Below are 71,906 nucleotides of genomic sequence, written 5' to 3'. Positions count from 1 at the left end.
GCAAGGCTGAACTCCATTCAAAGGATTGCAAGCAATGATATAAAAATGATAGAAAAGTTTCCAAGAGAACTCTGGCCCATCCCCCACAGCAACCTTCACACGCCGGACTGGGCCAGTCTGGAAAGAACACCAAATAATACAGATAATACAGAGAACACAGACAGAAGACATCACAGTAGGTGTCAAGCAGTAACAGTCCAACATTCCAATCCCCTCTTTACAAGGGTTTTCCTGAATTTAAGAGGGTATTGGCCAGCCAATTTCCCATTGGATTTAATAATAGAAACACTGAGAACACCTGAAATGTGAAAAAGTGAGGGGATTTCAAAGGTGGAGCATGTAGTTTAAAGTTGGACCCATCAGAGTGGAGTTCTTGGCAGGGAGGGGGCCCAGCACCAAGGTGCCCCCTTCAAAGGTGCCCAGGGCATGCACCCTGGCTGCCCCGCCCTAGATATACTTATGGTGACCCATTGCTTTGATACCTCCTAGATGTTCTACTAGTTCCTATCTAGATCGCTACTTACTACATCCAAAATCTCATAGCTGTAGAGTATTCCCTGGTGACATATTATATGCTTTGTTCTATATTAGACAACTAATCAAAAGGAAGACACACACACAAATTTTAATACCACAAAAAAACCAAAATGTCTTTTCCTAAACTAAAAGAATCAATTCCACATGTAGATTTAGTAACCTCACCATAGTTTGTTAATTACATGTGATCAATAGTGTAGGAAATCACTACCCAGATATTTTGGTTATAATCAAACCTTCCCCTTTTGGGTGTCGTGAGTTTCCCAGGTTGTATGGCCATATTCCAGTAGCATTTTCTCTTGACGTTTCACCTGCATCTGTGGCTGGCATCTTCAGAGATTATCTTCAGAGACAATGCTACTGGAACACGGCCAAACAACCCAGAAAACCCACAACACCCTAGTGATCCCAGCCGTGAAAGCCTTTGACAATACTTCCCCTTTTGTTGTTGCTCCAAGTACTTGAATCAAGAAGCCCTTCAAATTGTAACAGGTAGGGTACTCTTGATCAACATAAATTCTCCCAGCATTTAGAAAAGCAAAGATTGTATGGAATTAAGTAGGAAAATTCAGCAGCTCAGCAGAGAGGAGGAGGAGAGCTGTGGAAACTCGGTAGCTGAAGCTTCCCCTGCTTGATTTGCATGGAAAAAATAACCTTGCAGTATATTCAGAGTCTCTATCTACCCACCCACTGAATCTATAGAGTCTTCACCGGCTTCCGGTGCCTCTTCATTGTTTACTATCCCAGTCACCCTGCCTTCTGTTCCATCTATCATGACTCCTACATTTTTCACCTAGTAGTTACATTTTGATGCACAAGATTAAGCCTTCCTTTCTAAGCCCACGTGTGATGGAACTGTAGATAGACAAACTTGCAAGAAAAGGTGGAGCTATTTCTGTATCTCAACCCCCCTCCCCAATCTTTCTTAATAGAATTTCGCTATCTGTATTGATTTTAGCGAGCAATTTTCTGATCTGTCATTTTATCTCTGTTGATCGACCAATTCAACCCCAACCATCCCTTGTTTCTTGCAGTTACTGTATCTGATAGTAGAGTGGGTGATTTGAGTCAGTCATTAAAGAAGAAAATATATACCATCCACGAACCAGATAGGGGGTTATATATACCCAAGGGGGTGTCCCAGGTACACAGAAAAAAATAGGACTTTGTCAATTAACTGGAAGAAAAGGGGGAAGTCTTTAAATGCCTGATGAGGATTGAGGATGCTCCAAGAGTCACTGACTCCTGGATAGGAAAGCTGAGTTGGGGCACTTTTGAGATAATGTCTATACATTAGCAAGCCTCATGATCAAGTAAATATATTGATGGTCAACCCTCCTAAGATACTATTGTGGAATGAGATGGTCAAGCTGTGGTGGAGGTGAAATGCCTCGTTCCTACAAATGGACCTTGAGCTCATTTGGAGGCTCCAGCAGGGAACAGCAGCTGTTGTATACCCTTAACCAAAGGACCATGTGCTGCTTCTATCTGGGATGGTTTTCCATTAAGAATGCAGTTTCCCAAGGGATGGAGAAGAAGGGGCTCACCTAGCCAGCCAGATCAGCCAACTGAATCCTGGTGATCAGTGGGTGACAGATTCACAGCCAGATCACCCTCACATATTCTGCTGGTCTGCAACCATAATACAACATTGGTTGGTTGGTTGGTTGGTTGGTTGGTTGGTTGGTTGGTTGGTTGGTTGGTTGGTTGGTTGGTTGGTTGGTTGGCAGGAAGGTCTAATTTGTTTGTGTCTGTGTGGGCCTCAACACCACCAAACACAATTTATAATGGGTCCACTTTATTATACTGTAATAGTGCACCAGTGGGTGTAGCGGTTAAGAACAGGGGGACTCTAATCTAGAGAACTGGGTTCAATTCCTCACTCCTCCTCATGAACAGCAGACTCTCATCTGGTGAACTGGATTTGTTTCCTGCTCCTCCACATGAAGCCTGCTAAGTCACCTTGGACCAGTCACAGTTCTCTCTGAACTCTCTCAGCCCCACTTTCCTCACAGGGTATCTGTTGTGGGGATAAGAAGGGAAGGAGTTTGTAAGCCACCTTGAGTCTCCTTACAAGGCAGAAAGGCGGTGGGGGAGGGGTGTATAAATCCAAACTCTTCTTCTTCTTCGTTAGCTAAATACCTAGAACATGAAGGTTAACTGCAAACAAGCCCAGTTAAGTTGAACTGAAAGCAATTTGCTTATGTCAATTATGCCTGTGTCTTTTAATCTGATTAATTTAATTTGATTTTCTCCATGCCCTTCTATCGCTGGCGAAAACTGAGGCTGACTGCAAAGAGCTCGGGGAGGATCTCTCCAGATTGGATCAGCGAGCAGCCACGTGGCAAGTGAAGTTCAGTGTAGGTAAGTGTGCGATGAGGCACATGGGGACACAACACCCCAACTTTAAGGACATGCTAACGGTGTCTGATCTTGCTGTGACTGAAAGGGGAAAAGCCCTTCCGACTGTAGTCGGCAGCTCTATGAAAATGACAAGCCAGTGTTCCGTAGCAACAGAAAAGGCAAACTCTGTGTTGGGGATTATTAGGAAAGAGTCTGAAAATAAAGCACATATTATAATGCTCCTGTGGTTCAGCCTCATTTGAAATTCTGTGTACAGTTCTGGTCACCTTACCTCAAAAATAAGAATGCAGAGCTGGAAAATGTACAGAAAAGGGCAACCAAGATGTTCAGGGGATTTGAGCACCTTGCCTAGGAAGAGAGGCTGAAGACTCTGAGACTTTTCAGTTTATAAAAACAGATAGAATCATAGAGTTGGAAGAGACCCCAAGGGCCATCAAGTCCAACCCCCTGCAAGACAGGAACACACAATCAAAGCACTCCCGACATATGTTCATCCCCTTAGATGACTTAGGGTAGCGGAAGGCGGGATACCGTGTTTCCCCGAATATAAGACAGTGTCTTATATTAATTTTTGCTCCCAAAGATGCACTATGTCTTATTTTCCGGGGATGTCTTATTTTTCTGTGTTCTGTTCGTCGGGCATGCTTCCAAACAAAAACTTTGCTACGTCTTACTTTTGGGGGATGCCTTATATTTTGCACTTCAGCAAAACCTCTACTATGTCTTATTTTCCGGGGATGTCTTATATTTCTGTGTTCTGCTTCTAATGGGGCATGCTTCCAAACAAAAACTTTGCTACGTCTTACTTTTGGGGGATGCCTTATATTTCGCACTTCAGCAAAACCTCTACTATGTCTTATTTTCCGGGGATGTCTTATATTTCTGTGTTCTGCTTGTCAGGCATGCTTCCAAACAAAAACTTTGCTACGTCTTACTTTTGGGGGATGCCTTATATTTTGCACTTCAGCAAAACCTCTACTATGTCTTATTTTCCGGGGATGTCTTATATTTCTGTAGTGTTCTGTTTGTCAGGCATGCTTCCAAACAAAAACTTTGCTACTTTGTCTTACTTTCGGGGGATGCCTTATATTTTGCACTTCAGCAAAACCCTCTGCTTCATGTCTTATTTTCCGGGGATGTCTTTTATATTTCTCAGTTATTAATTTCTTGCTTCTGGATGGCGGGCATGCTTCCAAACAAAACTTTGCTACGTCTTATTTTGGGGATGCCTTATATTTTGCACTTCAGCAAAACCTTACCTCTACTATGTCTTATTTTCTCCGGGATGTCTTATATTTCTGTGTTCTGTCTTGGAATTCAGGCATGCTTCCAAACAAAAAAACTTTGCTTTCACGATCTTACTTTTTTTTGGGGGATGCCTTTATATTTTGGTAACTTCAGCCAAAACCTCTACTATGTCTTATTTTCTCGGGATGTCTTATATTTCTGTGTTCTGGCTTTGTCAGGCATGCTTCCAAACAAAAAACTTTGCTAATACGATCTTACTTTGGGGGGGGGATGCCTTTATATTTTGCACTTCAGCAAAACCTCTACTATGTCTTATTTTCCGTGGATGTCTTTCTGGTATTTCTGTAGTTCTGTTCGTGACGGGCATGCTTCCAAACAAAAAACTTTGCTCACGTCTTTCTACTTTAGGGGGATGCCTTATATTTCGCACTTCAGCAAAACCTCTACTATGTCTTATTTTCCTGGGGTATGTCTGTATTTCTGTGTTCTGCTTGTTGTCAGGCATGCTTCCAAACAAAAACTTTGCTACGTCTTACTTTTGGGGGATGCCTTATATTTTGCACTTCAGCAAAACCTCTACTATGTCTTATTTTCCGGGGATGTCTTATATTTCTGTGTTCTGCTTGTCAGGCATGCTTCCAAACAAAAACTTTGCTACGTCTTACTTTTGGGGGATGCCTTATATTTTGCACTTCAGCAAAACCTCTACTATGTCTTATTTTCCGGGGATGTCTTATATTTCTGTGTTCTGTTCGACGGGCATGCTTCCAAACAAAAACTTTGCTACGTCTTCCTTTCGGGGGATGCCTTATATTTCGCACTTCAGCAAAACCTCTACTATGTCTTATTTTCCGGGGATGTCTTATATTTCTGTGTTCTGCTTGTCAGTGGCATGCTTCCAAACAAAAACTTTGCTACGTCTTACTTTTGGGTATGCGCTTTATATTTCGCTTTCCAGCAAAACCTCTACTATGTCTTATTTTCCGGGGATGTCTTATATTCGGGGAAACAGGGTAATGACAGGATATGTGTTTGTAAAATTATGACTGGAGTAGAAAGAGTGGGCAGGTGTGCATTACAGGGGATTGTATTCAGGCAGACTTGGTCCCTCTCGCAAGTTCCTGAGAGTTTATGGAAACCTTAAAGAGAGAGATCAAGGGTGGGAGGAATCCACATTTTTTTTTACTTCCCTATGATTCCTGGAAGATCCCTAGCTTGTATTTTCTATATTAGCAGTTTCCCAGTTCAGTTAAAAGGTTAGATCTTTTCATATGTCCACATATTTCTCATACGCACACAGCAGTATGTGTGTTAGGTCTTGGAACTTTAGTCAATAAACAGACTCTGGATTCTTGATCACCAGGCTTCGTTCCTGATAATGAGTTTTGTATTCATGGCAGTTCTTGCACTTGTCACGGGTATACAGAACCCTTTGTTGCTATGGTGCTGAAATTTAAAACACAATTGAATATTTCTGAGAAGGAGATGCAGGAGAAAATGTTGATTTGGGCAAGACACCTCATAGCTTTGAAACACAATTCTGTATTATTCAGCATCTAAATCCCATAAATATGTCACACCTCTCCGATTTATAATGTATGTAACTTAATAGGCCAGTGGTGGTGAACCTATGGCACGGGTGCCAGAGGTGGCACTCAGAGCCCTCTCTGTGGGCACGTGCAAACAGAGTCGCCCCCCTCCCCGCCCACACATCTAGGCTGGTCTGGGCCGCTTGGCTCGATTATTAGCATTAAACCTAAGACCTAGTTTTGGGAAAGCAGTGTAGGTAACCCTGATAAGCGCTGTTAAACCCCACTAATTTTCATGTGAAGAACTAAAGTGTGATCCTTTACCTGGGAGTAAGCTCGGTTGCTGGCAATGGCGCTTCTGAGTAAACCCTCCTAGGGTCATTATTCACCCATTGGAAGAGTTGCACGGTTGCTTTAAAGCAGAGCCACTGACTACCATGAAGCTTACTCCCAAGTAATGCACACCTTGGAGCCAACTGTTTTTTCCTAAACGAAAACCTCAGTATTCAGGTTAAATTGCCATGTTGGCACTTTGTGATAAACAAGTGGTTTTGGGGTTGCAATTTGGGCACTCATTCTCAAAAAGGTTCGCCATCACTGTAATAGCCTGTCTTCCATAGCAGCTAACTGGATGTCTTCAGAAGGTCTACAGGTCAGGGCCTCCCTGTTTCCTTTCACACCACAGCTGGTGTTCAGCTGTTATGTTTCTGCCTCTGAACCAGGAGGTTCTATTTAGCCATCAAGGTTTCAAAGCAGCTGGTGGATCTTTGCCTGGCAGGACCTAAAAGTCTTGTGAAGCCATGATAGAAGATAAGAACTTGAAACAAGGAAAGATCTTTCTGCATTGCTCTTGAGCTGTTCAGTGCTCTTCAGCTGAGGAATGCCAAGATGCTTTGGAAGACCAAGATTGTTTAGAACATAACTTGAAGACTAGCTGCCAAAGGCATAGGGAGGGAAAGTGGCACCCAGGGCAACACCTGCTCCGGGCGTCCACACCCCCATGCTCTGTCCCCCTGCGTCCCACTCACCTTAGTCAGTGGCGGCAGTCCCAGGCAGCCTGGCAGGGCGGGGCCGAGCCGAGGGGCACCTTGGGGCAACCCCGCCAGACTGCTCCTTTAGCCAGTGGAGCCTCTGTGGGGTGCTCCTAAGCCCAGGCTGAGCCGGGCCGAGGGGGGAAGGAGGAAATGTGGGTGTGGGTGTGATTTTTTTGCCCCTCACATGACCAGTTGGTGGCTGCCCAGGGCATTTGTCCCCAGGTGGCCCCATTGAAGCTCCACCTCTGTTAGCTGTTCTAGAACAGTGATACCATGGGGATTTATGTGGTGATGTAAGGCCTCTGATGTAGGGTTGTCAACCTCCAGGTGAGGCCAGGAGATCTTCTGGAATTAGAACTGATCTCCAGCTGTCAGAGATTAGTTTCCCTGGAGAAAATGGCTGCTTTGGAGGGTGGGTCCTATGGCCTTATATGGTGCTGAAGTGCAGCCTGCCTGCACACTCAGAAATTCCCCATTGGCTACAGTGGAGCAAAGTCACTGCAAAACAAAGGATCTTTGGCAAATTTCTTGGGGTGCCTGGAAGGGGTGTATTTTTAAAGCTAGTGACACCAAATTTTCAGGGTATTCTGTTAACTATTCTTATGATGCCACCCAAGTTTGGTGAAGTTATGTTCAGGGGGACCACAGTTATGGTCCCTCAAATGGGTAGCCCCCATCTCAGGCTAGCTCCCATCGAAAACAATGGGGATGGGGCACCCCCTTTGGGGGTCCATAACTTTGCTCCCCCTGAACCAAACATCACCAAATTTGGGTGGTATCATCAGGACAGTCTCTGGATGATACCCTGAAATTGTGGTGCCGCTAGCCTTAAAAATGCGCCCCCTGCAGGCCAGAATGTGAAAAAACACTTAAAACATTTAAATAACACACAAACGACCCTGAAATGTTGGTGCCCCCCACGTGACCAAATGGGGGGTGCCCAGGGACATAGGGTACCCCCTGTCCCTAGGAAGGAACGCCACTGCTGAAGTCTCTCCTCTCCCAAAATCCTCCCTCATCTCCCTCCCCCCCCCAGATCTCCATTCATTTCCCAGTCTGGAGTTGACAGCCCTCCTATTCCTCTTGCAGCAGCACTTCTGATCAATAGTTGACCTGCAGTTCCCTGAACCAACAGTTTAGCATTAAGTTAGCTCCAGATGAAGAAACTGAATTAGCCAGTCTTTTTGTGAAAAGAGGGGGCTTTCTCCTGACTTTGCTTCCCAGGAGCTGTGAGAAAGCAGCTCATAAAGACAGTGGTAAAGAAATTCACGAGAGCGAGCCCAATCCTGCGCGAAGAGGGGCCTTCGGTGGATAGGCGCTTTGCAGCCAAGACAAGCAAATCAAACACTGGAGCCTCCCGTCGCTCCCGCCGACAAATTAAAACTAATTGAATGATCCCTCCCATTCACGAAAGGTCTGTGATTGTTCCGCCGAGTGCCAGTTTCCCACAAAGCCGCTTTTTGTGTGTGTCATTAATAGAAACCCGCACAGCACACACGCTTTCTTGTAAAGAGAAAGAGAGAAAGAGCGACGGAGCTGCCACCACTGATACAATTTGTTATCGGGTTTGGAAGATACAATTGCAGGGATGATTATTATATCATCAACTGGGTTTCAGCTGTCCTAGCTCATTCAGACAGTCGGGATGAATGCAAAGTGACCAAAAACAAGGGGGGGAAAAAAGAAAAGAAACTTCACTCTTGTTTGCACACAAACACTCCTAACTAGCAATTTCAGGGAAAGAGGCTAGGAGGGAAAAAATAAATGGAGAGAGGGGAGCCTATCTTAGACCCAGGAGGGGAAAAAAAAATCACTGTTCAGTCTGCAGCACTGTGGTTCTGCGTAGAAGCACCACAAAACTGTGTCAAGGCCCCCAAGGGGTTAACATCATGCCTTTGTTTGTTCCCTTTGCTGTTCATGGCCCCTGTCATGTCCCCCTGTTTCCTGATACAGCCCTAACATTGCATTAATTCATCTAACACAGGCCGTTTCCTTTCTCTCTCTCTCTCTTTTAATTATGGTGATCAAAATATTGCTCCAAATGGAAGGCAGCTGCATTTGTTTCCCCGTCGCATATCATAATTGCGATTGTAAATTGGGAAACGCAACGTTTCCTGGTGCTGCTGTGAGTAATGGGACCAAAGTCATTATGGATGGAGAGATATAAATAAACCGGGGCAGATCTATAAAACTAAGCAAAAGCAAGTTAAAGGGATAATTACTGGAGCAAACAGGAACAGTGGCATTGGAGAGCAGGGAGATATTTCATGCTATGGTCAAGCTGTTCTTGAAAAGTATTCACGCCAAAATACAACAAGGCAAGTAATGGGGGAAATTGATCCATTCAAAGCCCTGAGTGGAGAATTAGAGGGAAATTGTGGGCTGTTGGCCTTCTTGACTGGTTGCTTAGTTTATATAAACCCCCTCCCCAACTGAAAAAAAGGCTGCAGGGTTGATTTTGCAGGTTAAAAATTCCAGCTGCCTGATTAAATCATTATCCAGATGTCTAGCAAGTGGTTTGGGGACACAGCTAAATTCATGTTCTGCTTCCTCTCAACTCTAGTCCAAGGAAAACCAGATTTTGTGTAGGGGAGGGAGGGAGAGTTCATTAGAGATGCCAGAACGTTTCAGTTTGCTCCAGGTTCCCTGCCAGATGTGTAGAAGCAGATTGCAGTCTGTAGTAGGAAAGACATCCTGACCTGGATGGCCCAGGTTAGCTTGATCTCATCAGATTGTGGAAGCTAAGCAGGGTTAGTACTTGGATGGGAGACCACCAGGAAGTCCATGGTTGTTATGAAGAGGAAGGTGATGGAAAACTGTCTCAATTTCTTTCTTACCTACAGAGGTGCTTTCTAAGAACATAAGAAAGAGCCTTGATGGATCAGACCAGAGTCCATCTAGTCCAGCACTCTGCTACTTGCAGTGGCCCACCAGATGTCTTTGGGAGCTCACATGCAGGATGTGAAAGCAATGGCCTTCTTCTGCTGCTGCTGCTCCCGAGCACCTGGTCTGCTAAGGCATTTGCAATCTCAGATCAAGGAGGGTCAAAATTGGTAGCCATAGATCGACTTCTCCTCCATAAATCTGTCCAAGCCCTTTTTAAAGCTATCCAGGTTAGTGGCCATCACCACCTCCTGTGGCAGCATATTCCAAACACCAATCACACGTTGCGTGAAGAAGTGTTTCCTTTTATTAGTCCTAATTCTTCCCCCCAGCATTTTCAATGAATGCCCCCTGGTTCTAGTATTGTGAGAAAGAGAGAAAAATTTCTCTCTGTTAACATTTTCTATCCCATGCATAATTTTATAGACTTCAGTCATATCTCCCCTCAGACGTCTCCTCTCCAAACTAAAGAGTCCCAAACGCTGCAGCCTCTCCTCATAAGGAAGGTGCTCTAATCCCTCATTCATTTCTACCACCACTGCCAGTAGAACAGACACTCTGGACATGCTGAAGGACTTTCTTTCTACATTTCGGGATGGTATTCTGTCATTCTAAAGAGATATCCCCTAGCTCATTTTGGCAACACATTGTTATAAGGAAGTAGATGTGCCCATTTGAACTATGCATCTGTAAGGACTCCTCCCCCCCTCTTTGTCTTGCTCAGGCTCTGGACTATTCTCATGGTGATACTATCTCTGAACCAAGTGGAAGCATCAGGGAAGTGCAGGGAAGCATTTTCATTTATTGCTTCATGGTCACGGAAATGTGTTTTCCCCTGGAAGCCCAAATCTGGCTCGAGAAGCATCTAAATCCACAAGCAGCAGCTGAGCAGCCTCAATACGAAGCAAACCCTCACTGCAGTTTGCATAATTTATTCTGCCCCTGTTTGCAAGGAAGGAAAGAAAAAAAAAGCACAGCTGACTCCAGTGAGCCAGAAACACAAGTCCAAGCAAAACCTCCAACTGTCGAAGCAGTCAACAAGCACGACCCAAAAGCTTTTACGGCGGTCAGGGAGTATCATGTGATCAGACTGGACCTTTAACTGACTTCCTTGCTGATCTGATGAATCTCTCTGCAATTTCCCCTTTAAGCCAAAGCTGTTTGGGAGTGTACAAGTTCAGTCCTTGCCTGGTAAAGGGGAGTTCTTCATTTGAATCTTTATGTCTGAACAATGAAGCTCTGAAACCAGACAATTTTGCGTGGCTGCTAGCTTTATTTTTATCTTAGAAGTTCAAGCCTCATTTTGCAGCTGAAGGACCAGAAACTGATTTTTCTTTCTTTTTAAAACAAAGCAGAGATAGGTAGATTTGTGTTTCCTGCCAGCCATGAAGTACACCTGCCTTTGTTTAGTCACTGGCCGCCAGTTGCAAGATTTCCAGATTAAGTCTTTTAGCCTTGGAACTATTGAGCCAAGCTAAAGAACAGAGAATGGAAATGGACATGTGTGTGTGTGGTTTTTGTTTTACTTTTCAGTACCCAGAAACTGGAAAATAGCCAACACGGCAGTAGATCCATCAATGGGTTGGAAAGATAACAAGCAATTATGAAACGGTTGCTCTTGACATCAGTAAGTGTAAAAGATACATTGGAGCCTGGTACTAAATAAGCCACGTTTAATTGCGGGGAGAAAGAGAAGAACCAGGGATGTATCAGAGAGATGGGGATGGGGTGCTAGGAAAAATATTGGGGAAGAGGAGAAAGCTGGCTTGAAATGCTGAGAATGTTTTGGCTTCTTGAACCATGACCTGCAGTTTCATGAAGCTGAACTTCTGGCAAGGTGTGGGTTGCACCTCACAATAGTGAGAGAAACATTTTTGCTAGGAGGCTTACAAACCTGATAAGGGGGGCTTTAAACTGAGTTATATGTATAGGTGGGAGACAGTACTGGACATACTAGTCCGAATGTTATAGAGCAGTGGTGGCGAACCTATGGCACGGGTGCCAGAGGTGGCACTCAGAGCCCTTTCTGTGGGCACGTGGGCACAGAGTTCATCATGTGGGGGGGGGCAGAAAATCACCCCCCCACACACACACACATCTAGGTTGGCCTGGGCACAATCCTTTACCTGGGAGTAAGCTCAGTTGCTGGCAATGGGGCTTGCTTCTGAGTAAACCCTCCTAGGGTCACGATTCACCCATTCGAAGCATTGCACGGTTGCTTCACCAAGCTTCCTCCCGAGTAACGCATGCCTCAGAGCCAACCATTTTTGCCATGTTGACACTTTGTGATAAATAAGTGGGTTTTGGGTTGCAATTTGGGCACTCGGTCTCGAAAAGGTTCACCATCACTGTTATAGAGAAAACTGAGCAAATAGTTCAAGAACTCAACAGTGCGAGGGGGGAAAACCTTTGAAAAGCAGCAAGAGGGAAATGACCCATGGTCTTAGGTGATGCTACCCAAATGCATAGAGCATGGGAAATAATCAAGAAAAACTTGAATTCTTAACCCAGCAAAACAAACATGATATAAGAGGCATCACTGAAACCTGGTGGGATAAATCTCATGATTGAAATAGACCAAACAAGAAAGGAAGAGTAGCACTATATGTCAGGGATGATTATATCTAGGGGTAGGTCTATGACTTAAATCCTGGAAGCCAGGTTGAGAACATCTGGATAAAAATTAAGGGTGAGAGAAACAACACTGATGTCATTGTGGGGCGCATATTACAGATCCCCAAGTCAGACTGAAGACTTGGATGAGGCCTTTCTGGGACAGATAACCACTTTCAGCAAGGAAAGATGTAGTAGGAATGTAGTAGGGGAAAAAAGAATTCCCAAGCAATTAGCACCCAGTCAGCCTTACTTCAATACCAGGAAAGATTCCAGAACAGATGATTAAACAGGCAGTCTGTAAGCACTTTAAAGGGAATGCCATGATCACTAAAAGTCAACATCAGTTTTTCAACGGCAAGTCATGCCAGACGAATCTTGTCTCATTTTTTGATAGGGTGACAAGCTTGGTAGATGTAGTCAATGCTATGGATGCAGCACACCTTGTTTTCAGAAAGGCTTTTTACAAGGTCCCACATGATATCCTTGCAAAAAAGCTAGTAAAATGTGAGCTAGACAATGCTGCTGTTAGATGGATTTGTAATTGGTAGACTGACCAAACCCAAAGGGTGCTCATCAATTATCTATCTTCATCTTGGAGAGAAGTGACTGGGGGGGGGGGGCGGGCACAGGGCTCTGTCCTAAATCTAGTGCTATTGAATATAACACCAAACAGTCCATTTTCTTAAGCAGCCATTTTCTCCTGAGGAATTGATCTCTGTATTCTGGGGATCAGTTGTAACTCTGGGCAAACCCCAGGCCAAATCCATTAGCTATGGTCTTTCTGGTGTCTTTTGGAGCTAGGTGGCATATGATTTGCTTTGACACAGTTTTGGGGTTGGGTGTAGATGATAGAAGAGGAGCTCACAGAGAACTTTGGTCTCTAGGGGCCCATAGGGTTCTCAGTCATTATGGCCTTACGACTACAAAACCCACAATGCAGTGTAAACAAAAATCAAATGCACACTTAAATAGAGGGCTTGGTTATACTGAACTAATTGGTATGCAATAGGACCCCTTGGCTTTGCACTGGCAGTTGGATTATATGTCAAAATCTGCTATTCATGTTCATAAATGGGACTGCTGCATGGAATGTCTTTGGCCGGTTTGTACATTCCTCTGGCGATGTATTGTGCATATTGGAAATGCTGTAAAAGGGCTATTAAACCCCCTCACTAATTGTCCTCTACCCCAATAGTTTTAGGAAGAGCATCATTTAGAGCCCGGCTGCCAGCTCATGGAGACGAAAAAGGTCAAGAGGGCTACGCAGACAGATGGGTGCTAGCCTACGTTTCCAAGCCAGCAACAGCTGAGACGCGTCTGTGTGACAGAGTCTGGGTACAGAAGCCACACAAGGTGATGCCATGCCATGTAAAAGAGACCTCTCATCTTCTCAGGTCTCTACGATGCACAGCTGAAGACAGCTCGTCTCCGAGGGTCGGCATCTGTTTAATCTTGCATGGGACACTAATGGTTCCCAGCCTCCCATTTACCATCCTTCATTGTGTCTCCCTAATTACTGTAATTATGAGATGCTGTCAAACCCTGGGTAGTGCCAAGGCAGCATCATGAGCGATAAATGGATTCTTCATAGTAGCCAGACACATTAAGCGGTGGCCAACTCTGTCATGATTGTTGCCTAGTATGGCTTTCCATGGACCTCTGAGATGCCCAAGGGCTAGTATGCTGCAGAATCTGCCAGTTGTCTAAATCAGTCCTGAGTTGCTTTCTGGTTTTTAACAGGACCACAAGGAAACCAATGGAGATTTGACTGCTCCCTCCCACTTGCTTTCCAGCTTGTGACAAGGTAAAGATTGTCCTGAGATCTTAACCTGGTTAGGGCTCTTCTCAAAACCTCCAGCTGAGAAGTGCCTCTGGGTGCTCCCATCCGCTCACTCCAGTGGCTGAATTAAACCCTCTTCCTTCCACCACTCCAATGAAGGAGCGCAGAAGACAACTCTAGCTTTGAGTTAATGAGCCAAAAATGTCGGCTTAATGAGTTTTATATTGAAGAGAATAATTAATATAATTGCCTCTGATATAAAAATGGTGATCTTGGAGTCAGAATAGTGAAAGAAGAAGTGCGAGTGAGTGTGTACATTGGCATATACGCATACAAATGTATTCATGGGACACAATATTCCATCACTAAATGTTCCTGGTGTAGCATCTCTCTCTCTCTCTCTCTCTCTCTCTGTCGGCCTGTCTGTCTGTCGGCCTGTCTGTCTGTCTGTCTGTCTGTCTGTCTATCTGTGTGGTGTAGTGGTTAAGAGCAGTTGATTCTAATCTAGAGTTTGATTCCCTGTTCCTCCCCAAGAGTGGCCAAATCTAATCTGGAGAACCAGGTTTGTTTCCCTGCTCTTTCACATGAAGCCTGCTGGGTGACCTTGGACTAGTCACAGTTCTCTCAGAACTCTTTCAGCCCCACCTACCTCACAAGTTGTCTGATGTAAAAAGAGGAAGGGAAATGAGTTTGTAAACCGTTTTGAGTTTCTTTATAGTTGAGAAAAGTGGGATATAAATCTAAACTCTTCTATCTATATATGTATGTTATCTATCAAGTGGTGAATGTTCAAGGTTTCAAGGTCTTTTCTTGCCATGAAACAAGGCACTCTCCTACTTCAAGGGCTTGAATTGGACCCAGTCAGAGGGGCCATAAGTCTAAGAATGAACACATGAAACTGCTTTATTCTGAATCAGGCCATCAAAATCCAGAGTGACTACTCAGATTAACCAGAGAGCCTCCAGGATCCTAGATAAAAGTCTTTGACACCATCTGATCCCCTTAACTGGAGATGAAGGGGGCTGAAGCCGGGACCTCCAACAGACCAAGCAGATGCGCTGCCTGTGAGCCATGAGTGCTCTAGCTCCCGTGCTGCCGATGGCTGGGAGCCAGCCCAACCCCCTCTTTATTGTGCAGTCTCGAAGGTGGCTGCACCAGAGAACCTGTCCTGCTTTTATCCCATCAAGTAACTCAACTGCACACAGGAATGATCTTTAAAAAAATCTTTTCAAACACGACGCCAGCCACATAAAAGAACAGCATGGCAGCTGTCAGATCAAATCGCCTTCAATAACCTTCCTGAAGGCCTCGGCTTCACAAGGTCTCGTGAAGAGCAGAAGAGAATGTACCTTCCTTAATTTTTCAAGAAGGCCATCCCATAAGGTTGGAGCCACCATCGTTTGCCCTCTGGTAGTTTGAGGTCCACATCAACTGGACGTGGAAGTTCCGTTGAGTTACTGTGGCTAATGGTCCTTGACAGATCTATCCTGAGGAGCTGATTCCCTTATAAGGCCATCTAAGGGCCAAAGTAGAATTCCCTTATAATAGTTTCAATGTACCTTTAGTGCCCTAAAACTCTGAGATGCTCTTATTCATGCAACACTTTGGAAATACATGTTTGCTTTCACCCTGAGGACATTGTCACATTTGTGACAATGAATATCATGAGGTAATTATGACTGGGAGGTGATGGGATTGCCTTCTTTGGAGGGCTTTCAGTGCAAGCTAGATGGCCATCTGTCATCAAGTCTGATTCTGTGAACTTAGCCAGATCTTGAGAGAGAGGGCAGCAAGAGATGAGCTCAGTTTTCGCAGCTCTTTCTTGCATGCCCAGGGTAATGCTGATAGCCACTTTAGGGTCAGGAAGGAATTTTTCTCCAGGCCACGTTTATCAGAGATTCTGGAGGTTTTCTGCTTTTCTCTGGGTGTAAAGCAAGGGTCATTGGGGAAAGGGGGAAGGGAGGTAAAAGTGAATTTCCTGCACTGTGCAGAGGGTTGGATTAGATGACCCTTGAAGTCCCTTCCAGCTCTGTTTTCATGTTTCTATTATCTACTATTCATTTTTGATCTGTCTTGAATCTTCCAATCAGCTTTTTGGGATGATCCCAAGTGAGTGCAAGGTAATTATTTTCTCTGTCCAGTTTTTATTCCTTATTCTACAAGGAAGATCTTTGCTGCCAATGCTTTCGAGGAGGAGGAGGAGGAGGAGGAGGAGGAGGAGAAGGAGAAGGAGAAGGAGAAGGAGAAGGAGAAGGAGAAGGAGAAGGAGAAGGAGAAGGAGAAGGAGAAGGAGAAGGAGAAGGAGGAGGAGAAGGAGGAGAAGAAGAAGAAGAAGAAGAAGAAGAAGAAGAAGAAGAAGAAGAAGAAGAAGAAGAAGAAGAAGAAGAAGAAGAAGAAGAAGAAGAAGAAGAAGAAGAAGAAGAAGAAGAAGAAGAAGAAGAAGAAGAAGAAGAAGAAGAAGAAGAAAGGGTGGGATAAAGATATAATAAAATAAAGATATGAGTTGGATTTATACCCTGCTTTTCTCTACTGCAAGGAGTCTCAAAGCAGCTTCCAACTCCTTCCTTTCCCTCCCCACAACAGGAGACATTTAATGGCCTCCAGTGAATGGTTGCCAACTTGCAACCTGTTGACCAAAGCCAAGAGACAAGGATGCTGAAATTCCTATTTTCTATTCCTTTGATGTCAGTGGTCCAGAACAAGATTCCACAATCTGAAGAATGGACTACCAACATGCAGAGCTGGTACTCAGCCTCTGAGCTGTGCTCCACCAAGACTGTGAGGTCCAGGGAGAGGTCCAGTAAGTTTAGAAGAAGGGGGTGGATTGGAAAAGTTGAGCCCAACCCCACTTGAATGCAACAGTCCACCTTCTCTGCCTATTCTTCTAATCAGGTATTTTTTTGTGCCCTCTCAGGCAAGGCATCCACTCTTTTATTCCTGGATAAAAGATTCCTCTAAAGCCAGCTGGCAACTTCTGCAAAAAATATATCTCTGAAATAGAGTGCCCAGCGGGAGACGGCATGAGCTGTGACGGGGACTAATCATACTTGGCAAAGAGAGATTTGGAGATGCGAGCTTGGAAATGCACCGTGTGCGCCCCTGACCCCGCCTGCAGCTCCCACAGGGGAAGGCAAGGAAGAAACATATGATGCGTGGGAACAATGGAGTACCTTTGCTCGCACGGCTGTGTCCAAATTTGACACCCCCCTGCTGCTAGAAAGCACCGAGTCATGAAGTGCCTCTGATAGGAACCCTCTTTCCTGCTGCAGTTTCACAGCTTTGACAATCAAGGTCTGGCCAGAGAAAAGCCGGGGTCTCTGCAAATGGCTCTGTTGCGTCATACAGATTCCAGCGAGTTTTTTCAACACTTCCATATCTTTAAAAAAAAGAAAAGAAATGAAAACTGTGAGAGGTACCAAAGCGGCAAAAATGTTTCTGCATCTAGCAGAGAGAAACTGGGCTTCCTCCTTCTCTGCCTTCCAAGTGCCTGCCCGGATGCACATTGTTGTGGGACTCTAGACCAGAGGCATATCTAGGGAAAATCTAAGACCTTTTCATCACAGCTTTCAAGTAGGTCCTTTTATTTGCTACCATTTGACAATAAATGCGCAGAGTTCCTTGCTGTGGGTTTTCTGCAACCAAGTTAAGATTCTTCCTCCTCTTTTCTTACATTACTTATGGTGGCTCCATTAGTAAGAAGTTTCCTGTCTGTGTTGATTAATTTGGGTTTGTTTTGCCAGCTTTTTTAAAAATCCAATTTTTAAACACTGTACTCTTTTTTGCAATCCACTGAACTGTAGGATATGCAGATTTCAAGCAAGCACATCAATAATGTAGCAGCCCCTTTCACGGCTGACTCATAGCAATCTTAGCATTTTCAAGACAACAGAAGAAGAAGAAGGAGAAGGAGAAGGAGAAGAAGAAGAAGAAGAAGAAGAAGAAGAAGAAGAAGAAGAAGAAGAAGAAGAAGAAGAAGAAGAAGAAGAAGAAGAAGAAGAAGAAGAAGAAGAAGAAGAAGAAGAAGAAGAAGAAGAAGAAGAAGAAGAGGAGGAGGAGGAGGGGGAGGAGGGGGAGGAGGGGGAGGAGGAGTTTGGATTTATAGCCATCTTTCTCAAGGTGGCTTACAAACTCCTTTCCCTTCCTGTCCCCATAACAGGCACCTGGTGAGGCAGGTGGGGCTGAGAGAGTTAAAACCGTGACTCGCCCTAGGTCACCCAGCAGGAATGTAGGAGTGCGGAAACCCATCTGGTTCATCAGATAAGCTTCTACCACTCAGGTGGAGGAGGTGGGAATCAAACCCGGTTCTCCAGATTGGAATCCAGCTACTCTTAACCACTACACCACACCGACTCTCCAGAAGTAGTTTGCCATTGTATAGTTTGCCTTTGCATAGTTGCCCTGTACTTCCTTGGCGGTCTTCCATCCAAATATTAACCAGGGCTCACCCTGATTAGCTTTTGAGATCAGACGAGATCAGGCTAGCCCAGCTGCCCCATAATGACACAAGACAAATCTGTTTTCATTCTTCCCATCCCAACCTGGGAGTTGATGATAACTCCCATCTACCTCTTTCTGCATTCCTTGTTCTCTTGCAATAACGATGCCATATTGAGAGAGGAGGGGCGGAGGAGGAGAGCCATATCTTTACTGTCCATTACAAGATGAAATGGCTCAGAACAGTATTACATGCCTGCTGTGTTCCCATTTAATTTCATTCGTCTGATGCAATCTGATGATAGACGATCTCTCCCATGCTCAACTCAAAATGTCTCACATTTTCTGCAAGCATCCCTGTTGAACACTTGAATATGCTCGGTAGGCATCTATGTTTGCTAGAACACTCATAAAATTCATGTGTGCACGTAGAAACATAGGCCCGCCCACCCACCTTCCTGGCCATTTTCCTGCTGCCAGTTCCTCCCCCTGGCCAAATCACAAAATTTGCCTTTTGTGAGAGTCAAGCAGAAGAGCAACCTACCACATGCTGTTTATGTAGGGAGTAGGCTGACCTTTTCCTATAAACTGTCCGCTGCTGCTTTTGAAGAGAAGTCTAGCTTTGTATTGTCAAAGGCTTTCATGGCGATAATCACTGGAGTGTTGTAGGGTTTCCAGGCTGTATGGCAGTGTTCCAGTAGCATTTTTTCCTGACATTTCACTTGCATCTGTGGCTGACATCTTCAGAGGAAAGACCCCTGACATCCCCCCAGCTGTGCCTCCGACATATGACTGCAATGGTGGCACCCAGGGCGAGCTGCCCCAGATCTCCCCATTGCAGTTACACCTCTGTACCTGTGGAATGTCCAGGGTGGGAGAAAGAACCATTTGCATTTGTTAACAAGTGTAAAGGGTGCAATTGCCAAGTGTGATTTGCATGTGTTGAGTGGAATCCACCCATTTTAGCATAGGCAAGTAACCATGAAGACAGTATAATCAACTAGTGAGGGCATCTACATAGTAGTTGCCTAGTGTTTTAATCCATTTGATTGCTTCCTGCCTGGAGACATCCTATGTCTGGGTGGTGTTCACTAACCCCTGTCTTGATTCTAGTGTTTTTAAGTACTGGTAATCAAACTTTGTTCATTTTCATAGTTTTCTGTTGAAGTTGTCCATGTGCTCTTGGATTTTAATGGCTTCTCTGTGTAGTCTGATATAGTGGTTGTCAGAGCTGTTCAGAATGTCTGTGTTTTCAAATGGACATAGAATGTTATTTGACAACACAGAAATTCTGGACCACTCTGACAACCACTGCGTCAGACGAGACGACACAGAGAAGACTGATGAATAAGACTGAAAAGATTATAGTTCCCCCCAAATCCAGCTGTCTAGTAAGTTTTGAGCATGCACCAACAGCAGCTTTGTGTCAGGTAACTATGTGACACTGTGCACCACCAGCTAGGCAGATGCAAATGCGTTTGAAATTATGAAGAAATTGGCAAGTCTTGAGAGGACAGAAAAAGATCATGGTGTGCTGGATACATTCACTATTTGAACACATATTTTGCAAGGGCTGCATGATGAAAACTTGGCCATGAAAACTCATTCCACAAGAATAGGTATGTCCATACATGATTTGTCTTCAGTATCTGGTTTGCTTTTCAGAAGTATTTTTTGAAGACTGATGCTGCCTTATAGTAAATCAGATATTTTGGTCCAGCAAGGTCCATATTGGATACCTTGACTGCCAACGGCTCCCCAGAGTCTTTTGAAGAGGTCTTTCACATCACCTACTGCCTGGCCTTTTCCACAGATGCTGCGGATTGAATCTGGGACCTTCTGCATGCAGAACAGATGCCCCACCACTCAGCCCCACCAGTCAAACAAGAAACAAGCAAACATCTTAAGGTGCAGCCAAACTGCCCATTTGGGTGCTGTGTGGTTTCCGGGCTGTATGGCTGTGTTCTAGCAGCAATCTCTCCTGATGTTTCGCCTGCATCTCTCTTGATGTTTCACCTGCATCCTCTGAAGAGGCCAGCCACAGATGCAGGCGAAACGTCAGGAGAGAATGCTGCTAGAACACGGCCAGACAGCCCGGAAACCACACAGCACCCCAGTGATTCCGGCCATGAAAGCCTGTGACAAAACTGCCCATTGTTCGATGGGATCATTGTGTGACTATTTTATTTTATTTTATTTTATTTTATTTTATTTCACAGCAGCTCTTTCCCAGCAGCTTCTACATTTTAGCTGGGTTCTTGCTTTGATGTGAAGCTTTCTTGCAAAAAAAAAAAAATCCCTTCCTGCCATTTTAGGTGACCTGATGGTTTTATAACCCATGTTCCGTATTCCGGCGTAATCTTTTTCTGATTTCTGATGGCTTTTTGTAAGGACTTTTTCTCTCTCGAGACAATTATCCTCTTGTCATTACTGCTCCTGGGGATTTTTCATTCACGGAGTTAGTAGGATGCCCTGAAAATGTTCTAATTGCATATTGATTGAGGATGCTCTGGCGCTGAGTGAGTGTCCTCAGAACGAACACGTTTTGTATTCACCTGGGCTGAGGAAACATCAGCTGCCCTGAGATACAGGTTGCCCATTCTTTTGCCTGCCTTTGTTAGATCTGTTGGGGATCCTGGCTCTTCTTCGAGTCCTGCTTTGAGACTGGGCAATTATTAAGAAGACAAAGAGTTTGGATTTATGTCCTGCCTTCCTCTCCTGTGAAGAGAGTCAAAGGGGCTTACAACCTCCTTTCCCTTCCTCTCCCCACAGCAGACCCCTTGTCAGATTGGTGGGGTTGTTCTGAAGAACTGTGACTAGCCCAAGGTCACCCAGCAGGCTTCATGTGGAAGAGAGGGAAATCAAACCTGGTTCTCTAGATTAGAGTTCACTTCTCTTAACCAGTACAACACGCTGGCAGAGTGCGTTCTTCTACCACCCATCCTATAGCAGCAGAACAGAAATGTTTGTCTGACCTCATTCACTTGCCCCATCGAAATCTCTCTCTCTTTCCCAATACTATGAGGCCATGCATTTTGCTTCCAGTGTATCTGGCCATCAGATATCTGACCGTGAGCATCATCGGTGAGCCAGTTGAAGAGTCTGTTCAGTTCAGCACCAAATGACTCAAATGCCTGCTGAAAAGGTTTGCACTGGGTTTTTCCAGAACTGTGTGTGTCTGAAAACCCTGCCGTTCCAACTGGACTGGCAGCCATTGATGTGGCTAAAAATGGCTGAGATAACTACTGAACGGTAGGATTTATTGACTAGCTGTCGATAAGCCGCTACAGATAGAACTTTTCATATCGCTGTGCTTTTCAGTGGGCCCCGTTCATTCATGTACCTTTGAGTCAATCAGTGAAGCTGTGGCTCAGTGGTAGAGCATTTGATTGGCAGGCTAGAGGGTCCCAGATTCAATCCCTGGGAGCAGCAGTGGCGTAGTGGCTAAGAGCAGCTGCACTGTAATCTGGAGAACCAGGTTTGATTCCCTGCTCTGCCACTTGAGCTGTGGAGGCTTATCTAGTGAAGCAGATTAGCTTGTGCACTCCAACACATGCCAGCTGGGTGACCTTGGGCTAGTCACAGTTCTTCTGAGCTCTCTCAGCTCCACCTCAAAGGTTGTTTGTTGTTGGGGGGGAGGGAAGGGAGGGGGGAAAGGAAAGGATATTGAGTCTCCTTACAGGAGAGAAAGGGGGGATATAAATCCAAACTCTTCTCTTCTTCCTTATGCTCTTTACTGCACTGCCACTGGAAATGGAAACTTCCTCCCAAAGGGCAGCATGGGGGGGGGGGGGGGGTTCAGAAGTTTGGTGGAAAGGGCAAGACAGTGAACACTCCTCCCCCTTGTGTTAGTGAAAATATACTGCAGGGCCCACCCCAGGCATAAATGAACTGGGGCTCAATTGCAAGAACCTCCCCCCACCCATAAAACATTGTGGCTGAATATAAAGCAGAAGAGAATAAAAGTTATCTTCAGCATTGAATTTGCATTTGTGACCAGGTTTCGGATTGTTACTTAATAAAGAGACCAGGGAGGCCATCGCAGATCTTACAGCATGGTTTATTTAAACTTCCTGACTTTATCAGATCCATTAATGCCGCTATCCTGGATAGAGGATAGTGTTTTGTTTTGTTTTTTACTCAGCTGGACAAGGAAAATGGCTTATAGGCTCAAACACAAGAATCACACACCGGATTTGCCAAGTAAACATCTTCTTCAGTCCTCTTGACTTATTCCTTAGTCTGTTGTATGGAAAAGACCTTCTCCTTGCCTTTTTCATCCCTGCTCCCCTTATAAGGAGTTTGTGAGTCCAGTAGGAACATATGCAGAGCCCGGCTCTATCAGGCCTGTGGGTCATCTTATCCAGCATCTTGTGTCAGCCACATGTGACCCCTGGAGCAGCTGCAAGGAGTGGGAGGCTATGGCATCTGCATGATGTTGCCCTTTTCCCAGCCACTAGTATTTGGAGGTATTTTGCCTCTGAAGTTGAACATTCCATCATAGTGAATGGCCATTCAGGTATCTCTCCTTCCCTACGAGATAATCTCCTTTTGAAAGTAAGTGCCAATCACTACACCGCAAGCTAAGTATTCACTGGGTACAGATGTTCTTTTCTTTGCCAAGAGATTTTACCTGTTTCTAAAGAAGGGGGGGTCCCTCTCCAGGCTTTTCAATCTTCCCGAGAGAGGGGGGAAAGCCAAATATTAGCCACCTTCCCAGCTTCCTCTCCACTTTCAGAAGGATTATCCTAGAACAGCAGGAGCTTGATTCTACCTGGCTCACAGGGACAAATGTGTGATCTTAACTCACTAAGGGCCATTCTCTATGATGAGTTATCTTGTCAAACTTCTCACAGCTCCCCACAACTTGTCCAGCTACTGTTGAGGATCTGCTATGATGTGAATGTCACAGGAGCAGCTTTTGAAAGGGAGTCAACTGCTCGGCAAAAACCCTGCAAGACCTTTCTGGAACCAGAGGTCTTGACCCCACATATTGTGTTTCCTTGGCTGCTATTGGCTCAACTATTCCATCAAAACAGGGTGAAACCTTGGGCCAGACTGAGAGCCATGAGAACATCTTTGACCCTGAATGCAGACATCTATTGGCAATTCTGGGTTAAAATAAGCAGCATTAGCATATATTGACTCCACTGTTGTTGTTTTTAATAGCACCTTGTTGGTTCCCATTGATTGGGATTGCACTTTTTGCTTATAAAGCAGAGCAGCTTGAGGTCTGTATCTCAAAAGATGCACAATTGCATGCTCTGCAGCTAGAACACAGGATGAAGAACTAAGGATTTCCACTGTGGTGCCAATGAGCACCATGACACCCTCCAATACATTTTCTGGGGTCCACCACAAGTTCTTATGAAGTAGTTAGGGCTGGGTGGGTCTTTTGCCCAGCAAGCCTTCTGATTGGCCATTGGAGATTTGATTGACTGTGCAGATTTTTTTAAAAAAAACATTGCTGTGGCAGCAGCTGCCATCACAGCACAAGGATCTTCACTATGTGACTGAAGGTAAGCTGTAGCAGCCATTTTGTGGCTGACTTAACTTCAGGGGCAGCCATTTTGTGGTGACCATTTTGGGGCCACACCTAATACCCTATGACAGAATTCCAACGCTCCCTACAAGCTCAAAAAAGGTGAGGATTCCTGAACTAGACTCTGATGGCTACTATTGTGGCAAAACCAGGTTCTTCTCCACTTGAAGTCCTCCATTTGAAGCACATGGCGAGACCAAGTGAAAACTATTGAGCCACAGAATCTATGGCCGTTTCTGCACAGCCACGATGGGGATTGGGTCGGCGTACATGACGGCCCTGGGACCGTTTGCACGGTTGCGGTGGGGAAGACAGTGCTGTGGAGCACTGTCATCTGATCGACCTACCTGCTCTGCGACCGTCCAGCGCCTCGCCAAGGCCGGGGGAAATGCCCCCCTGCCTTGCACGACTGCTCTGGCATAGCAGGGCAGGGGGGCGTGTCCCCAGGCCTCGGCGATGCACTGGATGGTCGCAAAGCAGGTAGGTCGACCAGGTAGGTCGACAGGGGGGAGGGAAGGCGCCTTCCAGCCGCTGCCGTTTGCACGGCAGCGGCTGGAAGCTGCCGTTTTCTGTAAACCTCGCTCAGGAAGCGAGGTGGGAAAATGGCGGCTTCGCGCCGCTCGGGAGGAGCGAGGGCAGCGCGGCTGCGAAGTAGCTGCACCCCCCATGTGAACGGCTCCCTGGGGACGGCATTTTTGCCATCCCCAGGGCGCTGTATTAGGCCCGTGCGGAAAGGGCCTATGTGTGTATTATACACCAGAACTTGGCTTTTTGCTTTGACCTGATGCAAGCCATTCTCATGGTTCCAGGATATCAAACTAAATCCTTCAATGTATTTACCAAGATGGCAGCTCTCAGAAAATGACACCAGAACTAGGGACTGTTTCTGTCTTGCCCTGTGTCTGGATAATCTGAACATGGCCATTGAATCATAGAATTGGCAGGGGCCATATAGAAAGTCCAGTCTACCGCCCCTGTTAATTAGCATCTCAGACAAGCTGCTGCTTTAAGATTGCCAGTGATATTTCAAAAAAATATATGCAAGAGGATACTCTTGAATTTTGGAAGTACACAATGCCCTCTGAATTATGCTGAGGTTCGAGCGCACCTGGGATGTGAGGGCACATGTGTTGCCCACATTGACTATACATGGCACCCCACGGCGCATATAAAGGAAATAAGAACAAGGTTCCTTCTGCCTGGGATGTGTGCGAAGTGGCGCCCGTGTTCATTGCTAAAGGAAGAGAAAGATCTCAGAATCGGTGGGCGAAACCAAGGATGAAACCAACAGCCAAACAAGGATGTTTGGAATCACTTAATACAGCCAGGATTTAATTTTGGGACACATATTTAAAGTGCTAACACATTTTCCTCATTCCCCCTTCCCCTGAAAAAGCAACATTCCATGTCACGACCAATCTTGGTCCCACTGACAACAATTCATTTGACTGTCAACTTTGGGTGCAGGAGTGAGGTGGTTCCTTTTTCTTTGCTGTGGAGGGGCAACCAGCTCTTGGGGTGGGATGGAAAGAAGATGGAAAGCCACCCTCCCCCTTCCTCTTGGTCTTCCTTAGTACTCCTGTAGTGGGTCTGCCCATTTCCTGCTTCAGACAGGAAATCATGTTCCAACATCAGATGGCTGTGCTCTTATTCTGAGATAGGCAGTGAGGACACGTCATGAGGAAACAATGGTTTGCTGTTGATCTCATCCCTCATTGGCTTTCCATCTTTTTACAAGTTTGCAGAAAATGGCTGAGGTAGTGTGAACACAGTTTAGCTTGTGTGGAAATGGAAGGAGGGCAGAGCTAAACCTCAAGATGGGGGGGGGAGAAAGCTTTGGGAGAGGTGGGGCGAGGGAATTCATAAGTGCATCAAGCAGTATTATCCTTCTCCAACCAAAATATACAAAAATAAAGTGTGATGCAGCTGGGCTCCGACCGCCCCTATTTTTCGGCATTCCCCTTAGCTCTGAAGGGCCAAAGCCCCAAACAATGGCTTGGAAGGGCACATCTGCCCTGTGCCCTGAACTTCTTGTGGTCCCCTGGCATAAGAGCTCACCCCACAAGCAGGGCAGGAAGGTTATCTCAGCCCTAGGTGGTGGTCGTGTGTACATGTGTCTGACTCATCTGTCCAGTCCTGCCCAAGATTAATCGTAGTTTATCTTCTCCCTCACAGCCTCCTCTTTTTCTTCATCCAGTCCTATTGCACGTGAACGAGGAGGTGAGGTGAAAATGAAACCCCTTTCTCTAAAACACAACAAGGTTCGCAGGACCACACGCACAGTCTCACGCCCACCCACACATCAAATATATATATATATATATATATATATGTACACACACATATAAAAACACACACATTCCAAAATGAAAGTAATGTTAAAAAAAAAGAAATGAAAACAGGAGCGAGAAAAGAAAAGAGAGCGTCTCAAAGGCCTAATCCTGTGTTGGCTTTCATCCTTCATTATTAAGAGCTCGGAGATGACCTGAAATTCTCCTTCTTCTCCGACTGCCTGAGTTATCATTCCAACCAAAAATGTGCATAGCAAAATCCTGAGGATTTTTGCCCCACTCCCATAGATTTTTTAAAAAATATATTCTCATCCTCCTATTTTAGTTGTTCCCCTTGAAGTGAAAAAAGAATGCTTTTCTTTCAAGCTATCCCAGCATATTTTTCTTCATGGCCTCTGGATTGCCAGGAGATCAACGGGACGTGAGGGGATAATTGCAGAGGATGAGACAATAGTTGTGCCTTTGCAAGAAATTCTGCATCACGCACACATTGTGGGCTTGGCACACCAGCCCCCTTTTCCAAAACTGAATGAGGTGGTTGCAGCCTTGTGATTTCTAAGTAGGGAGAGTATTCAAGTAGCACATCATGTCGCTTCTGGACGGGGTGGGGAACAGAGCTACGAAGTGGCAGGTAGAGCACAGCTGGTGATGCGTAAGGACAACTTGCGGCGCAACCATTTACAGTGCACGTTGCGTAAATGGGAACAAGATGGCAGACACATCGGTAAGTCTGACTTATTCCATCCAGCAAAGGGCAGCGGTGCAAACACAGAAACACAAGCGCAGAAAGTCCATTCCGTATGGAAGGCCCAAAGGGTTAAAATTAGCATAGGAGGGCGGGGCTGGGGAGGTGTGAAAAGTTCCAGCAGTCAAAGAAAGATGTTCCTTAATGAACAAGGCAGAAGTGTAATCTAACCATGGGAGTGAAAAGGTGTCAAAACTTTGGTAAAAATATGTGAGGCAAAAGGAGAAACACGTGGACACACATACATACAAACCCAACAATATTCCCAATGACTTGGGAGGGGTGGGGGTGTTGTTAAAATGGCCTTGACTGATGTGTAACGGCCGGGGACAAATGAAGAATTGTCTTCTGTTTTCCGTTATTGTCTGTGGCACTGTTAAACGTATTGTTCCTTGGGGCAAATATACGGTGCTCTGGAACCTGGTGGTGGACAGCAAAAGGAAGCATTGCTATGGTGGTATGAGTAGAGCTCTCCTGGGAGATATGACGAAGGACTATAGACAGAAGGGATGCTTGCCAGATACCGGTCTTCACGTAAATAATGGCAGGTTAGGTAATCACCCGCATCCGATATCTCTGAGTGACACTTTCCAAAGTTCTGTGGAGAGAGAGAGAGAAAGAGACAGTAATAGCAAATAAAATCACAGATTGAAATAGAATTGTAATGACTGTGCGTTCCGCAGTCACTGAACGGGCTGCTGCAAATTCATTCTGCCGGGGTCAAGAGCAACGTCGCACGCCGGTCTCGCTGCTGCTTTCTATAAGTACAATTTTGGTTGATTGAAAGCTGCCGCACACATTAAGCACGACTGGTATGCGCGGAGACATGCTGTCCATCCAAAAATAAATAAGGACGAATGGAGAACTGGGAAAGAAAAGAAAAACATCCCAGCCGCTGTCAAAAGAAGCATTTTCTTGCCCTGTGTCCGTTACTGCTTTAAGGTGTACCTCCAAAAACAATGGGCTTGCCTCGTATCACCACACTTGGCCAAACCTGAAGCCTTCCTGTAGCTCTAATGGTACTTCGAGATTTTTTTGGATCAGTATTTACCGAGGCACACAAAACACCAGGCCATAAGATTTTGGGGAATTGACACCGTTTCACAGGGCCTGCAAGACAGAGCTGTTCCTCTGGCCGTATGGTTGAAGCAGCATGGGTGATACATCAAAATTGCCCCCATCCCCCCTCTGGGGTCCCATTCAAATCAAACTAAATAGTGGAATAATAATAGAAGATGGGACCCATGTATTAAGTTGTAATAAGTACCTGCGAGGGTCCTTGCTGATTTATTTTAGATTTAAATGACATTTTTTTGCAATTGGGATTTTCTTATGTATTGTTTTACCGCTTTTATGTATTGAGCTGTCTTACATATAGTTTTGCCAGTTGTTAAAACTCCCCTTGAACCTTCTAGGGAAGGGCGGAGGATAAATCTAGTAATAAATGAAATAAAGAATGCTGATACAATTGCATGTAGGCACCATCCCATCAAAACTTCCCGCTGCTTTCTTTTCTTTTTTGCAATGCCTTAGCAGTGCCCCGTGTGTATGAGTGCTGTGTGTGACTTTGGGTGCTTGTGCGCATGCATCTGGTGGGGGGAGATGCAAATGAACTGAAGGGATGCTGCTCTGTAGGAAGAATTGCCTGATGGTTAGAGCACTTCTTCAGTGGAATAGGCTTCCTCGGGAGGTGGTGAGTTCTCCTTCTTTGGAGGTTTTGTAGAGGGCCATCTGATTGCAGTGCAAATGCTGTGAACTTAGCCAGATCACAAGCGGAAAGTGGGGGAGGGAAGAGTGGTCAACTCCTCTGGCTCTTTTCTTACATACCCAGGGTAATGATGATTTCCCTGCAGACCAGATTGGCCAGAAATTCTGGAGGGTTTTTTTTTGGCTTCCTTGGTCATAGAGCAGGGGTCTCTGGAAGATGTGGTAAAGGGGGGGGGGAATTGTGAATTTCCTGGGCTGTGCAGGGGGTTGGACTAGATGACCCTGAGGTATCTTCCGTCTCTATGTTTCTGTGTGCTCTGTACAAAACTTAGCGGGGGAAATGAGATGTAAAAAAGCATCCCGTCTGAAATAATATTACAGGTTTGTTCTGATTCTAATGACATGGTCCAGAACCAAGAAGAGGTCGAATGTGCAGCTGTGACAAACAGCCTCCAATGACCTGTCTTCCCAGGATCCTCCCAAAGCCTCTTGACAGAAGGTGAGTGGCGTTGACTTTGCTCCCTTCCAAATGAGGGCACGCTTCGCAACACAGGTGCCGCAAAGTGGATAATTTCATAACCTCTCATTTGTATCAACCTCTCTGTTATCCACCTTTGCAAATTGCTCCCCGAGCCATTTCTGGGCCAGGCTGGGAGAGAAATGTATAATTTAGCAGACAAATCTTTGCTTCATCTTTATATCATGAAGAGGCCAGCTACAAAATTGAGCAGACTTTATACCTTGCCATTAAATGTGTTTTTCTCAAAAGACACCCACCAGCTGGGCCAAGGGCACACGACAGCCAGGCAGATCGGGATCAAAAGGACATGCACAAGGACATGCAAATTCCATGCTCACCTTCCAAGCCTTTTTTTTTACTACCCAGACACTGGCAATGGACACTTGCATAGAGTGGAACAAGGGGTACAGAAAAGGAGAGGGAAGAAACATTCTCAGTGCACTAGAAGCAATGAAGGTTTTCCCACTTTGTTGCATGTCAAACAGAGGAGAGGACGCCCAAGAAACCCACTAAAAATGTGGCTGCAAATTGCTGCAGCCCCAACTTCCTTCTACCCAAGCTCACATGGACAGTCCACAGTCTACAGAACACATTCCCCCAGTATCTCCTGACAATCTCTGGAGCAGTGTTTTCCAACCTTTTCAACGTCACGGTACCCTTGACCTCACTCTTAATATCTCACGGTACCCCTGCCATCCTCCCCCCCACCTTTCCCTCCCAGTTCCCCTGCTTGTCACCCCCCACCTTCCCCTCCCAGGGTGAAGGGAAGCATGGAGGGGGGGGGGAGTGGCTGCTGACCTTGTGGCAGGTCCTGCCTCCTGGGCCAGCTCCATATCCTTGCTGGTGCTGGCGGGAGACACCGCAAAAGTGAGGGGGACCGGTAGCATTGCCACGGTACCCCTGGGACATGCTCACGGCACCCCAGGGTACCACAGAACCCTGGTTGGGAACCACTGCTCTGGAGAGTAGGGACACGTTGGGGAGACAAAGTCAGAGAAGGTATACAACCTGGAAAGGCCACGGGAACATGCATGGAGCCCCACAGCGACCCTGGTGAGTTTTACCAGCAATGAACTGCCAATGTGAAGTTGGACATTCCAGATGAATTGGGGCGAGCCCAATTGCTCAGCAGGCTTCTGCCTATTTCCCTGCCCAGGATTCATAGCGAGAGTGAATTCAGGTTGTTAGTCGAGCCGTTCTGTGCATTTCATCTGCCACTCACCAGTTCTAAACCTCTCATCATCTGTTCAGCGGACTGAGTGTGATAAAGCTCAAGTTCCAAGCTAATTTTTGCCTGAAGCAACAGTTCAGAGCTAATTCTGAAGTGCCAGCAATGTTTATAGGCCCAAGGGATATTGTGGGAAGTGCGTGCGTGTGCACACACACACACAAAATAGTTTTGGTAAAATGAGTGAAATGTCTCCCAGGCTTGTGGACATTCTTGAGACCAGTGCTGGAAGAAGCAGAGGTGGACAGCCCATGCAACGCAGAAGGTAAAGAGTCCAACTGGGCTACTCTTCTTGAAAAGTAGGGATAAGATTTCTGGAAGCAAGGTCCATTGGGCTTCTGCTGCAGCCGCGAAGATGCATCATGGATACATGGGAAAGATTACCATTATTTGCTTTGATGCATGAATAAAATGCCTGCGTTCCTAGGCTTCTAGGCAGAACAACTGCATTGCAGATAACCTTTGCACAGCAAAGGGGTCTTCATTGTGACAGGCTGTCACTGCCCCAGAATATTGTGATGGCTGCTTAGATAGTTTTTAAAGAAGATGAGACAGTCATAAAAGATAAGCCCATAGGGTTGCCAACTCCTGGTTTGGAAATTCCTGGAGACTTGCAGAAGAGGAAGCAAGCTTTTTTCTGTTGCTCCAGAGACTACGACAAGGAGTAATGGATTCAAGGTGCAGGAAAAGAGATTCCACCTAAACATTAGGAAGAATTTCCTGACCGTCAGGGCTGTTCGACAGTGGAATGCACTACCTCGGAGTGTGGTGGAGTCTCCTTCTTTGGAGGTGTTTCAACAGAGGCTGGATGGCCATCTGTCAGGAGTGCTTTGATTGTGTGTTCCTGAATGGCAGGGGGTTGGACTTGATGACCCTTGGGGTCTGTTCCAACTCCATGATTCTATCAGATTCCTGGAGATTTTGATGGTGTACTCTAGGGAGGGACCTTAGCAGGGTGTAATGCCACAGAGCCCACCTTTTAAAGTGGCCATTTCCCCAGGGGAACTAATCTCTACTGCACAAAGATCAGTTGTAATTCCAGGAGATCTCCAGGTCCCACCTGGAGGCTGGCAACCCTCCCTGCTGTCTGCATGTGCCGGTTTTCCTCAACTTCTTAAAGCATGTTCCACTTTCTGACTCTTTCCCTTCCTTTCTGTGACCTCCTTAGAAATCTGTGATGCTGCCAACCTCTTGAAGTCTCTTCCCTCAGGAGAAAAAAGCCCACAGAACAGCACGCCAAAGAAATCCCACTTACGATCTGCCCGCCTCAACCCGCTGCCACATTCCTTCCTAAATTTTTTATGATAATGTTTTGCAGGGGGGGAGGGAAGCCCAGACAGACGTCGGAAACAAAATGTCACAAATGATTTATTGATGGTTTTGCAAAATCAGATGAATTCACGGGACCAGAAGTAGAGATTTTAGAGGGAGGGGTGCTCCAATGTGGGAAGGCGAGACGGAAAAGGGGCGTCGCCTGGGGCAGCAGAAGAGAACTCAGAAGTGGAAAATGGACTGGTAAAGAGGCAAAGCAGCCCTCCTTTGAGTGGCGGGGTGGCCTGCATCCAGTCACTGGAAAACTCCGAGAAATAAACTATTGACAGAGCTACATGTAAACCACACACACACACATTAAAATTCTCTCCCCGGGCAATCCGAACGCTGCTTCAAGACAAGCTGGATTCAGCACCCTGTATAAATTTTGCAAATGGAATACTTTTGCATTGCAATGGCTCTTATTTCCTATGATTTATTCTGCATTTTTACTCTTTTGCATAAGTTATTCTGCTTTTATTAGTCAGAAAAAGGGAGGGGGGGCAGAGAAACCCTCTTCAAGAATCTGAAGCTCCACACCCACTGTCCTCCCAACCCCCGGCTTCTGAGATTTCAGCAGCTGCTCCCATACTCTTTCTAAACCTCTCTTTGCAAGTTTCATGAATGAAGAAACTTGGTTCTTTAATGAAAAAAGAAAAAAAAAGAAAACACTGAAATTGTGCCACATCCTTGGCAAGGCAGCAGATACACAGCTCAGTTATAACTCTACTTTTTAGGGGAGGGCTTTAAAAACAGGTGAGGGGGGTTAACAGAAAAGCTCACATTCGTTTGGAAGTTAATAACAGGGGTCTTCAAACTATGGCCCTCCAGATGTTCATGGACTACAATTCCCATCAGCCCCTGCCAGCATGGCTAAGTGGCAGGGCTGATGGGAATTGTAGTTCATGAACATCTGGAGGGCCATAGTTTGAAGACCCCTGGTTAATAACATCAAGAACATGACTGAGAATAACTGCCTGGTGAAAATGGTGGAGACTCATTTAATTTCCCAGAATTCCTGAAATCACCTCCTGGAATGCATAGGCCAAAGAACCACATAGTCGATGTGCTACCTGGTTCCCCAGTATCCCAGAAATTGCCACAGGGCCACAGAGTCTGACTTCCCAGAATGCCAGAAATTACTTCCTGGCCACAGAGCCATGTGACTGATGTGCCAGACCACGCACGGAAGCAAGGGTAGAACCCGCTATGCTGGCTACACATTAACACGCAAATGAACTCCAACCCTCTGTCTCCTGCCCGTGTCTCCAAGATGGCCTTAGAGCGTTAAGCAAACAGTTTGCCCAAGCACAACATGAATTTTTCATGCTCTGCTCCTGGAGCCAGCATCTGCAACTACAGAATCTTACACTGCTGTGCAATGAAGACTCCTAACCATCTGGCACTTATTGGGAGGACCAAATGTTAATGGACTTTACGGGCCTGATTGTAAAGAGACCACGGAGAGCATCACTCAAGAAGAACCATAGAACTTCATAAGAAGCAAAGTATGAATTTCTGGCACCTGAAAAATGCTGCACCCGCTGCGGGGGAAGGGACCAGCCAGCTGTAATGCCACCCTCCGAAGCAGTCATTTGGGGGAACTAATCTTTGTCCTCCGGAGTTCTGTTGTAATTCTGGAAGATTTCCAGGCCCCACTGGGAAGTTGGCAACCTTACCCAACTCAGAGCCCCTCCTGCACCTTGGAAGACCGGAGGAATGGCGATTCAGTGCTTATTAATGCATCTGCCAGCTGGTGCCCTCTGCAGCTCTTGCCAGTCCCGCCATGAGTCTCCCTGAGCTTCATTTACCCTTAACAAAGTTTGAAATTAAATTACAGGTAATGAGCTAATTAAACTTAACAGGCACCAGAGTCTACTTCCATATCCTTTCTCCCCTCTCGTCTGGTCCTTTACCTCCAATGCAGTTCTATATATGGCTCAATTATTTCTTTTCTATTACTGCTTTAAATAGGATGTCAAAAAGACGCAGACTTTTCTGACAGCGTAGTGGATTCTGCCTTAAAAGGCCTCCGTTTGGCAGAGGATCTGGGGCTGTCAAGTTCCTCCCACCTTACAAGGCTTCCAGATCTTGGCCAGCTGCTCAGGAAATTGAAATTTAGCAGGTCAGCCTGAGGAGTTTGGGATGGGAAAAGTTTCCCCTGCCAGGCTCCACTTCCTCTGCACTTGTTCAAGTCAAAAGAGCCCTGCTAGGGGGAAAAAGGACAATTTAAACCCAGCCTCAGAGACTGCAGACTGGTGAAACTTGGAACGGGAATTTCTATTCTCTTATTGCATCCCTTTATTTGAAAAGGAAATTCTCTTTCATCAATTTTTCCCTCTGCTGAATACTGCTTCCCTTAATCTGCTTACAGGGAGAGAGGCGGCAATAGCACGTGATTGGTTATCTGAGATCACCTGATTTCACAAACCCAGGAAAATTCAGGTCTATAGAAGAAGAAGAGGAGGAGGGAGAGGAGGAGGAGGAGTTTGGAGACGGTAAGAAGACTCAAAGGGGCTTTCAAACTCCTTTCCCTTCCTCTCCCCACAACATGCCCGTTGTGAAGTAGGTGGAGTTGAGAGATTTCCAAAGAACTGTGACTATCTCAAGGTCACCCAGCAGGAATGTAGGAGTAGGGAAGCAAATCTGGTTCACCAGATAAGACTCTGCCACTCAGGTGGAGGAGTGGGAATCAAACCCTGGTTTTCCAGATTAGACTCCACCTTTTCTTAGCCACTACACCATGCTGGCTCTCTAGTGTCGTAGCTGCCTTGTCTATTATAGGATCTCAGAAAACTATCTAAGAAAGACCTTGAGAACCAGGTAGGGTTGCCAGCTCTGGTTTGGGAAATTCCTGGAGATTTGAAAGTGGAATCTGGGAAAGGCAGGTTTGGGTGAGGGGACCTCAGTGTATGAGGCTGTAGAGTTTACCCTTCAAAGCAGCTATTTTAGCCATGGAAACTGACTTCTGTAGTCTGAAAATCAACTGTAATCCTAGAATATCTCCAGGTGCCACCTGGATGCTGACAATCCCGGATCTAGAGCTGCTGCCGCCAGTCAGTGCAAGCAATACTGAGCTAGACAAACTGATGGTATGAAAACAGCAGTCTATGGCCCAGCAAATCTCTTCCATTTTATTCGATCCTAGTTTCTCAAGTACCTGGTTTCATCTTTAGGAATTTCCATAACCAATAAGAATAAGTAACTTTCAAAGAGAAGAAGAAGAAGAGTTTGGATTTCCACCCTACTTTCCTCAACTGCAAGGAGCCTCAAAGCGGCTTCCCCACTCCTTTCGCTTCCTCTCCCTGCAACAGACACCTTGTGAGGTAGGTGAGACAGAGAGAGTTCTGAGAGAACTGTGACTGGCCTAAGGTCATGCAGCAGGCTTCATGTGTTGGTGCAGGGAAATAAATCCAGTTCACCAGATAAGAGTCTGTTGCTTAAGTGGGGGAGAGGAGAATCAAACCTGGTTCTCCAGACTAAAGTCCACCAGTCTTAACCACTACACCACACTGGGAGGGAAGACAAAGAATTAATAAAAGCAGCCCTGAAGGGGACAAACATTTTCTCCTGGCTTCTGCAGGGTGTGCCTTCACCGAGGAACCTTGCTGAAACACGATTACATTTTCAAAGTACCGTATGATCGGCTTTATTTTTTTTTAACCTCAGAGAAACTGGGAGGGATCCCAAATGTGGATTTGAAAATTACTGTCCTTTCACTGTCAATAAAAATCATCCACCTCTGAAATACAACAATGAGACCACCCAGGACAGATTAAGGGGAATTTGTCTAGTCTGTTTCACGAGGGGCAAATTCCCAGCGAGGAAGACGTGCCAAGAATCAGGGCGGGGGGAAGGGATTTTGAATGGGGGGAGCGATTTTCAGAAAGTCCGTTGGCGGGTTTGATCGTAAATAGGCAAGCAGGAAAACGGTGGCCGGGGACAAGAGAGAAAATAATTCTTTCTGGGAAGCTGGGGACACGCTCCTTCCATATGTCCCTGTGTGCCAGCTACACTCTTTAGGCAGCCGTTTATGGGCTATCCCACCCCTTATGGTGGTCCATCTGGCATCATGCAGAGCACAGGCCTTCTCCATCTGGGCTCATGAACTGTGGAACGGGCTCTCCAAAGAGGTCGGGAGTCCTTTATTTGGAGACCCTCAGGAGACTCTGCAAATCTTGCTTCATTGCCAGGGCATTTGAGGGGTTCTGAAAGGTGGGCATCTTTTAAGGGGGGAAGGGAAGAGGGATTTTTTTTGGGGGGGGGGGTGTTCCAGCATAAGATTTTATGGATGAGGCCCTCACTTTGGATGAAGAAGATGGCTCTGGTCCCTAAAAAGCATATGGAGAGACCCAAATTTAGTTGTCTTTAATGGATCACAACGACAAGAAGAGTCTGGATTTATGCCCCCTCTCCTCTCTTTCTGTCTTGTAAGGATACTCGAAGGGCCTTAAAAACTTCTTCCTCTTCCTCTCCCCACAACAGACTCCTTGTGAGGCAGGTGTGACTGAGAGAGTTCTGAGAGAACTGTGACTGGCCTAAACTCACCCAGCAGGTTCCATGTGGAGGAGTGGGGAATCAAACCCGGTTCTCCAGATTAGAGTCCACCACTCTACACCATTGCACTACACTAGTCTCAAACAAGACTCCTGTTTCTGACTGCTGTGAACTATTGCAGCTTCTCCTCTGGAATGCTTCCCTCCCAAATCACTCCCTTGGAGGCAGAGTGAGATGAAAAATGTGACAGATAAGCCCCCCTCTCTCTTTGTGAATGCTTAATGCAGGGTCCCCAAAAGGGGGCCCACAGTTGCCAGGGCACCCACCAACACCTTTCCTGGAGCCCGACAAATGTTTTGAAGAAGTGGGTGGGGTCAGGTAGGGCTTTTGCCCAGCATGGTTTTCTAATTGAGCCACTGGAGATTCGATTGGCTGTGCAGATGCTTTTAAAAAGATATTCCCAGTATGACTGGAGGTAAGCTGCTATCATTTTGTGGTTGGCTCCGCCTCCTGAGGCAGCCATTTTGTTGCTGTGCCCACTAACCCTCTCAGCATTGCAAATGTGCCTGCAGCTCAAAAAGGTTGGAGATGGAGACCCCTGCCTCAATGGCCATCAAGCATCTTTTTATCAGAAATGTGACCACATCTGCCTCGCTTCCATGTCTGTATCTCAGCTACATGTAAAACTGCAATGCACATTCATGACCGACTTTTATGTCCCCAGCTTTGCGGAGTGTTCCAACGCAATCTTCCTCTACCCATAAGACATTTCAGCTCATCACGTGATCATCACCCTGAGGTATCAACCTACTGGTTTTTCTTGGGCTCTCTCTGCATGAGACAAATCAAAGCTTGGACTATTTCGGTCCCGTGACAGGGGATCTGGGGCAGGCCAACAATCGGAGATTCCACATTTATATTTAACATATGCATATATTGCTGTGGTTTCTAGGACAATAATTCACTCGAGAGAATTGTTAAACATGTCCCGAGAAATAAATGTATCTAACAATAATCCTTCTCTGACACTGGATTGTTTGGGACACAGGGGACGGCCCATGGCTCAGTGATAGAGCATCTTCTTGGCATGCACAAGGTCCCGGGTTCAATCCCCTGCACCCCCAGTTAAAAAGATCAGGTGGTGAGTGATGTGAAAGATCTTTACCTGAGACCATGTAGAGCAGCTTCCGGTCTGAGTTGGCAATACTAAAGATGATGGGCCAGGGGTCTGACTCAGTATCTGGTTGCTTCATTTGTTTTCTCCAATGCAGGATCTGCCAGATACATGTGGTTTATATTTGGTGTTCATGGGGAAACATGATGTGTTTCCGCACAGATGTGTTTCCGCACTCCTACATTCCTGCTGGGTGACCTGGGGCCAGTCAAAGTTCTCTCAGAACTCTCTCAGCCCCACCTGCCTCACAAGGTGTCTGCTGTGAGGAGAGGAAGGGAAAGGAGCTTGTAAACCTCCTTGAGTCTTCTTACAGGAGAGAAGGGTGGGGTATACATCCAAACTCTTCTTCTTCTACTCACCCAGCCTTCGGGGTGTAACAGTGAGCTCTTGGGTGGCTTTGTTGAAATCTCATTCATTAATCCTGGTCAGTAAATCAGACGGTTATTAGTTAGGTTGAATCTCGGCTAAATGTGCCAATAGCACAACAGAACATGTTCCATTCAGTATCCTACTGCACTCTACTGATCTCTACTAACTGCTAATCTGGGGTGTGTATGTGTGTGTGTTTGTGTATGTGTGTGCGCATTCACCTGGAGGAGTTCTGGGAGGGTGGTCTACAGCAGGAGAGGAGGTCGCATAAAATTGCCAATTTAATCTGGAACCAGCTCATTATATGTGACCTCTTCAGCAAGCAGCTCACAAAGCCGAAACAGACACAATCTCTCTATATAAAAATCTAACAGTGTGTTTGTCCCTGATGGTCTCCCTCAGAAGCTGCTGGATGGATCGCCCCCAAATTTTCACAGGACATCCCTCCCTGTTGCGGGCAGGTAATTGGACCTTCAATTCGCAGAAAGTCCATACCTGAGCCAGGTAAAATTGTCACCCTTAGAATGTTCGTGCAGATGGGCAGAGATGAGCAGTGAAAACAGTAAATAGGTAACACTGGTAGGTAATACGAGTGGAAGTGAAACACATACACACTTTGCCATGTGAGACGTCAGGTAGGGTTCCCCCCCCCCCCCACACGCAGGTAACTTTCACTCTCTGTGCCTCACCCACTGCTACCACACAATACACATCCAGCTCATCCTCACACACCTCACTCTGCCCGCCCTCACATCCAACCACCACTTACCCACTTCCTCACCCATATTCGCCACAGCTCTCTTTTACTAAAAGCGAGCTGGAGTTTGCCTTTTTCTTCTAAGAAAATCTGTGGGGTGGGGGCAAACCAACACTACTAGCTCCGTTTCTTTTGCACGTGGCCCTTTAAGAACCCAGGGAGCTGGCCTCGATGTGAGCGCCTCACCACCCTGCCTCTGCTGCCTGACTGGGATAGCCTGCTTGCCCCAGTTCTGCCTTACCCAAGCCAGGACTGTGCGTGTCAACCAGCCTCATGGACAGCGGGATTCACACTCTGGACAATTCCGTTGTGGAATGGAAAGGGTTACCTTATACTAAAAAAACAAGGCACCACCATATAACGATGTGCATTGAAAAGGGAAAGAGGGATTCCATTTGACCACCCCAAAAGGCTATGCTGGGGATCATTGGACCTGCATGGACATCTGTGTGTGTTGCGGACTGTGATGAGAAGGACAATTGCCACAGCAACGCGTGGCCGGGCCCGCTACTATAAACATAAAAATAACCACTATCAGTACTAAAACTAGCCATGAAAACCACAGCCTACACATGTCTATAAAAGAGCCCTCTGGTTTGGAAGCAAAATTATAGAATATGCAGAGATGGCGAAGCTGACGACGCTTCCAAGGGACAACAGCGTGAACAATTTTGGAGATAACTGGAAACCTTTTATGGAGTATCTTTTGAAAACTTATTCAAATAGAGAAGTAATAGCAGGGTTTGAAAACGGAAGACAACAGTAGCTTGTAAACACTAAAAAGTACTTAAAATAACTACTGAACTAATGTTTCAACTATATGCACAATCTTAGAGTTCATTTTCAATCAAAGATGAGATATCTGAAAGTCAATATATTCTGTGAAACGAGGTGTATTTTGTTCCTGGTTTTTTTTGTGTGTGTGCTGTGTCTGATTTATTTGTGAGAAAATAAAGTATTTTAAAAAAATATGAACCACGTCAGTTGAAAGCCTGGGAAACAGGAAACGTTTTGTCTTGTGCTCAACAGAAAATAAGGCAGGATTCGGAACCAAATTAACTGCATGCTAATCTATTCCCGGGAGGGAAGGTGGAATGGGACAGCTTGATAGATCTTGGAACCTAATCTTGAGACCACCAAGGAAGGGTCTGCAGAAGACAGCAATGGCAAACCACCTCTGCTTCTCACTTGCCTGGAAAAGTCCTTGCTCAGGTCGCCATAAGTTGGAAGCTAACTAGGGTCAGTACATGGAAGGGAGAAAAAGGCAACAACAAACTACTCTGCTTTTCACTTGCCTTGCTGGGATTGCTGTGAATTGGAAGCTAAACAGGGTCAGTACGTGGAAGGGAGACCACCAAGGAAGACTCAGCAGAGTAAGGTGACACAAACCCCCTCTCCTTCTCACTTGCCTCAAAAGCCCCCTGCTGAGGTCACCACAAGTCAGTTGTGACTTGACAGCACTTTACACATACAATCTACTCCAAGGTTTTAGAACAGATTGGGAAGACCAAGTTCTCTTCCTTAAGAGTCCCTGGTCCTCTGACCATAGGCCAATTCACTCACAACAAAGTCTGTGTGCCTGGTTGATGCGTATAGTCATGGAGTTTCTAACTCAAGCTTTGGATCAGGACCACTGCATGCAAGAGTGGGCTGGTTCAGGCTTTCATCCAGTGCGTTCTCCCAAATTGAAACATCAGAGAGCCATGGTTTCTTCCTGTTGATAAGCTTCTGTGTAGCCATCCATAAACACAGCTTTCCCCAGGGAAGCCAACAGTGTCTGCCGGAAATCATTTCAGGCCAGGAAATGGCATCAGGTGAAGGCTTGAAGCATCTCTCCCCATGAGCAGATCCAGCTAAAATCGGTCCTCCATGTACCTATGAACTGAGCTCCCAGTGGGGAGTGCCCAGGCCCACCTGACTCAAAGTGTAAGATGTGGAAGACCAGATGTGATCCTTAGATGTCCTCTACATCATCAGGTTGGGGTGTGCCTAGATTAGAAGAGGATTTGGAAGCCTTTGTGACCACTGCAAAGGGAGATCTCTAGCTAGGGTTGCCAAATCCAGGTTGGGAAATATCTGGAGGTTTTGGAGGTGGAGTCTGAGGAGGGCGGGGTTTGGGGAGGGGAGGAACTTCCCTTGAGCAGTCTTGGGCCCTCATATCTATGGTCTGCATCCCCCAAACATATGAAGAAAACACAAAAGAAAAGGAAAGGAAACTTACTGTCCACTCTCACTTGTTACGTCTACGAAGACCTTGATCCTCATCCTGAACGCAGGACCCAGGTGAGACACCGTAAAACAGAGAGGTTATTTTGTCTTCTAGGTAGCTAAGATGGAGGTTCGTTCTCACTTACTGCTGCTGATGTCTACTACAGCAGGCTCTAGGGGACATCGACATGGCAGGGAAGCAAAGAGGGCGACAGAAATAAAGGAAGACTCATTCGGCTCTACCTCAATGCGCAACCTGGCTTGCTCATTTTGTTTCCAGAAGATCTGCAGGCCCAAGATGTCTTCTCTCCCCCAACTTCCAGTGATCGGCATTTCAAGAAGAGCTAGATTCAAACTACTACCATCTTTGAAACCAACAAGATTTTGGGGTTATAAGCTTTTGACAGTCAGATGGTTTCTGATGGAGGGAACTCAAAGGTGGTACTGGATTGGAATCTTCTACTGCAGGTGAACACAGCTAGCATCTGAAACTATCTCAGCAGAAGTGGCTCCAGGTCTGCCATATTTTCCCAGGCTGCCAAATTTGGCCCAGTGTAATCCTTCCAACTGTCTTGAGACTTGCTTGATCAAGTGACTCACATAAGCTGCCACAGGAGGTGGTGATGGCCACTAACCTGGATAACTTTAAAAAGGGCTTGGACAGATTTATGGAGGAGAAGTCGATCTATGGCTACCCATCTTGATCCTCCTTGATCTCAGATTGCAAATGCCTTAACAGTCCAGGTGCTCGGGAGCAACAGCCACAGAAGGCCATTGCTTTCACATCCTGCATGTGAGCTCCCAAAGGCACCTGGTGGGCCACTGCGAGTAGCAGAGTGCTGGACTAGATGGACTCTGGTCTGATCCAGCAGGCTAGTTCTTATGTTCTTATGTTCTTATCAGCAGAGACCAGCCAGCCAAGCCAATCATAACACACAGATGAGCACTATGAATGGTGTGAGCACCCCCTTTGCCAGCCACCCCTCAGAGTAGACCACCTTGACCTCATAGGTGCTCAGCTCCCCTTTTGCATCAAACAAGACACAACTCTGGCTTCTGTTAATAAGCCCTTTACTTTTGTCTGGCAGTTAACGGCATTCCTACAAGTTTGAGCACCTACACCACACCAACCTACCTTCCTCTTTCTCTGCCTCCCTTTTATACCTGTCAGGAGAATATCTCTTTCCTGGGAGCTCCCTGCACTAGCCTCCTAGTGGCTGGCAAGTTTTCTGTCAGGGCCTGATGGCCTGGGACTGGCTCTTCTGTTTCCCAGGCCCTCCTCCTTGATTGCAGCCTGGTTGGGGCTATGCTAGCCTGCCCGATTCTCCAAGGCTGCAGAGGACTGCTGATTGCAGCTTGGCTGGGACTGTGCTATCTCCACCATTTCTCCTGGAATGGCTAGGCTTGCTCTTGCTGCTCAGGCCTTCCAGACATTTCTCTGCAGTTTCTCCCAGCTTCTGGTTTTCTGGAGGTCCCTGCTAGTAAGTTCAAGGGTGGGGATGCCAGTTGTGGGGTGCTTCAGGGTCCCTGGCTGGACATCTGGAACAAGGAGAGGGGTGGAACAAGGAGAGGGGTGCTGGGAGGCAGCCCTCTCTCTGGACAAATGGCTACTGCCTGAAGTGTGAACCACCAAGAGACACAAGAATAGTGGCTGACAAAAGAGTTGGCAACTGTCCCTATCTATCAAGCCATCTGAGTCAAAGCTTCTGTCCCTTTAAGAATTACAGAGGCAAATCTGATTTCTTCTGATATAAGGTCATTGTGATGGGTGGTATTTACTGGATTTACTTTTAGTTGGAATTACTTTTAGCTTGAATACCCAGAACCCAGCACCTTTGTTGAAGCTTTGCAAGTCTGGTTAGTAATGCCTGGATGGGAGACCTTCCATAATGGCAGGGAGACAAGATGTAACACTGTGCTCTGAAGAGTTTCTAAAGAGGCGAGTCACTTTCCTGAACATGCAAAGAGAGCTAATTTTTCTTTTTCCTTGTCACTCAATCCCACCTGGATCTTTTCTGACCTTCACGCAGACCCAAGTGAAACTCACTTCCCAGAGGGATCTGGGAAGAGGGATCAGAGTTGGCCATGATATGGTTTTGGGTGGCTTTCTCGCCCCAGGGAGCAAAAGCCATTGGCCTTTGTATTCTCTTGTTTCTTCAGCATCATGTCCTTTAAATGTTTTGTCCTTGCATTAAATGAATCTTTCTCCTTGATCCTATGTATAATTCATCTGGGGTAGGTCCCAGAGGGGAGGGAAGGCAGCAATGCATGGCATATTCCAGTATCCTCAGATCTTGGAAGCTAAGTGGGGTCAGTACTTGGATGGGAGACCACCGACTCTGCAGAAGAGGCCGTAACAAACCATCTGTGCTTCTCACTTGCCCTGAAAGCCCCTTGCTGGTGTTATCGTAAGTCAGGTGTGACTAGACTAGGTGACATATACATATGTTCATAAGCCCTATGGAATTCAGTGGGACTTATTACAGCTGTTTATAGGTTTGCAGCAAGGGTCACCTCAACAGGTGTGGTTTTAATTGACCAATCAACAGAAACTGCATAAAACTTCAAATTAATAAAGAATGCTTTTGAAGGAAAAGCATAGACATACTTTATGGGGGGTTGGAGAAAACCCATCACTGTTACACCAGGCACCATCTTTAGCAGTTTATTTTCCCTCTTCTCTCAGGAGGCGATGCCTCCTCTAAAATAACCTTTTTTATCATTAATTTTATTAACATAATTATTTCAAAGGATGCTGCCTGATTGAGAGCAACTTTAAATGCAATCAAGGGGCATTTAAACAATATAGCCCATTCACTAAACGTCCCAGCTTTATAATGGTCCCCTCCCCGTTTCTCTTACAGAAACATTTCCCCCTTTCTTTTAAGTAACACAAATTCAAAATGCAGCAAAGTTTTCAACAGTTCAGCTGTTCACATTTTGCAGTTTCCAGACATAAGCTTAAATCTCGAGGGATGCTTGGAAATAACCCACAATTTTCAAGGGTGGTGGCGGTGGAGAGCTCTCCCACTTACAATGAGCTCAGGTTTTTTGAATTTCCTTTCATAAAATTCATGAGAAAATAAAAACTTTTTTAAAATTCTGAAAATTCTCTGACTAGGATCAGAACTTTATGAGCAATTTGGAAGTAGGGCGACTTGGTAATTTTAGATAGGGATTATGAATTTTCATCAAAGCCTTTCGCCAGCATGGCGTACGAATTTGGTCATGCTGGAAGGGGCATAAACTAGGAATTGTAGTCCATAACATCTGGAGTGCTAGCAGTTCGCCACCATGGACTCCAAGGGAACTCCTAGTCAGATCTGGGGGTTTCCAGCTCCAGGCTAGGGAATTCCTGGATATCCCAGGACTGTGTGGCCCTTAATCTAGTAGTCCTTCCTCTCCAAACTCCACTTCCAAAATCTTCAGAAATTTCCCACCCCAGAGTTAAGCCAGAATTGTAGGAGGCTTCTTTTCTTACACCCAATAAAGGACACGAGGTGTATATAGGTGAACCCCTGTCCACCCCTTTTTTACTTCAGTTTACTGCTGGCATGAGAACACAGCCAAGGGGAGTTTTGGCCAAATGAAGTATCTGGATGTAGGATGGGAGCGGGAGGAATGTGTGTTCCTTCCCAAGCAGTTTTTTGATGTAAAAGAAGATCCTCCCCTTCAGGTATGAATGGAGCAAGACATCTGTGTGGATGGAAGAGTAAGGCCAAATATTCGGGGAGCGTCACCAGACTCCCAGTTTCTTTATTCCCCTTGGCCTTTAGCAGCCACTCCTCAGACTCAAGGAAACACACAACAGGAGCAACCAACCAGGTAGAACGCACTGCGTGCAGCAAGTTTGAAGGAAACCTGCCTTGTTATGCTGCCAGTGTGGGACAGAGACTCCTCCATCTCTGGCACAGCACTAGCCTACAGCAAGCCTAAGAAAAAAGGCCAAAACACCAGTGGGCAGCAGGGACTGGTTATCAGGCCAGGCCATCCTGCTTTGGGTAATCGGTGAAAGGCGGGGCAACCAACTTCCCCCAGGGTTTTGACGCACTCCAGGCCATTGTGGCACTTCAAACGGGCGGCACTCCTGCCTCCTGATTCTGTGCTGGAAGCGAGCCGTACCAAGCATGCCTCGGGTGCCAGGAACAAAAAATGCCCCGGAAACCACCATCACTGCAGAGCTGGCCCTGAACCAGCATTGGCTGGGATTTTCCCAGCTACAGTTGTCTTTTGCCTGGTTATGACCTCCCCACCGGGTTTTTCCCACCTCAAACTTTTGTCGAAGTGTGTAATCTCAGCCCCTTTGGGCTGGCCTCGGTCCCTTTGGGCTGGATTCCCTTTGATCTTTATTTCGGCTTCCTTTTCCATTTTCCCATAACATTTTGACTCCATCCAGAGCCCCTAAAGTTGATCAAGGGTCAGGAGAGGAGGGCAAAGTTTTGGGCAAAGGTCCGCCGCCGCCTCCCCAGCTACCAGTCTCCTTGGCAGCCCCTTCACCTCATCCACTAGGGATTACTAGAGGAGGGCAGGAGGAATTTTGGGCCTGTCAGATGTCAAGCCAACACGGCCTTCCTTCTGCTTCTCTTGCCCGCCTCGCTGGCCTTCAGAAGGCTTCAAACCCTCTTTTCAGCCTCGAATGAAGAGGGGAAGCCTCTCGCCAGAATAACTCCTCTGCTCCAGCTCTCCTCTCCCTCGCTGGTCAAAAAAAGTTTTAACGAGAAGCGTGGTAATATGCTCCATGCAGAAGGCGCTAAGACAGAATCCACTTTCCGAGCTCTTCCTCTCTTTGAACAGGCAGCAACGAGAGGGAGTAAAACCATCCATTACACGTGGGACATGCACACCATGGAGAAGAAAGTGGGCTGGGTGCTGGATGGGTTAGTATGCGAAAGGACAAGTTTCATTTCTACACGAAAGGGAAGACGGACGATTATTTTGTGCAGAGGTAAAAAGAGCCGGACCGCGAAGGGGAGGGAAGAAACGTGCCTTCAGGTACCTTGGAGGCCAGGAATCGGAAGCGTGGAGTTAGGCTCTACAGTGTCATGCGCTAGCATAAGTTAGCCTGGTGGTTGCTGATACTCGGAAGGTCTCCGCCAGCAGGGATGGAGTTCCTGGGCCAGGCGACGTCACGCTAGAGCCGGGAGGTGTCCAACTTCTGCGTATTGGACGCCTGCATTCCTTGCTGCTGTCTCGTGATTCTGGAGCAGCTGAGAGCAGGGAAAGCATGGAGGACGTATGGGCAGAAGGGCACAGAGGAAGGTGATGCCATGGAGAGGAGCATTGGGTGTAGACACGAAGGTGGGGAGGTGTGTGGGGAGAAGAGAGGGGCATCGAGCAACACACACATCAACAAACGCGAGGGTCGGCTGAGATGGTGCCATGGGACAGACAGGTGGCATAATTTAACAGAGTGGTTAAACACCAGCCGGGTGCCACTTAAATACAAATATGCAGAGAGATAAATAGAAAGGAGGGAGGGAGGTTAGAAATGGCAGTGAGGGGCCAGGAGAAGGAAACAGTGCTGGAATTTACAGTGGGGAAGGAGATAAAAAATGGCTTAAATTGAAGATAAAACCGGCACCCCACACCCCACTGGAGAATCTGGAACATCTTCGGTTCTGTAAAAAATCATCTGTTTGGCACAAAATCAAAGGGATTTGCAGTATTCTCTGTAACCTTGTGCTCACAACAGCCCCTGCGGAGCTGGTTGTTGCAAAGAACCAAAAGCAGAATCCCACAAAATATAAGGGAGGCATCTTCGCTGGGGATTACCGGGTGCCGGGAAGGGGAATCTCGTGATTTAAATTCTCCGCATATTACTTAAATAAAAGTCAGTGTAAGTAGCAAATCGGGATGGTTTCAAATAGGCTCATACGTGCTGTTTTGGCTTCTTAAATGTTCTCATCATTTCCCAAGGAGTTCCCTTCTCCTTCTGCAAATCAGTTCACTGTCCGCTATTTTCTACCAGCCACCATTTCTTTCAGCTTTGTATCTAATGTTTTTTCCCATTTGGCATGTACTAGAGCCAACATGATTTTGTGCATCAATAAACCAAATATTATGCCTCCAGTTCATACGCGAAATGACATACAGGGTGTGTGTAAATATTGTATTATGTGACATATTAAAAAAAAACTCCTTTGTAATAGGGAGTCTACAACAAATGGATTCGCAAAACCAAGAATGCGCCATACAGTGGCGAACCAGGAATCACTTCAAAGTTAAAGGGGATAAGTAAAAAGGAATGGAATATTGGCAACCGGGCTTGTCTCTAATAGGAAAACCAGTGCAGTATATGGCAGGCAAGGAAATAGGCTTTCTTCTTGATAGCTTCTGGTACGGTGTATGCAATAAGGAATGCTTTTGTAATAAAGAAACATGCTGTCGCGTAGCACCGCATCCATGTACTGTTCCTGCTTATTTGAGCCCCATTGTCCATGGTTTCAAGCAAAGAAGTCTTCTTCGAAATTTCTTCTGCAACTTCTCTTAAGTCCAGAGGAGCCCACAGCTGAGTCCAAGAGTATTTATACTACAAATGTTACCAGTTTGCTGCCAGTTTTTCCCCCATCATGGTTTCCTCTCTCTTCCAAAGCACCCCCTTGGGAATTGCAGTTCTGATATGCGGGGACTTTCTAAATAGGGCACTTGCTTTGGTTTAAATTCCCAGTTTTTCTCCTGGGGAGAGACAATGACTACTGGAACCCAGCTCTTGCCTCCCCTATGAAAATGTTTTTCGCACTAGTTAAAAGTGCCATTGGTGCTCTTGCGCTGACCCAAAGACTTGCAGAACCACAAAGTCACAGTCAGCTTCCACTCTTCCAGTGGACCAACTCTGCTTGCAGTCCTAACAGTCCAAGCACTTCTGCAGTCCCTATGGGTTGCCAACTCCAGCTTAGAGGTAAAATTCCTGGAGATTTGTGGGTGGGAGCCAGGAGGGCAGGGTTTGGGGAGGGGCTTCAGCAGGAGGCATGACGACACAGCCATTTTTTCTGGCACAGGGAACTGGATCTCTGCTTGTCTGGAGACTCAGTTGTGCCAGTAAGAGCCCTCCAGGCTAGCATCTGGAGACTGCTAGCAAACACTGCCTTCCAAAGACAAAGTCACACAGGTGTAGCTTCCAACACTATTGGATTTAGAGATGCCAGTCCAGGCTTTAGCTGGATAGATGAAAACACCATGGGAACAGCCGAACCGCGAGGAGATGCTTCTTGGTTTTGTTCCAGCGGAGGTGTAGTGGCTAAGAGCAGGTGGATTCTAATCTGAGAGAAATGTGGTATGATTCCCCACTCCTCCACCAGAGTGGCAGAGAGTTGAACCAGAGGTGAAATCAGAGGATGGGCTCACACTCCCAGACTCCTATTTCCTGCTGGGTGACCTTAAGGAACAGGGGCTCACAGCCTCTCTGATCCTCTCTCAGCTCCGCACCTGCCTCACAAGGTGTCTGTTGTGGGAGAGGGTAGCAGAAGCGTGAGGAGTAGAGAAAGGTGGGGGGTATGAATCCAAACTCCTCCTCCTCCTCCTCCTCCTCCCTCCTCGCCTTTGAAAAGTGCTCTTTGCAGGTGGCTCTGGGGATATTACAGCCACCAGCAGAGGGAAAAGCACTCCTCTGCCTGGACTCCTTCCATGCTTGTCTTCATGCATCTCCCCCCTTTCTCTCTTTCCAGCCATCTCTACTCTGCCAGCAGTTCACGGGGAAAAGGGGTATCATTTGACCGCCCTCTCCTCCCTCTGCAGCCATTTACCAAATTCGCGTGGGGAGACAGTTCCAAAGAAGGGGCTTGGCTCCATTCTTGGTGCCCCTCTGGCTCACCTCTTAAGCAAATGTCTCAAGCTTAAGAAATGGACTTGGCTCCTGGTTCCACTCGCCAGGCCAAATGCTTTTGTGGCCCCTCAGTAGACCAGAAACATACATCTGGCATGCAAAGTCACTTTGGCTATTTCCCCCTTTTTTTTTTTCCTGCAGTGGCAGGGCTCCTGGGCCTTCAATGGGCAGTGTAGGCTGGAAACCTCCTGCCCCACAGTGAAGAAGGAAAAATGAGGAGGAGGGAGGAAAAAAGGGGAGAAGAGGAGCAGTGGGGAGAGAAAGCAGCACAATGGAATCCGCACCAGGAGATGGACTCCGCAGAAGAAAGCGAGAATTTCTAGAACTCTTGGAGGGGCAAAGCGGTAAGAAAGAAGAAAGAAGAGTTTGGATGTATTCCCCACCTTTCTCTCTCCTTGTAAGCAGAAGACTCAAAAGGCTTTCTATAATCTCCCCTTCTGCTCCCCAACAAACACCTTGTGGCAGGGTAGGTGGGGCTGAGAGATATTCTTTAGAGAGAACTTGTGACTTGACTAGGCCCAAGGTCACCCAGCAGGAATGCAGGAGGAAGCTTGTGAAACACAACCCCCCTGGTTCAAAGATGCATTTCCTCTGCCACTCCAGGTGGGAGGGAGTATGGGAATCAAGCCCTGCTCTCCAGATTTAAATCCACCCTGCTCTTAACTACCTACACCACACTGGGACTGTCCAGGCAGAGGGCCTCTCCATCTCCCCAGCCGGCAGCACCCAGAAACACAAATGAAAGAAAGAAAGAGAAAAATAAAGAGTTCACGGGCAAAGTGGGCCTGAAGATTGACTTAGTGACTGAGCCCATTCATCCCTCAAAAGCAATCTTCCTCGGCCTCTAATTGCAGTGGTGGGAAGGAATCTAGGGGAAGGCAAGAGGGGTGCCCAGGGGCTGGAATGATAAATTAAGAGCTCGGAGTGGATGGGAGTCTGCAGTCAGTCTTTCCGGCTCACTGCTCACTCCCACTGGATGCACTGCAGCATCCCTCTCCCTCTGCAACCTTATCATTTATTTACTGCTTAGTTCTCCATCCTGCCCCCCCCCTTCCTGCCATCCTGTCTCCTTCCACTCTCCCCCCCCCTCCCTTCTCCTTGGCCATTCTCCTGTCAACTGTTTCCTAAAGTGCGTTTTGTCCAAACCTCCAGTCCCATGATTTTTAGCTGGGCTCCCTATGAAATCCTCCCCTTAAAGATGAGAAGAAATCTGGCCTCTTTGACAGAAAATGTACTGCACAGTCTTTCATTCTTTGGAAAACATGAAGCTCTTCAATGAAGTAAAGCCTTGTAGACAGCCTTGTAGGTAAGGGTCAAATGGTGGTGTCACCTCAAAAGTGAGCTTCAGCATGGTGAAGTAGTTAAGAGCAGAAGGCTGACGTTTGGGTGAAGTTGCTTTCCTAGATGTAGGCAAGAGCCCTGACAGGACATACACAGCTCTCTTAAGTGTGTTGGGTCCACACGGAGGGAACGCATGAGAGAATGTTAAGTCTGGAGAAGAGGAGGTTTGGAGGGATTTGAGTGCCTCTTTTGGAAGGGCTGTGGTTGAGAGGAGGCTAGAGAGCTTTCTCGGGCTACTGGCAGCAGTGAGGATCAAGTGACTTTGAAGCGATAATGGATTTAAACTATGGCATTTCCTCCAGTAACACTGAGAGAGTTCTGAGAGAACTTTGTGACTAGCCCAATTAAGGTCACCCAGCAGGAATGTAGGAGTGCAGCGAAACAGCCATCTGGTTCGCTACTCAGATGAAGTCTCCTGCTGCACCACTCAGGTTGGAGGAGTGGGGGAATCAAATCTCAGTTTTTTCTTCGATTAGAATCACCCCTGCTCTTTTAACCACTACACCATATCACTGCAGCGAGCAATTTTGCACTTTTTGGTAACTGATGGAATCTCGCGGCCGTGCCCACTTTAATAAGGACATATGGCCCAGTAATGGGTTATTGTATAGCGAGGTCTGTATCTTTTTTTGGGTACCAGGTGCTGGAGAAAGACCTTTCTCTGTCCTGGAAAAGCTATCAGGAGTAAATCCACCCCCGAAGCCGTTCTGGCCTGGTCAGCAGGTCTCCTCTTGTGTTTCCTAAAATGCCACCTCCCTCCCCCCCCGGTGCTCCACTCCCTCTGTTGTGCTCCGAAAGCAGACACGCTTAGCCCGGGTTTCCTGAGAATGACATATATGGTGACCCCTGGGCGATAACACTGCCTGTGTGCTTTTATCTGTCTTCCTCAGCACCCTTTGGTATGACTCCTGGGACTACCTCTTGGCCCGAGGCAAGGGCAGATTCCCATGCCTCCTGGAGCCATTCACCCAGCCTCCCTCCAAGGCCTTTCTGCCAACCTTCTAAAGTGCTTTGTTGATTTAGGAGACGATTGGGAGGCTGCCAGAGGGCTGTAGACAGATTGTAGCAGCAAGTGAGCCTCGCTGGGTGTTTCTGCTGGGGCAGCTGGGGCAGAAGGGAGTCTCTGAGCCGGGGCAGGCATAATAATGCAGAAGTCAATTCAGTTTTAGAATTGGGAATGGCGAGCTGGGAAACGGAAACCCAGTTCGGCCTCCCCGCCATTAAAAGAGATTGCCTCAAGCTAATAAAATTGGCTATGAACCATCATAATGTGCCATTATAGAAATCTATAAATCCAGCAGGCTTTAGAATGCTGTGAAAAAAATGCAGGCTGCCCCCCTTCCCAACAAAAAAGATATTAACGGGAGGGAACGTTATACATAAAAGGGCAGCCCAAGCTAGCAAGAGCTTGGAAAAGCTTCTTCTGATCTGAGAGGAAACTGAAAGATTGGTGTTTTTTTTTCACTTTTGAAAGGGATCACTAAAGAGGACAATCGGAGACAAGTACATCATGGAGTTAACCCAAAGAGAATTTTTCTCTCCTCCTGCTCTCATTTGCTAGAACTCCTGATGATACAATGAAGCTGGCTGTGTCAGAGTGGATTCAGCGCTTCGAAAAGAAAAAGGAGTTGTTCAAAAAAATACAACGACTGCAAAATGGACTCCTCATGCGGATTTTAGTGACAGGTCCTTTGATTTAGCCTGCATGTAAGGTTTTGTTTTGCCATTCTTGTTTTGCAAACAAGTGGAAAGCTTCGCTAAAGGGACTTTGTTTGCCCTGGTGTCTAAATGGAGCCTTCATGTTCCAGAATATACAGTCTACCTTGGAATACTCAGCCACTGGGCTCAAACTAAAGGAGAATCCCCCACCCCAGCCTTGTGATCTTTTCTGGAGGATTCTTGACTCAGCCCCTGTCCAGAGGTGTATCTAGGGAAATGGTAGCCAGCCGGTTGCAAAATGGCCTCAGTGCCCCCCCCCCCCCCCCCGTGGGTGACCACCCTCCAATTCTCCACTCTAGCCGCACAAACAATTTCTTTTTTGCACCAGGTCTTGAAATCAGTGCATGGACCTGGGGGCAAAAGGAGGAGGTGTAGGGGGGGTGATTTTCTGCCACCCAGACGCACCTAAAATGGCCGCGAGCTTCGGGACATACTTGACTCCCAAGCATGTTCCCCTGGGTGAGAGTACGCCTCTTGCTCCTTGTCAACAAGTCTTTGAGCTGAATCCTGAAAGGAAATCCTTACACGTGCCAGCTGTGTTGTTCTTTGTCCCCGCGACGCCTCCTCTTCCTAAAGTGGCAAGCATCGCGTGGTATAGAGCTGTCCTGTAGGTGAAGCATCTCGCATTGGCTCTAAAGCGGACTGGAGTGTAATGTGCATGCTACTGACTTCCCAAGTGGATTTCTTATCTGTGAAAGCTCTCCCTTACTAAGAAACAGAGGGAACTGCTAAACTGAATTTTGCCTGCTTCCTTTGCTACAAAAAACATACAGCATGTCCACTTGGGCCTTTAATGCTGCCACCTTCCTCAAGGGTACACATTGGAGGCAGCCTGCCAGCATGCACCAGAACGCTTTCGCTTGCAGACTGCTCCCATCATGGCCCGTGCAGTTGCTGGGAAAAGCGCCCCACTCAGCCTTTGCTCAAGTTCTATATTCCCTGACAGCTCATGCAGCCCACAGTCTCCTGGGTTTCTGCTTCATCCCTCCCCCCAAATTCTATCTCCCTGATGTCGCACCAGCCTTATATTATCATCTCCCTGTCTGGAGCGAAACAGATTCATACAAAAGACAAAAGTGGCTTTCAAAGCTGCTGTCCTCATTTAAATAGTCAAGGCCATCAATTCCGCCTACCATGGATGTCCCATCTGCCAAGGCTTTCTCTCTCTCCAGCTCTCAACGAGGATGCCTTCCCCAGGCCTGAGCAGGCTACCCCCTGGTTTCCACCCCCACCCCACCCCAAGGCCCAAGCACTCCCTTTGGGGACTCAAGCAGAGATTCCTGCTGCCACTCCAGCCTCGGAGTTGTCCTCCCAACAGCTGAAGCTTTGGTGAAAAGCAAAGGGCAACCGAGGCTGAAATGACATATGATGTTAATCATGGCCCTTCCTCCCTCTCCTTGACATTTCTGTCCTCTAAAAAAAATAATAATAGAGCTGACCTCTTACACTGCAGTGAGTATCGAGGGGGGCTAGTGCAAGGAACTCCTTTCCTCTCCGCTGGCTTTTTCCACCTCCAAACTGCCTCCACCAAGCACTGGTTTCCTAGCTCCGTGAAGCTGAAATGCACAGGTATCTTTCCTCAGCTCCGACCAGGATGGGCCGGGCTAGCCCAATCTGGTCAGAGATCTCATAAGCCAGGGGTAGGGAACCTGCAGCTCTTCCAGATGGGCCAGGGACCAGCAGCCTCATCAGCCCCTCACTAGCATGGCCAATTGGCCATGCTGACAGAGGCTTGATGGGAAATGCTGTTCCTTTAAACATCTTGAGAGAGCCGCAGGTTCCCTACCCCCACAAGGCAAGCTAAGCAAGACTGGCCCTAGTTAGTATAATTCTGGATGAGGAGACTACCATAGATCTGGAAGAACTATAGAGTCCGAAGTGGCTAGTGTTGGCCATCCATCCTGCTCCCTGCTCAATGCAGGACCATCCTAGTGCATCCCCTGACAGGTGCTTGCCTCACCCACCGCCTGAAGATTCCCAGGGAAGGGAGCTCACTACCTCCCAGGCAGCCAATCCCCACTGGTGGAACAACTCTTGCTGTAAAAAAGAAAAACCTTACGCATCCAGCCGGTAGCAGATTTGATTCCCCACTCCTCCACCTGAGTGGCAGAGGCTTACACTAGGTAGAAATCCAGATGTGCTTCCGCATCTCTGGCATTCCTTGCTGGGTGATCTCGAGTTTGTCACAGTTCTCTCTGAACTCTCTCAGCTCCTTGCCATGAGGTGTCTGGCGGTGGGGGAGAGGAAGGGAAATGCGATTGTAAGCCAATCTTGAGTCTCCCTTATGGCAGAGAAAGGTGGGGTTATTAATCCAGCCAACAACTCCTCTCCTCCTCCCTCCAAATAACAACTCTTCCTCCTCCTCCTCCTCCCCCTCTTCTGCCCATACTCACTTATTACAAGTCCTGTCCTTTGCTGTACAACCAAGTAAGAATTATGAAGTTGCTACATAGAGGTAGGCAGTGGCAAACCACCTCTGAACAAACATCTCTTTGCCTTGAAAAAAATCTTATGAGATGTTGCCATATAAATCAGCTGCAACCTCAATGGTCACCATTCCAAGCCATATTTTCCTCATGGGCTAAAGAAGTTGGTTTTTGAGGGGTGGGAATTAAGAGGTGGAAAAGTCATAGGAGAGAGGAAAGAGTTAAAATATCCCTACTATCCAGCCTGGTCCCCTATCAGAGGCGTTTGTTGCTTTTGAAGTTAAAAGAATAGGGGTGTATCATCAAAATGGAAGCCCTATAGTGTTGTAATTTAGGGGAACCTTTGGAACTCAGACTTTTACACTCGACTATAATTCCCATCAGCCCCTCGCTAGCATGGCCAGCATGGGAGTTTATGGGAATTTAGTAGTCCATTTCAACATCTGCGTGGAGTGCCAAAGGTTCGCCACCACCGCTATATCAGCGACTTCATCTCACTTAGTCTGAATATACCGCAGCAAGATGGAAGAAACAAAGAACCTGCTATAAAAAAAAAGTAACAAGTAGGTTTGGCCTGCCCCATTGACAGCTTCCAAGCAGCATAGCTTCAGCATTCCCAAGAACAATAATAACCCTGTTTATTATTTATCCCAATCATTTCCTCCCAGACTCCAGGAGGAGACACTGGGTATGCCGAACAATGCAGTTCCCGGAAATTTTTATTGATGTTGACGTGACTGTGGAACAATATTATGCCAGTGGCATCTGTTCTCTGTCAAAATTTTTGTGTTTGTGGTGGCATTTTCCTTCCCTTCAAAGAGACTAAAAAAAGTTGAGCATCATTGCAGGATCCTTAAACTGAAAGTAAACTTGGGGTGATTTCACCTTCTTCTGGAAGGGAGCCAACCCTAGGAATGCCGCTAAGCATGGATCCCTGCCTGATGTCCTCTCTTCAAAGCTCCAGAATGAAGGCAAGAGACAGGGGGGATCAGGGCCAGGAATCTCGCCAGCCACGGTCCTTACCATCTTGTTGGCACAGGGTAGACTCACTGGCAGCCATGTCGCAGTATGGGGGGCTGTATGGCGATGGGTTGACCTCTGACTTTCTTCCTCTTGTTCTGCTTATGTTGTCCAGGTGCACAACCTGTGAGGGCAGGTGAAAGAGAGGCACATTAGGTGATCCTCATTCTTATACCCAAGCAAGAGAAGCTGATGCTCTCTTTAACAAACTCAATCCAGGGGAAGAGAGGGTAGACAGCGCAACATAAACTTCCATGGAGGCTGTAGAGGCCATTGCCTTCTTCAAGTATCTAAAGCACTGTCACTTAGAGAGGAGGGACAGGGAGCCGACCAGTGGGCGGCGTTGGAAAGGTTAATTCTGCAATAATGTATGTATAAATTATGGAAGTGCATGGAATTGAATGGGTATAACTTATAAGCTTGGATATTGGGGAGGGGGGTGTTTGAAGGTGAGAATTTTGTCTAGCCAGAGGAATCCACTGCCCAGGGAGGTGGGGTAAAGCTCCCCTCTGCTGGTGCCTCTAAGCAGTGGCTGGACAAAACCCCTGGGATATTTGCAGTCGTTTTTGCAGTGAAAGAGGGGCTTGGACCAGCTGGCCTCGTATTGGCTTCTTGGAAACTCTATGGATTCTGCCATGCGCTGGCTAGACTTCTTTCATGTCCCTTCCCTCACTTCCGCTTTTTGTTGCCCGTGGCTGCATCTTCTCTCTTCCTGGTCATGAGGGGTCAGCCGTCTTCCAGTGCCCATAGTTCCTTATGGAGCTGGCTGGAGTCAAAAAAGATGTTTCAGTTAGCAAGCCTCCTGCTGGTGCGCACCTGCTGCTGGAATGTTATGAACTTTCAACCTAAAAAACATGAAATCCCACCTTAACGCCATCCCTCCTACTGACTCTACTCGTCCAAACCCATGTTTTCAGATAAGGTGGCCGCAAGATCCATTCCAACTCGAGAATCCATCATTATGTATTGTCTCAGGTGCAGATGCCTCCAGTGATGGGGAAGTACCTGGATGTCTTCTGCCGTCCCAGGCAGTGACTTTTCGCCGATCTCTTAAGCTTCCGCCTTTGGGGTGGAGGGGCGTCAGGTTTGAAGGGCAAGTCAATCCTGCAGGAAGAGAAATTATCAGCTGGTCAAAGTGTAGGAGAGAGAACTGGCAGAAGGTCCCCCACTCCCAATAAAACTCCTTAGCCTATGGCAGTAATGACGAACCTTTGGCACTCCAGATGTTATGGACTACAATTCAGCCCCTGCCACTGGTATTTCACCGGGCATGGCGCTGGCAGGGGCTGGGATGTGGGAAACTGCAGTCCATAACTATCTGGATATAAAATTCGGTTCACACTCATGGTTCTCATGGTGTCTCTTCCACTGCTTTGAAGCATGCTTTTGCTGAACACATCTCAAACAATGGTGATGTCAAGACATTTACCCCAGTAGGAATACTATCAAAGAATTCCCAAGAGAAGTTAAACTACTGTTTCAGTATTTGACAAATTGGATGTCAGAGTTAACATTGCAATTAAATGGAAAGCAGAAGGAATGCCTTAATCTAGAAGCTTGGAAAATAAACCAAAGAGAACACGCTTATAATGTAACATTAACCAACTTTGTAAATAAAGAGCACGCATCAAGAATCACTGAGAGAAATTGAAGTTTTTTTTTAGTATTATTCCTGAAAACAAGAATAAATCTATTGTTATGCTTTTAATATTCATAGAGATTGAACACCAAGAGGGAAGAGTTTGGATTTATAATTCTGCCTGTTTTTTCCCGTGCAAGGGAACCCAAGGAGACTTATAAACTCCTTCCCTTCCTCTCCCCACAACAGACACCTTGTGAGGTAGGTGGGGCTGAGAGAGTTCCGCTGAGAGGATCAGGATTCTCAGCCCAGGTCACCCAGCAGGTTTCATGGGGGAACCAAACCCACTTCTCCAGATTAGAGTCCACTGCTCTTAACCAATTTTATACCACGCTGGCTTTCAAGAGGTTAAAATAATAGAGTTCTAATACGCTGAAGCTTTGAAATAATAGCAAGTAAAATCACTTCAGGCTTAATATTTCTTTCAGTTAATATGTATTATTGGTAATTAACTTTTAAAATTAGAGATTTAAATTAATGGTGAAAAGTTTTTTGTGGTAAAAGCTCTCATATAAGTATAGGAATATTACTAATGTTAAATCCAATGAAGTTAATATTGTATCTTAGCGCATTTTTTTTCTTTTGTTAATTATGAATAAATTAATACAAATTTATTTTTTTGAAAAGAGTTAGCATAAGCAAAAAAAATTTTTTTTGACAAAGCCATCTTAGTAGTGATTTCCAGAATTCCTCCACAAAGGGAAGTTTTATCTCTTAAAGCTATCTATTACTTCACAGGTGGGCTATGATGGAGTAATGCGATCTTGCCTTTCAAAAGCCTTCATGCCACTAAAACAGATTCATTCTACTCTTGCCTCTATCTTTCCTTCCCTTAACTAATTAACTCCAGTAATGATATGGAATATAGTAATTATGAGGGATACTGAAAAGGAGCTCTGTTCAGACTCTGCGTCTTGTGAATCATAGAGTTGGAAGAGACCACCACAAGGAACCATCATGTCCACCCCCCTGCCATGCAGGAACACACAAGCTCCTTCCTGTAGCATTTCTCGTGAGCCACACAGCTCCAATGCCGACAAACCTAGTTCAAAACCACTTGCTATGAGAAGGCACAGCTCTGCCAAGTGTAGGATCCGGTCCCCGCCACACACACACACACACACACACACAATGTAAAAGTGGCTCTGGGATTCTCTGCTTTGGACTGGATGAGGGATGCTTGGCCTCAGGCTGCCCCTGCTATCAGCACCATGGACAGCTCTTGACCATCAGCACCTTTGTCCTTATCCAGCATTTCGAGATCTAAAATAAGTAGCCCTCATTTTATGTAATTATTTCCAAGGCTCTCTCTCTGGGTGGTCGCTCTTCAAAAGTCAAACTGATCTTTTTCCCAGAGGAAGTTGCATATGTGGCTGCTTACTCCCCTCATCACTTTGTGAGGAGCAGGTGCTCACTATCTTGAAGGGAAGTCTCATCTAACGTGATCTTTTATTTGCCATTTGAATACCACACAAAGAAGACGACGTTTGGATTTATACCATGCTTTCCTCAACCCTCTGAGGTGGACCCTCAAAGCAGCATAAACTCCTTTCTCTTCCCCTTCACATAACAGACATTTTGTAGAGGGAAGATTAGGCTGAGAAAGAGTTCTAGACTGGCCTAAGATTACCCAGCAGGTTTCATGTGGAGGAGTGGGAAATCAAGCCTCATTCTCCAGATTAGAGTCCACTGCTCTTAACCACTACACCACACTGCCCTCTCTGGTCTGTATAGCAAAACATTGATATTTAAGCCTGCAGGTGTGTGTGGCATCTCCAATGGCATTGTGCTCAGGCTTTCTTTTCTTTTGGATTTAAGAACATAAGAACATACAGCAGTTTCTCTCAGCTGGATCAGACTCGAGTCTATCTAGTCCAGCTCTCTGTTACTCAAGCAGTGGGTTCACCAGGTGGCCCCTTTGGGAGCTCTCACATGCAGGATGGTGCTAAAGCAATGGCCTTCAAGGCGTGTTGTCTCCCAATCACCTGGACTGTTAAGGCATTTAAATCTCACATCAAAGAGGGATCAAGATTGAGTAGCCATAAAATCCACTTCTCCCTCCATAAATTCAAGCTAAGCTCCCCAACCTAGTCCAGGACCCTGTTCATACTTTCCCCCATTGTCCTTTGTTTTTTCTACTCTATAAGATGCTACCACCAAAAAAAAGTCAGTGTTGTGTAGTGGTTAAAGTTACCAGACTAGGATCTAGGAGACTCAGGTTGGAATCTTGTGCTCTGGCCATAGGGCGCAATTCTGGGCAGTTGCACAAGCACTCAGCCCTAGCCTCCACCTCTCTCAGGGATTTCAGTTAGGAGGGATAAGCCAGAGAGCAGAGAGAACAATGTAAGTTTCTCAATTTTGGGGCCATACTGGGAAGAATAAAATTAGGGGTATCCAATAAAGTAAACAAATAGATGCACAGGCATTAACATGCACGCTTTGTGAGGAAATGGTGGTACACAAAATACTAAAATAGATAAAATGGATGTCCCAAGGAAAACAGGCTTGATAGAGAGGGAGATACTGCTGGTCATTCTCAGTCTCTGGATGATTGTTTTTTTTGCTGTCGCCCTGTAGACAATGAAGACTGTAACAGCTGTCCTAATAAGAAGGGGCTTAGCAATCACCTCCTGAGGGATCCCAAAAATGCCTCCCTGGAAACCCCTGGGTAACGGCTATCTGCAACAAACAGGGAGAAGCTTTTTCTTAAAAGAACACACACACACACACACACACACACACACACACACACACACACACACACACACACACACACACACACACACACACACACACACACACACACACACACACACACACACACACACACACACACACACACACACACACACACACACACACACATACACACACACACACACACACACACACACACGCTGAAGAATGCTTCAACTCACCAGTTCTCTGTTGCTAACTACAGATAGAGCAGTTTGAGTTAAAGGCCATGGCTGATAGGAAGGTTAAATACCCCATCACTGCTTCAGCCCATAGATTGAGCTCTTTTCAATCCTTAACCCATACAGCATTGGTGGCGCATGCCTATGTCAGCCCCAATGCACACCATCCCTGTACCAAACTGTGGAAACACTGCAGAAAATCCCTTCCGGCGTCCTGTCACATACAGACTTGATCCTGTGCCTGCCAAAGGCTTTCATGGTTGGAATTGCTGGTCAGGTGAAGGGTCTCTTGAATTCCAGATGTTATAGTTCACAATTCCCATCAGCCCCTGCCAGCATGGCCAATTAGCCAATTAGCCAATTAGCCATGCTGGCAGGGGCTGATGGGAATTGTAGTTCATAACATCTGGAGTGCCAAAGGTTCACCATCACTGCATTAGGGTGTTGTGGTGATCCTCTGAAGATGCCAGCCACAGATGCAGGTGAAACATCAGGAGAAAATGCTACTGGAACACGGCCATACAACCCAGAAAACCCACAACACCCTAGACATGAAACTGTTTGATAATGAATTTTGGTTCATCAAGATCAGTATTGCGTACTTCGACTGGCAGCCGCCCTCCAGCTTTCAGTTAGAGATATTTCACATCACCTACTACCAGTTCCTTAAGCGGAGCCTCCAAGGATTGAACCAGGGACCTTCCACACACCAAGCAACCATTCTACCACTGAGCCACAGCCCCTTCACAGAACATCCTCCTATTTAAGCTGCTATATGCTGCATCAGGCCATCAAGGTGTGTATTAGCCACCTAGGCTGAGGTCTTTCACATTACCTATCAGCTGGACCTTTTAAACTGGTGATGTCAGGGATTGAACCTGGGACCTTCTGCATGCAAAACAGAGGTTCTTCCCCTAAGCCACAGACTTCCCCTATATGAATGACATGGCAGTTCATGTCTAGAGGACGGGCTTTTTGCCAAATCCGTCAGGCCTGGCGGTTCAGAGTCCCCAGATATATTTTCTGCTCCTTGTTTTCCAACTCGGTCAGGTGATCAGATCTTTCCTCCCTCCCTCCTCTGGCTTTTTCCTTCTCCTGTCCTCCAATTATCTTTCCCTTTCATCACCACCGGGGCTGGAAGTACAAAGCTCCAATTAGCTAGTTTTCAACTTTAATTAGCTCAGAAGGTAGAGCAAATTAAATCCTTTTATCATATGTTTCAAAACCTTCTTGCATGAAGCCCCCTGCTCCCCCCCACCCCCACCCCTCTGGGCTTGTTTGCCTTTGAACGAAGCTGCGTTCCCACTCGCAGGGTCAGTGCTGGACGTTCCCCTTCGGCTGGGCCAGGATGGGACATCCCACCTCCAAGGGCGAGAGAGGACAAGCTGGTACCTGCACCCACCCTGACATCCCCTTGGGCTGCTCCCAAGAATGAAAAGGATCAGCCTTCTGTAATGAACTGCAAAGAGAAGTAACGTAACCATTTCTGTACCGTATGAGAACTGGGGGGTGGGAGCCTCTCCTAAGACTTTTAGCTCTGTCTGGGTCTGAAAATGATGGAAGACGGAGGAGGAGGAGGAGGAGGAGGAGGAGGAGGAGGAGGAGGAAGAGGAGTTTGGATTTATACCCCACCTTTCTCTCCTGCAAGGAGACTCAACGTGGCTTACAAGCTCCTTTCCCTTCCTCCCCCCACAAAGAACTATGACTGGCCCAAGGTCACCCAGAAGGAATTCAGGAGTGCGGAAGCGCAAAGTGCTGCTTCTGGGCAAACCATGAAGGTAAACAGAATTGGGTCCAGCAGCATTTAAAGCAAAGCCTGAATGGTGGGACTTTTTCCGAGGGATCCTTGCCTGTAATTGTGTATTCACTGATATCCTGAATTTGATTCCCCTCTCCTCCACATGAGTAGCAGACTCTTATTTGGCAAACTGGATTTGTTTCCCCACTCTTACACATGATGCCTACTGGGCGACCTTGGGCCAGTCACAGTTGTCTCAGGACTCTCTCAGCCCCACCTACCTCACAAGGTGTCTTTGGTCGAATCCCCACTACTGTCTTAGCCAGGTTTCAGAACACAAACTAAACAGGTTTGAGGGACGACCTCCCCGGTCGAATCCCCACTACCGTCTTAGCCAGGTTTCAGAACACAAACGACCTCAAACCTGGTTAGTTTGTGTTCTGAAACCTGGCTAAGACGGTAGTGGGGATTCGACCTTTGTGGGGAGAGGAAGGGAAGGAGGTTGCTTTGAGACTCCACACGGTTGAGCAAAGCGGGGTATGAATCCAAACTCTTCTTCTTCTGCTGCTGCCGTGTGTTTCTCCCCAGTGGAGACCCAAAGCAGCTTCCATCCTTTTCCTCTCCTCCATGATTATCCTCGCAATCTGTGAGGCAGATTAGGCTGAGAATGCGTGAGTGGCCTCAAGGTCATTCAAAAAGATGGAGCAGGGTTTTGAACCTGTACCCCCCAGATCCTAGTCCAACACTCTAGCCACTAGACTACAGTGACCTCGTGGCTACTTTTTAATTTTATTTTCCCCTGTCACCATTCAGAGGAGCAGCGGGAAACAGGAACTGGGAGCAGCAGCCCCCTACACTCACTGGGAAACAATCAGCCCTCCTCAGGTGTAGCGGCTTAGAGCTGGTGCACTCTAATCTGGAGAACTAGGTTTGATTCCCCGCTTTGCCACTTGAGCTGTGGAGGCTTATCTGGTGAACCAGATTAGCTTGTGCACTCCAACACACGCCAGCTGGGTGACCTTGGGCTAGTCACAGTTGTTTGGAGCTCTCACAGCCCCACTGACCTCACAAGGTGTTTGTTGGGGGGAGGGGGGAGGGAAAAGAGTTTGTAAGCCTCTTTGAGTCTCCTTACAGGAGAGAAAAGGTAAAGTTTCCCCTTCAGTTGTGTCCGACCCTGGGGTACCACTGTGAGCACTGATTTTATAGGCAAGCCTCTTTTGTGGGGTAGTTTGCCATTGCTTTCCCCGGCTATTCTTTACTCCCTAGCTATGAGCTAGGTACTCATTTACTGACCAAGAAATGGATGGATGGATGGATGGCTGAGTTGACCATGAGCCAGCTGCCAGGATATCTGACCCACAGGGGTCTCAAACTCCTGACCGTGTGAGTGGCAGTGCAAGCACTTAACCACTATGCCATGAGGCTCTTACAGGAAAGAAAGGGTGGATATAAATTCAAATTCTTCTTCTTCTTATACCAGGACCAAGAAGTGGGAGTCCCCCACTCCCATCCTAGGCTGGTTAGCAGATCCTAGCAAGCACTGCCTGTCTTTTTGCAGTGAGAAAGTTCCTTCCATGTCTGTCTCCCCCTCCCCTCAAAGCACACAACTCAGAATATTCCCCCAACACGCACAGCCCATCTCCGACAGTTCAGAAGGAGCATGTCACTCTATGATGGAAGCCCAGAAGGACCCATTTATCACCGACCAGGCAGCTTTATTATTAATTTTTTTTAAAGGCATGAGCGTCGATCAGGGCCAGGAGAATAAAACAGCTATACAAAGGCAGGCAAACGCTGCAAAGATGACAGGCCAGCAAGATGAAGATGTGCCGCTGGCGGGGGTCGGTTTCAGGAGGGTGGCGCTAACCCAACAGAAGCAAGAATGCTTGAGGAGGGTCCGTGTGTGTGTGTGTGTGTGTGTGTGTTCGCATGTATCCTGTGGGAGGGGCTGTGGCTCAGTGGTAGAGCATTTCCTTGGTATGCAGAAGGTTCCAGGTTCATTTCCCATCATCTCCAATTCAAAGAAGTTATGAGAGACTTCTGTCTAAGACAGTAGAAAGGTGCTGCCAGTCTGAGTAGGCAACACTGCTCTTGATAAACCAAGGGTCTGACTCAGTTTCATGTGTCTGCCTGTTTTATACTATAGGGAGCAGCAACCTTTGGAAGCTCTCTGCCATCTTTCATGAGTTCTAGAAGCATGAGCCCTCTGAATCATAGAATCACAGAATTGGAAGAGACCCCGAGGGCCAACAAGTCCAACCCCATGCAATGCAGGAACCCACAATCAAAGCACTCCTGATAGACGGCCATCTAGCCTCTCTTTAAGAACATCCAGAGAAGGAGACTCCACCACACTCCAAGGTAGTCCATCCCACTGTCGAACAGCCCTTACTGTCAGGAAGTTTTTCCTGATGTTTAGGTGGAATCTCTTTTCCTTCACCTTGAACCCATTACTCCTGGTCCTAGTCTTTGGAGCCACAGAAAACAAGCTTGCTCCTTCACCAACATGACATCCCCTCAAATATCTAAACATGGTTATCATGTTACCACTTAACCTTCTAGTCACCAAACTAAACATACCCAGCTCCCTAAATCTCTCCTCGTAGGGCATGGATTCCAGACCTTTGACCATTTTGGTTGCCCTCCTCTGGACCCTTCTGAATTATGGTGCCCAGAACTGTACACAGTATTTCAGATGAGGTCTAACCAATGCAGAACAGAGAGGTACAATTAAATTCCTCAATCCAGACACTATGCTCCAGAATTGCATTGGCTTTTTTGGCTGCCACATCACACTGATGACTCATGTTAAGTTTGTGGTCTACTAAGACTGGCATTTATATCCTGCTGGGCTTCTATTGTTGAGCATACACAGGTTTCCCAGGGACTTTTGCACCCTAACTCTCATCCAGACTGACCAATCTTCAGCAATGCTGTTGGATCCAGTCCCTTGTAGATAGACCCTGAGACCATTGCAGGGAGCAATTTAAAAACTATTTATGCCAGTGGTCCTCTCGACATTGTGAAACAGTGAATTCCATACAGTAACTAGGCGTGGTGTTTCCCTGCATCAGCCTCGCTGTTGCGTCTTCGGTATCGTCTAGAGTTGCCAATCTCTAGGTGTGTCCACCATGTTACATGGAAAGTGCGGGGGTTGTGCAATTAGAATCAGTGGAATCAGCAAAACTGCACCAAAATGCAGTATTCAACAGGACTGAATACTTTCAACAATTTGCTTCAGTGAAATTTACAAGCATGATCAGAGAGGCTAAATAACAAGCTTCGAGCTAGTAGCGTTCCCTCCTTAGACACCAGGTTCTTATCTGGATTCTCTAATTAAGATAGGGCTTAGAAACACTGTGTTAAGGCACGGAACTTGATGTACATTTATTTCATTTTGCAGAGTTTGAGGATGCTTATTAGAGTGACTTAGTGAGGAACTAAGAAAGCAAGTCAGACGGGAGTCCTTCTCATTGATAACAGCCAATAGGTTCAACTATTTTCCATAGTGATGGTACATTTTTATTGTAGGTACTACCATGAACCTCTGAAGATATGGTGAAGCCAGATAATCACCAGATACTGAGTAGCTATGTGGGTTTTCCACATTGCATTAGAGATATTTACTTCACATTAGAGAAGCTATTTATGCTTTTGAAACTGACCTTGTGCTGTTGTGTAGGAAACACTCGACTGGAGTTGGAACAGTTGGGGCGAAGCCTTGCTGTTTATGTGTGTAATTTCACTGAAGTAAACTGTTGAAGTATCCAGTCCTGTTCGAAGGCGAGGCGAATATGGTGCAATTTTGCTTATTCCGCTAATCTTTAGGTGGGGCCTAGAGATCTCCCAGAGCTACAACTGAACTCCAGCCAATATCAGTTCCCTCGGAAAAAATGGCTGTTTTGGAGTGTAGGAACTATGACATTTAACCCCGAAAAGGTCCTTTTCCTTCCCAAACACCACTGTCCCCAAATTCCACCCGAAATCTCCAGGAATTTCCCAATTTGGGAGTTGTCTGTCCTAGATCTAGAGTTGCCAACCTCCAGATGAGATTTGGAGATTTCCTGGAATAATTACAACCGATCTTCAGATTTACAAATAACCCTTTTTATATATGTATGGCCCACAATGCACAGAGCTCTTCCCACACTGCTCTTTGTCCCATAGTACTTCTGCAATGGGGTCTCATCACATTTTCTTCTTTACAGAGTGTTTGGCTTGCCTGCCCCCACTCCCAGGCTGCTCCCCTCATTCAAGCCAAGAATGAAGATTGCTGCATTTTGTGTGTGGGGGGGTGCAGGTTAGTCCTTTAAATATAACACTGATATTCCTAATATCAATATTATGCAGGCTACTTCAATTATTTTTGTTTATTTAGGGAAATGGTGCCCCCCCCCTTGCAGGAATCAATGGCTGGCTTTTCCCTAAATAAACAAAAATATCAAGATTACATCTAAAAGGCCAACCTCCCCCCTTGCTGCGCATCAGAACAGCAGCATATAGTCGACCAAAGTACATAAGTACGCATGTACATATGTACGTACGTACGTACGTACGTATGTATGTATGTGTTTTGTGTATGCGTGTATGCGTGTATGTGTGTGTGCGCGCGTGTGTGTGTGTGCATGCGTGTATGTATGTATGTATGTGTTTTGTGTATGCGTGTATGCGTGTGTGTGCGCGTGTGTGCGTGTGTGTGTGTGCGTGTGTGTGCGTGTATGCATGCATGCATTTAAAACATTTATTCCACTTCTCCAGGAGAAATTGGCTGCTTTGGAAAATGGACCAAATGGCATTATAACCCACTGTGGTCTTCCCCCCCCTCCCCAAACCCCTTCCTTCCCCTTCAAACCTCCAGGTATTTCTGGACTCAGGGCTGGTAGTAATACCTGGACTCCCCCCCCCCCAATTCCCAAACCTTCTTATAATAAGCAAAAAATCATTCCCTTCCTCGTTTCCTGGCAAAGCTGCCCCGTCTCCCTTCTGTTCAGGGGCCCGTGCAGCCGTGCCCCACAGTCAGCCTCCCCCAAGCTCTTCATTACAGCTTGTGTCACTGCGATGAATCAAAGCTTGCCCCCCTCATCTCCCTTCTCCTCCTCCCCCGGCGTGTCACTCTCATTCTCTCCCCAAACTACATTATCCCATAAATAATATTTCTGCTTCGAAACGGTTCACTTAACTGCCGGGCCCAAGCAGACAACCCAAGTGATGCAATATGATTCCTCTGACTGCATTAGAAATTGTGGCCGAGAAGCAGCCGGCAACGGCTCAGGGCATCCGCTTTGGCCTGTGATGGATTGGCCCCTTACGGCTGCCCTGATAGCAGGTAATGGGGTGGGGGTCTTATCAGACCCCTTGCCAAGGTTGCAAATCAGGCAGTTTGCACGGTAGGGGGACATGGCCCGGGAATCGATGTTAATTTTTGCCGCATGTAAGGCCGAGGCTGCCCATTGGCACCAGGAGAAGGGAGGGGAAAGGAATGTGATGAAGGCGAAAAGGCAGGGTTTATTCTTAGCTTTCCCACCGCCCTACGTGAGGAATGAGATCCAATTTCATGACACCTCCATCCTGATTTGAGAGCTGAAACGCCTTTGATGGTTTCTGCACTTGGGATGAAGCTGCAGTCGTGACCACATTACGGAAACTTGATTACAAATATTGCAGTGGAAAAAAATGTGTGTATCTATGATGCCTGTTTTCTCATCAGTCTCTCAAATTCGGAGGAGAAATGACATTTAAATGGTGGGGAAGACTTAAAAAAAATAGATGAAACAAAAATGGACTTCCCAAGCAGGTCCAGCAATGAACAGAAACAAAATAAATTGCATATTATTTGTGCATCTCTAGAGGAGGCAGACTGGGGCTTTTTTAAAAGTCAAAGACAGGGAAGAAGGCAAGCGACAGAAATGCAAAGAAAGATAAAAAAAAACAGGGGCTGTATCCTAGCACTCTGCTTGGCTAACCACGGGGGTTTCCTCTACTCAAGACCCGTTGAACACTCATAGTTTTTAGCATGGCTGTATGCTTCACAGTGGGTTCTCCCTGCATTTCCTTGTTTACATGTGAGGAGGTGCCCATTGCTTCTCCCAAGCCCACCTACCATCTTGTCTGCCCCCTGTTTCTCCTGCGTCTGGGTTCACGTGGTTGTTTGCCACCTGTTTCTTATTTTTTTTAAAGCCTGTTTCCTCAATCTATCACTCAAAGCAAGAGACAAATAGTGGTAGTTTCCCGTTGCCTGCCTCTGCAGATTGAGCCTGGAATTCCTTGGTGGTCTCCCATTCAAATACTTACCAGGACTGACCCTGCTTAGCTTCTGAGATCTTCCAAGATCAGGCTAGTCTGGGCTGCCCAGCTGATGGCACCATTGTGTGTACAGGTTGCATACTGGGTATAAATTGATAACCTGCCTATTTTCCTCCATCTCTGAATTCATATCCCAAAGCTGCTTTTGGGGAGGACATGAGAGGCCTGCTTCAGGTGTTGTGCAGTGCAGGTATGTGTCTGTTTTCAAACACAGGAAGCAAGCAGGAAAAACAGGAGCCCACCCCTATCCCGAGAGCAGCTTTGGTCCCCTCCGAAGGAGCCACTCAGTCGAACAGGGCACAGAGAGTGATGCTGTGATCCCAGCCTGCAAGATGATGGAAACGCTCCTCATGCCCGCTTTTCTTTCAAGGATTTTCCCAGGCGTTTGAATTGCTGATTTGGTCCCAATTGAAAACAAGACATATTGCAAGCTGCTCTGCTGATTCTGCAATTGCATGGTTGCCAGCATTCATAATTCACCGCTTCATCGCATAGCAGGTGGTAACCACTTTTTTCGGTGTGGGCTCAGACCTTGCTTGTTTTCTGGCATGCTCACGAATGGCCCAAGGTCAGAGAATAAAGATGTCAAGAGATCTGTGAATTCATCCACCTGGACTGTCTTTGTTCTAGGGTCCTAGTGCCTTGAGGACAGGACTAGGCACTAAGACCTGAGAGGAGCATTCTGGAACAAAGACGGGCCAGGAAATGGCAGACAGAATTGCAAATCTCTTGTCATCTTTATCCTGAACAGGGTATAGCAGGGCATCTTCCTTATGAGGAGAGGCTGCAGCATTTGGGGCTCTTTAGTTTGGAGAGGAGACGTCTGAGGGGGGATATGATTGAAATCTATAAAATTATGCATGGGCTAGAAAATGTCGACAGAGAGAAATTTTTCTCTCTTTCTCACAATACTAGAACCAGGGGGCATACATTGAAAATGCTGGGGGGGTGGGTGGGAGAATTAAGACTAATAAAAGGAAACACTTCTTCACACAACGTGTGATTGGTGTTTGGAATATGCTGCCACAGGAGGTGGTTATGGCCACTAACCTGGATAGCTTTAAAAGGGGCTTGGACAGATTTATGGAGGAGAAGTCAATCTATGGCTACCAATCTTGATCCTTCTTGATCTCAGATTGCAAATGCCTTAACAGTCCAGGTGCTCGGGAGCAGCAGCAGCAGAAGGCCATTGCTTTCACCTCCTGCATGTGAGCTCCCAAAGGCACCTGGTGGGCCACTGCGAGTAGCAGAGAGCTGGACTAGATGGACTCTGGTCTGATCCAGCAGGCTAGTTCTTATGTTCTTATGTTCTTATGACTAATAAAAAAACATTCAAAATTCTTTAGAAACATGGTCCATGTTCTCCTCTCCCCACTGCCAACCAAAGATTGATTTATCTTTAACTTAGTGCCAGGTGAGTGGCCAGAAACAGATTGGAGGTGGGGATAAAGCCAGGGCAGGGGGTGCCCTTCCTGTCCTTGACCCCACCCCCAGTCTCTTCCCGGCTGAACACCTTGCTATCCTTGGCCTCTGCTTGCCCCCCACCCTGTCCAAACGTAACTAAAAGGACTTGTTTTGAGCCAAGCCAATCCCTTCTAGTTAACTTCCTCCCCCTTCCCAACTCTGCTGCCCCAGGAAGGGCTGTGGAGGCAGCATTGAAGCAACAGAATCTGGGCGGCCATTTCAGTGCTTGCCCCAGGTGCTGTTTTAGGTAGCTACACCCCTGGAGGCAGCCCTCTGTCAGGCAAAGCTCCATCCTGCAGCATCCTTGGAACCAAGAGACCCTGGAAGCCGAAGAATAAAATTCAACTCAGTAATAAAACAAATAACAGGGACTGCCTGGAAGGAAATGAAGGGGGAGGGGGGAGAAAGATTTCTTTCCCTCTGCTATTCTTCCAATTAATTCTGACTAGACAGAAGTCACCCCAGGAGGCCCATAGCCACTCTGATAAGACTTGCATGTTTCCTACCATCTCTCAGCTTCCATTTTGTCTCTGTCAAAATTTTAAATTAAGGGAAGGTGGTTTTTTTTTTGTTTTTTGTTTTCTGGGGCTAATGAGCCTGGTGTGAAAATCCACATGTTTGGTCTGTACAACAGTAATGCTGGAAGGAGGCAGACTGAGGACATAATTTTGCAACAGCATTTGGGTCCCAGATTGAAAATAGATCGTGTGGGTAGAATTGTGATGAAAGAGATACTGATCAGAATCCTGCATAAAAGGAAAGAATAGGCCCGGCTAACTGACAAGTTAAAAGATTACATTTCTTTGGGAAAAATTGGAAGGCGTGTCTTTTACCATTGGGTAGCACAGTTTCAGGGATTCCTTGAGGGAGGAGTTGTGTCTCAGTGGTAGAACAGAAACTGTGGAAGGGTTTTGCTTTGGTCCTTGGAAGGTTCTAGGCTCCATCATTGGCATCTCCACCCAAATAGTAGAGATGTCAACTTCCAGGAAGGGCCTGATGATCTCCTGGAATTACAGCTGAACAGACTCCGGAGATCATTTCCCCTGGAGAAAATGGATGCTTTGGAGGGTGGATTCTTTGACATAGTTCCCCACTGAGGTCTCTGTCCTCCCCAGGCTCCATCCCCAAATCTCCTGGAGTTTCCCAAACTGGATCTTGCAACCTGACTGAAGATTATTTTTCTTCCTAAGGGTCTGAAGAACATCTGCTGTCCACCATAGCTGGGAAGGTCTTTGGCCAGTACTGAGGATGCTGCCTCAGGGTCATCCAAACCTGAAGGTGTTGAGAAAAAACCTTCCTCTGCCTTGGCTTTGGAGAGTAGCTCCCAGAACATGAGAGGCCTGCTGGATCAGACCAGTGACCAATCTAGTCCAGTGTTCCATCACACAAAATGATCAACCAGTTCCTCTGGAGGTCCAATCACAGGGTATAGAAGTCCAAGTCTTCCCCTGAGAAGAACATAAGAAGAACCCTGCAGAATCAGACCAGTGGTCCATCTAGTCCACTTTAGCGAGCTATATGTGTAGTCTGGAGAAGAGAAGGTTAAGGGATGACATGATAGCCATGTTTACCAGTATTTGTAGGGATGACGCGTTTAAGATGGAGCAAGCTTGTTTTCTGCTGCTCCAGAGACTGGAACAAGGATTAATGGATTCAAAGTGCATGAAAAGAGACTCCACCTAAACCTTAGGAAGAACTTCTGACAGTAAGGGCTGTTCGACAGTGGAATGCACGACCTCAGAGTACAGTGGAGTCACCTTCTTTGGAGGTTTCTAAACAGAGGCTGGATGGCCACCTGTCAGGAGTGCTTTGATTGTGTATTCCTGCAGGGCAGGGGGTTGGACGATGGCCCTTGTGGTCTCTTCCAATGCTATGATTCTATGCTCCTGCCTCACACAGCAGCCAACTAGTTCCTCTGGAGGACAAGTAACAGGGCACAGAGACTGAAGCTTTCCCCTGATGCTGCCTCCTGGCCCTGGGATTCAGAGGTTGACTGCCTCTGGATGTGGAGGTTCCCTTTAGTCACCATGGCTAGTGCCCATTGATAGACCTCTCCTCCATGTTTTACTCAGACTGGCAGGGGCTCACCAAAGTCCCAGACTCAGGTCTATCTCATTGCTTGCTGCCCAGTCCTTTTACCTGGAGATGCTGAGATTGAACCTGGTGAATCACAGGCTCCTCCCCTCGCTTTGATAGATGACTCAATCTTGTGATTCCCATCTTTGTCCATGTCCACTCTTCAGTCCAGTTTATGGCCCCTTCTGCACATGCAAAATAATGCGTTTTCAAACCACTTTCACAACTGTTTGCAAGTGGATTTTGCCATTCCGCACAGCTTCAAAGAGCACTGAAAGCAGTTTGAAAGTGCATTATTCTGCATGTGCGGAAGGAGCCAAAGTCTCCTGAATCCAGTTACTAGCAGGAAGGAAAGGAACTGGGGTGGGAGTAGAAGTAATCTACGGAGTTTGTGGCACCTGGCTATTCACTTGAGAGACACCCTCCCTCCACCCCAAATATCCCCAGAGTTTGCAATCAAACATTCTAGCTGCCATTTCTCAGTTAGCTACTGTAGTTGTGCCCTGAAGAACAGGACGGCATGGAGAGACATGGATAGATGGATGAGATTTCAGCTATTGATGGCTTCTCTTGCTGATTGCTAAAGTTCAAACTGCTGCTACAGGCACAAGAGCAGCCTTGTTTTTCCAGGTCAGTTGGCAACCTGAGTTTCTCCTGTTAAAAAAA

General features: G+C 46.6%; 1 long non-coding RNA gene across 3 annotated transcripts; it reads right to left on the bottom strand.

Moving 5' to 3' along the window:
• Positions 1-25,269: 25,269 nt before the first annotated feature.
• LOC125442268 lies at positions 25,270-55,156 on the bottom strand. 3 transcript variants are annotated; one of them, XR_007245968.1, is made up of 2 exons: positions 55,106-55,156; positions 25,270-27,601 (listed from the first exon to the last, which is right to left on the bottom strand). It is a non-coding gene; the product is annotated as an uncharacterized LOC125442268 (long non-coding RNA). The 3 variants fall into 3 exon arrangements; XR_007245967.1 differs by lacking the exon at positions 55,106-55,156 and adding an exon at positions 45,771-45,833; XR_007245966.1 differs by lacking the exon at positions 55,106-55,156 and adding an exon at positions 40,788-40,862.
• Between the last annotated feature and the right edge of the window lie 16,750 nt (positions 55,157-71,906).

Source organism: Sphaerodactylus townsendi, linkage group LG12, assembly GCF_021028975.2.
Source record: "Sphaerodactylus townsendi isolate TG3544 linkage group LG12, MPM_Stown_v2.3, whole genome shotgun sequence".
Classification (NCBI taxonomy): Eukaryota; Metazoa; Chordata; class Lepidosauria; order Squamata; family Sphaerodactylidae; genus Sphaerodactylus; species Sphaerodactylus townsendi.
Note: the sequence above shows the minus strand (reverse complement) of the source record. Positions and strands in the feature narration are given on the sequence as shown.